This window comes from Cnephaeus nilssonii (assembly GCF_951640355.1).
Source record: "Cnephaeus nilssonii genome assembly, chromosome: 3".
Taxonomy (NCBI): Eukaryota; Metazoa; Chordata; class Mammalia; order Chiroptera; family Vespertilionidae; genus Cnephaeus; species Cnephaeus nilssonii.
Genome location: NC_137074.1, coordinates 16438606 through 16510694, shown reverse-complemented (window position 1 = coordinate 16510694; position 72089 = coordinate 16438606). Strand labels below are relative to the sequence as shown.

General features: G+C 41.1%; 1 protein-coding gene across 3 annotated transcripts; it reads right to left on the bottom strand.

Annotated features, from left to right (window-relative positions):
• Positions 1-31596: 31596 nt before the first annotated feature.
• Positions 31597-55481, bottom strand: LOC307096845 (protein EURL homolog). Of its 3 annotated transcripts, none has more exons than XM_079766503.1 (5): positions 55413-55481; positions 54343-54476; positions 39710-40249; positions 38611-38673; positions 31597-36674 (listed from the first exon to the last, which is right to left on the bottom strand). In XM_079766503.1, the coding sequence occupies exons 2-5, from the start codon at positions 54467-54469 to the stop codon at positions 36517-36519; spliced, it is 888 nt and encodes a 295-aa protein (XP_079622629.1). In that variant the 5' UTR covers positions 54470-54476; positions 55413-55481; the 3' UTR covers positions 31597-36516. The 3 variants fall into 3 exon arrangements, with proteins under 3 accessions (XP_079622629.1, XP_079622628.1, XP_079622630.1); XM_079766502.1 differs by lacking the exon at positions 55413-55481 and adding an exon at positions 54656-55406; XM_079766504.1 differs by lacking the exon at positions 55413-55481 and adding an exon at positions 54880-55406.
• Positions 55482-72089: the final 16608 nt, after the last annotated feature.

The window sequence follows — 72089 nt, the reverse complement described above, 5'->3', positions numbered from 1 at the left end:
AATATGAAGCCCAGGCTGAGAACCAAAGTGCCCTAAGAAATCACTCCATGTTCACCCATCTTGATTAGTGTTTCTCTTCCCTCATGAGGCTCCAGCATCCTGAGTAATTATCCTAGGTCATATTTATAATTCTTATCAAGTTGTAGCATGCAGCCCTTTCCATCTCATTCCCTGTCCTTCTGCATCAGTAAGTTGTTAGTGAGGAAGAGGTTCTTTCCACTGGAAAGCCGGGGCGAGTGGTGAGGGAAGTGATGCTCAGAATAAGGCTGCTGATATTGGAGGCTCCGGGGTACTTGGGTAGAGAGAGCTGGTGGTTTTCTCCTGTTCCCAATGGGAATCCCAACAAACTCGAATGTGCCAGTGAGCACTACCCAGAAGATACACAAGATAAGCCTCTGAGGTCTCCTGAAATACACCTAGTGGGATCCCTGAGCTATATCATCACCCTGGTGCCTTCTCCGCCTCACTCATCTGGTCCTCTGGGTGAAACCTGCAGTTTTGGACCCATGCTATCAAACAGTTATTAGTATCTTTGCTGGCCCAGTTCCCTCCTCTTCATCTTGACAGCTGGAATTCTACCCCAATTCTGCCTGCTCCATGAAGCCTTTCTTGAGTCCACCGCCAGCCAGGCTCGGTATTGTTTGGAACTTTCATAACATCTGGCAGCAGGCAGAGTAGAAAGAGCAATGGCTTGGAGACCAGACCAGGTTCCAATTCTACACACACCAATAGTGTCTGAGTATCTATGCTCACAATAAGTATTGGTCAAATAGTCATTTGACAAATGATGGAATGAGTGAGTTGTCTTGGGCAAAAAAGTTTTCTGAACCTCCATTTATTTCTTCTTCTTCTCTCTCTCTCTCTCTCTCTCTCTCTCTCTCTCTCTCTCTCTCTCAGAAAGACTACTTAAATGTTTATTAAATTACATTCAATATTATTTTATATTTTTGGGTGTGCAGCATAGTGGTTAGATGAACCTCCATTTCTTTATCTGTGTAACTAGAGGCCTGGTGCATGAAGTTCATGCACAGGGTTGCGGGGGTGTCCCTCAACCCAGCCTGCACCCTCTCCAATCTGGGACCCCTCGAGGGTTATCCGACTACCGGTTTAGAGATCGGGTCTAAACCAGCAGTTGGACTTTCCTCTCACAATCCTGGACTGCTGGCTTCTAATTGCTTGCCTACCTGCCTGCCTGATCACCCCTAACCACTCCCCTGCCAGCCTGATTGATACCTAACTGCTCCCCTGCCAGCCCGATCACCCCCAACTGCCCTCCCTTGCCAGCCTGATTGCCCCTAACTGCCCTTCCCTACAGGCCTGGTCCCCCCCAACTGCCCTCCCTTCCCTGCAGGCCCGATTGCCCCCAACTGTCCTCTCCTGCCGGCCATCTTGTGACCACATGGGGTGGCCATCTTGTGTGAGAGCATGATGGTCAATTTACATATTACCTCTTTATTATAATAGGGCCATTATAAGGAGCTTTTTTTTTTCTTCCCCTCTAAGTGTGGTTTTGGAATACCTGTATCAAAATCCCCTGGTATTCTGGTTTAATTGTTGGGTCCTGCCTTCCCATCTGAGTAAACATTACTGGAGGCCTAAGAATGTTTAACATGCAGATGATTATTATGCTCAAAGAAGTTGGAAAATCACTGACTTAGTGGTTATCTGTTCAATTAAAGTGACAAGATGGCAGTTACAAATGTAAAACCATGGTATTCATAGAGATGGGGAACTCTTTTTGTTGGAGGGGGATGGAAGAGCTCTCTTGGTTGGAAAAGCGTTAGGTGGTGGGAAGATCTTGAAATACTCTAGGTACAATCAGGTCGTCTGCAGATGGAAATATGTTGGGCAGAGTGACAGCGGCACATTTGAATATCATTGATTATTCTCCCCCTCCATAGTCAATAATTATGCATTAAATACCTGCTCACTAGGATCAGCCAAGCACGGGGGAACAGGGGTGACTTTTGCCACATCTGTTTATCCGATGTGGCCGTTACTATTATTCATACTAGTACTTGGCAGTGCTGGTTCCAGGACCAGGAACCAGAAGCCCGAGGAGGTAACTGAGTTCAGTTTCCAAGATGCTCGACCGACTTCTTACAAAATGTTGAACTCTGCATTGCAACTTCTTTTTTCAACTGGGGTCTGTTGATTCTGTTTTCCATAGTAATAACTTCTGAATTTTATAAATGAGATATGTGAAGGAGAATAAGATTCTCTTTACAAGAATTTCTTTGGTAGATATCTTTGCTGTGATGTACCAAATCAAAGCAGGGGCTACATGTTTTGTTACGGGATTTTGGACAGACAATCTTCTAAAGATATAAAATCACCAGCTGTGACAACTTTATTTTTGCTCAAATCAGCGTTTGGCTTCAGATAAAACTTCTAGTCATCAAAGAACAGACTCACTGTGTTTCTGATTAATTGTCAGAACCTTCTTGTTAGAAAAGCTGGCTTTTATTTCTGACTATATCACTGAGCCACACTGTGATCTTAAGTATGTTAAAGAGTTTTGGGGTATCTTGGTTACGCATTCTGTAAAATGGAGATAAAAATATATAGCATACATCTTTCAGAAGCACCACAAGGATTAATGAGATAATGTTGGCAAGCATATGAAAGTCACCCAGTTTTTTCGTATTTAGACTTCAGATTCATTTTCTAACACTAATAAATAAGCAACTACTCAGGATTAAGATTATAGTAAGCTGTAATAGTCATTTCCCAAAAAGAACAAACAGATGACAAGGGGGATTATTAAGCTTCTATATATAGATTTTGCCTTTTACTTGAATTACGTGTTTTGTCCTTACTTTGGAAGAGAATTTTTTTTTATGGTGCTAGGAATCTAGATGCATATGCCAGGCCGTCTGTTTGATTTAAAAACCACTGATATGGGGGTGGTGAACACACAATACAATACACAGATGATGCATTATAGAACTGTAACAACAACAACCACCAAAATGGACTAAAACCTTCCATGGTCAGTAACAATTTGCTTTACTGAGTAATGAGAGTGATCGCCCTCAGCAAGTAACAAGCTCAGAGTCCAGCTCCCAGCGGAGTGCTGTTACCTTATCTCTGGGACGATTCAGTCCCTGCTGGAGGAAACTCAGGAACCAAAATTCATGGACTAAGGGTAGGAAGCGAGCAATCCATCATCGCCAGCCCATCCATCAAGCTGCTGCCCCACATCGTGCAGGGAGTTGGCCTGCCATGAATTTCCTCAGTGGCTGTTTTTCATACATCGAGCCTGGTGATCAGACAGGGTCACCCTGAAAGCCCATCTGGAGGGTGAGGCATCACGCAGCTGCCTGTGTCTCCTAGATTGATGGCTACCCCAGCATCTGGAGGTTTTAAATATATGGAAAGCAGCTTAGAGAAAGTTAAGAGAGCAGCTCTCTGGTTACATAAGTGGACAAAAAACGCAGGAATAGGGGCGGGGTGAGGGAGAAAAGAGGGGCTGGAGGGAGGAAAAATGACCAGAGAAGGCAGGAAATAAAACATGGGAAAAAGAAATATATATAAGCAAGGTGGGGGAAGGAGATACTAGAATTAATGTAAAAGTGAGGATAAAAGGAAGGGAAAGTGAGTAAGGTGGAGATAAACCAGAAGGATACTTATTTTTACATTCACTGAAATGCTAGGTGTGGAGGCAAACCCTCCCCAAAGTTTCCAGTGTCAACTGTCCATGTGTCTATCTACTTTTCCATTTAGATGGGGTGTGGTGGCATATATTTAAGAGGTTCTTGGTCAATTCCATATGTCGTTAGATTAAAGTTAGCTGTTCCACAGGGAGAGTAGCTTCCCAAATATATCCTATGGTGCTCCTTTTCCCCAACTCAATCTCATTTCCTGGCTCGGTGGAGAGTAGAGAAAGAAGGCTTAAAATGAAGTGTTTTAGTGAAAATTTTTTTTAGTCTTCAGATGTGAGCATTGTAAGCAAACCATGAAAAGACATGGAGGCAATGTAAATGCATATTATTAAGTGTAAGAAGCCAATCTGAAAAGGCTTATATACTGTATGATTCCAATTATATGACATTCTGGAAAAGGCAAAATTGTGGAGACAATAAAAAGATCAGTGGTTGCCAGGAGCAGGGGAGAGGTGGGAGGTGATTAGTCAGCACAGAGGATTTTTTGGGCAGTGAAAATAGTCTGTGTGATGTTACAATGATGGAGACATGTCATTATACATTTATCCAAACCTGTAGCATGTATAGCATCAAGAGTGAACCATAATGTAAACTGAGGACTTTGGGTAATTCTGATGTGTCCGTTAGGTACATGCTTGGTGAAAATGTACCATCCTGTTAAGTGATGTTGATAATGGAGTAGCCTATGCATTGATGGGGACAACGGGTATATGAGAAATCTATGTGCCTTCCTCTCAATTTTGTTGTTAACCTAAAACCACTCTTAAAATATCTTTAAAAATTGATGATGAAACCCAATAAAAATAGAAAATTCGCAAAAAGAAATTGTATGCAGAGAGGATTCAGTTGTTTTGGAAGCCTACTCAATGTGGAGATTCCCTCCAGCCGGGAATATACTTGATAATGTAGCACGTATAATTATAAGCACAACATTTTCCTTCCTTTTTTGATGGGAATCCCACAGAATAGAATTTATTGTACTTGCTGTGTTTGTAAGGCTAAACCAAGAGCAGCAATACAAGCAGCAAGTACAACTTAGTGTGGAGTTGCCTTTTTTGTGGATCCTAACTGGCAATAACAGAAAATCAAATTTCAATTAAGCATGTGAGAAAAAAATTCTTTTTGTTCCCTTTAGAAAAAATATAGTACAAAGCTGTCATCATCTGAGGAGATTATTAAAGAGTATGTAGTATACCTGGCTCTCCGCTCTGACCATTAATCTCCTTGTTGAGCAATATTTCCTATATCTCCATTTCCTCCCCAACCTCTCCCTCTTCCCGACCTCACAACCAGTCTTCACCACCTTCTGCTGAATCTGCTTCTTAAATGCATCACAGTTTCATCCATTTCTCTCTGTCTCCACTGTCTGGGTCTGACACTACCTCTTATCTAGTCTGACACTCCACGACCACTTTCTCCTGGATTAATTCACAGTCTCCAGTGCAGCTGGAATGACATTTCTGAGACATGATTCTCTTTGTACCAGTTCCACAAGCTTTAAGTCTTTAAGTGGCTTCATTTCTGGAAAACACAGATAATAAATTTAGCTCTGATAGATCTGGTCTGCCCTTATTTCCCCAGCCAGATCTTTGGCATTTCCAGCTTATTCACCATCTCTCCCCTTGTCCTTCCCGTCACTCTCTCTACTATTGACATTGAAGCCATTTCTTGCAGTCCCTAGACTATGACCTGCTCTTGCTCTCTCCCCTCAAGGCCTTTACTCAACACTCTCCAAATCCCTTCCTTCTTGTCCTTGTGGATCTGATGCCCTCATTCAACCCTCAAGAAAAAATCCCTCCTCTTATACTAGTTTAGGTTGGGTGTCTACTATATGTCCCATAACCCTCAACTTTCCCTTTAATAAACCATCCTCTTTTATGATTGTTTGTGGACATGTTTGTATTTTGTAAAATGAGTAAATTTCTTAACAATTTCAAAGAAGCAAACCCTCATGGACCCCATTACAGAGGAATGGACGATTTACCCCATTTGTAAAAAATAGGGCAAGTAAGTGATGAAATGATCTAATATGTGGTGTCCCTTCTTAGTGTAAGCAGTTTTCTTTTACTATATAAATATTATTGATAACTGTTTTACATTGCACTCTAAACTAGCTACAACTATGGGACAATTTCTATTTGATGATATGCTCAGAATTTAACGTTCTTTTCCAAAGTGAGAGCCCACAGTAGGAGGAACTAGGTGGTGTAATTGAACATGTTATGATTCTTATATAGAGGGTTAAGCATGTCTGGGATTACACACAGAAAATCACTGGCTATACTGATAACAACCTTGGTTTTGTCACATGCCTATATACATAGTTATATTCTTAAATTGAAACCAAATAGTTAACTGTGGGAGGAGTTGCATGTTTTCAGAAGATAGAATATGTCATGAAGCAAAAAGTGTAATTGTGGATTGTAGATAACAATTCCCAAAAAGCTCAGAATCACTCATCTATTTCTTCTCTTCTAAGCATTCCTATTCAGGTTTCTGACATGTCCACACATACCCTTCATTTTTATAAATGTTGATCATGATTCTCTTTCCTTGGAAAACACCATGTATTTTCCTTGGTTATTTCTAGAGGAATAGTTTTCAGTTTTCAATGATAGAAAACAGCTTTAAGTTTAATCCTGAAAAATTGTTTTTGTAGCTAGGCATTTCGATGTCATTCTTTGGGAACTATTGAACACAACTCATAAATTTCTGTCTTCTTTATCTGTTCACATTGAGAGATAAAACAGTGTTATGTCACAAGAGATGCTGTATTTTATCCCAACTTAACATAGTGTATTTTGAAAAAAACATAAAAAAATGTATCAAAAGGAGAAATGAAAAATAGATAGATGGGAAAATGGATGAGTGAAAGGAGGGGAGGATGGGAAGAGGGATGGATTGATGATAAAATAGAGGAAAGGATGGGTAGGTGGTTGAGCTGTCATATAGATGGGAAGATGGATGGATGGATGGATGGATGGATGGATGGATGGATGGATGGGTGGGTGGATAGATGGAAGGAAAGAAAGAAGGAAGAATGAATGAGTAACAAAAGGAGAATGTCTTAGTGTTTTCATTATGACTATGATTGACTTGCCATGTTACATTCTATCCTCCTAATGAATATAAAATCATTGCTAAAATGTCCTCATTCAGCAGAAATATATAAACAAGGAAGGGAAATAATTTAATTTAAGCTTATATTTATTTAACTTTGAATTAGTAGTTACCAGTTTTGGGTAACAGTCACAAAAAGCCAGACACATTCCCACGATGCCAGGCCACTGGCAAGGCAGTTTCCTGCCTTAGCAGGCAATTGCAGTTTTCTTTTTAGAAAAGTCCCAAAATATTTCTTAACAAGTATTTAAGGTCAAATAGAGGAACATTCTCTTGCTCATGAACATGCATTCTACAAACATTTTTTTGTACACTTCCTGTTTTGTGGCTGCCATAAAGTTCACTTCTCTCCCTGATGTTAGGAACTTCCTTATTCTGTTGGTCCAGCTGACGAAATCTTATGGTTGCTCATACCCAGGCCCCTGCATGCCTGCTGCCTCCCCGTAGGTCACTATTGAAGACTTTTAAAGGATCCTATAAAGAAGTGTCAACACTTTATTGAGCCACAACTCAGCTCCAAGCTCTAGGTCCTAACTAGCCAGAGATGACTAAGACAAGTCAGACACTGGAGAAAAGTTTATCCCACAATCCCTTAAAAAGGATGAAGCACCAATTGGAAGATTTTGGCTGAAGAATAAAAGCTCTCCTTATAACTAGATAATCTGCCTCATGCTGTTCTCCTATTTTTAGTCCTCAAATTATATTTTTCTTTCATCAAAGAAAATATCCATGTGATTATATGGTTATATGGTTGTCCATTTTTGCTCCCTTAACCACATACTTCTTAGTAGGAAACTGATCTCTATTTCCTCTAAATATTTATTTCCTGTGTGACTTCCACTCTGAATTTTTCATTTTCATTGATGAAATCCATCCTCATTCCTGCAGTTACAGGACCTCTCTAACCACCTGTACATTCAGTTTCACCAATACAAGCACTCCTTCCCTTCCTCACCCATTTATTCCTCACTCAGTTCCCAAAGGGCACAGCAGTTAAGGCTCAGACATTTCCTTTAGGAATAATTTTTTAAAAAACATAAATTACCTAATTAAACACCATATACTTCCAAATCTGCTTTCCAAATATATTTTGAGTTTTAGGAATTGGGGGGGGGGCGGGGGGAGTCAAACTCAAAGTTATTCCCAGTTATCTTGATTTTGCATAGTTTTCTTTTGGTGAAATTATAGAATTAGGACACTTTGTAACTATCAAAGGCCAGTCAACTGAGCCTTGTTTTTACTTTTGACTTGATTGCTATATTATACCTACAATAATAGTTTATTTCAATTGTTTCAAAAATTAAACATTTCTTAAAATCACAATTCATTTTGTTACTAAGTGACTATGAATAGTATATGAATATGAATAGTGCTGGAAGCCCAGGCAATTCCATTAATATCTATCTATCTATCTATATATCTATCTATATCTATCTATCTATATATCTATCTATATCTATCTATCTATCTATCTATCTATCTATCTATCTATCTATCTATGTATGTATATATGTATGTATATATATATTTGAATTTATTTCAGAGAAGAAGGGAAAGGGAAAGAGAGATAGAAACATCAATGATGAGAGAGAATCACTGATTGTCTGTCTCTTGCACACCCCACACTTGGGATGGAGCCCACAACCCGGTTATGTGGCCTGACCAGGAATCAAAACCGTGGTCTCCTAGTTCATAGGCTGATGCTCTACCACTGAGCCACACTGGCTGGGCTAATTTCAATTTTTGATTCATTAAGATTTTTTTCTGATGTATATTGTGAGATTTGAGTTCTATTTAAACACCACCCCTCCAGATTACTCAGTTGATCCAATAGCATGTATTTAAAAAAAACCTGCCTTTTCCCTGTAGATCTGAATTGCCATTCTTAATCCTCTTATGCATTTTGTCTATTTTTAGAGGTTGTATTCTGTGATTTGCTCTGTTTATCCATGGGCCAGAAAACACTGCTGTAATAAATTTCATCATCTAGAGGGGCCAATCCTCCTGTGTTGCTCTTCACTGTTACAGTTTCCCTGGCTGTTTTTGCCTATTTACTATCTTAAAATAAACTTCAGTTTTATCTATTCTAGTTTTTAAAAAAGTCATTAGCCAGCCAATGGTTCCGTGGTTGAGGGTCAACCTATGAACCAGGAGGTCACCATTCTGTTCCTGGTCAGGGCATATGCCCGGGGTTGAGGGCTCAATCCCCACTAGGGGGCATGCAGGAGGCAGCCGATCAATGATTCTCTCTCATCATTAGTGTTTCTCCCTCTCTCTCCCTTTCCCTTCCTCTCTGAAATCAATAAAAAATTATTTTTAAAGAGTCATTATTTATGGTATTAAAAGGATAAAAAATCTTTATGGTTAATTGACAGTAATATGATGTAGAGTCTGTGTGTGTGTGTGTGTGTGTGTGTGTGTGTGTGTGTGTGTGTGTTTAATATGAAAGGTATGGCTTTCCTTTTGATCAAGTCTTCTTTTGTGTCATTCAGAGGGTTTTAAAATTTTCTACCTTCAGTTTTTATTCATTTCTTATTAAAATAATTCCTAGGTATACTATAATTTGTGTTGCTGTTGTAAATGGGACCATCCCTTAAAGGCTGTTGACATGAAAGGACAAATACAAATTAAAAGCAAGAGGCATATTCTCCCTGTTGAAAATTAGGGAAGAGTTTCCCCCCCCCTTTTTTTTTTTTTTACTCTGAGAATTTTCTTTAAAAACATGTAATTGGAAGTACTTTCTCTCCTCTTTGAAGTGTACATAAATTGATTAGCTAAGCCTTTGGTTACCTTTTCAACCCAGGAATACCTTTCTCACGAATTCAGGAGCCTTCTCCTTTCTATGTCAACATCCAAGGAAGACAGCACAGACTTCCAATCTTCAGCAGGAGGTAGGCGCCTAACTTTAGCTACCTTGGCTCCAGTTTGTAAAACTATCTGCTATCCCAAAGAGATGAGAAATTTGTATAGATTCCAATTGTATACATTCAATGAACCAACACAGATGGACACCTCAATTTCCAGGTCAATGTCAGATGAACTGTGCGAAGTAAGTCTTCTGACTTTAGGGCTTGTGTTTCTCTTGAGAACCTGTATGTAAAGGATTTGTATCTGCCTGGCTATGTGGGTGGAAGATGAGATTTCTCTCTGTCTTTGCAGTCTCTTATCAGATTGCCTGTGGGGTACATCACATCCTTGTTTAATGATTATTCAACAATGATGGTATTTTCTTTCTCTGCTACCTTTGTGGAGAGGATTTCTGGATTGGGAGAAGATTTTGATCTTCATTATATTTCCCCAACACTCAGTTGGGAGATGTGTCCACTTTCCTTCTCCTTCTTCATGTTTGGGCATGTTGGCAGAAGCTGCAGCTACCATTTTGGCTGACCTTGTGGGTGACCTTGGGGATGGAAAGCACCCTAGGATGGCTAAGATGTTGAGGAGGAACCTTGCTTGGTTCCTGATGACTCTGGAGCCACTACACAGCCCTGAATTGCCTATCTTTAGAGTTCTTTTATGTGAAAGAGAAATAATTTTTTTTTTGTTTCAGCCACTGTTATTTTGTTGTTGTTTTCTGTTAAATGAGGCTGAAACTTTTATTCTAACTAATACACTGCCAGAAAGAGTAACTTCAGATGAAATATAGTCAAATCAGCTTTCCTGTTTAATTATCCTCTAACAGTTAGCTGTTGTTTTGCTCACATCCATGTAAGTCAACTGATATAGGTATCCGGACATACATTTTGTAACCAGTTTATTTTTGGTCTTTTACCACAAAGCCATTTGTTCACATTTAAATGCTCTCTGGGTGCTTTCCTGGCTTAAAAACAGAAAAAGACCAAGATGAACTTTTGAAATACATGTCTTCATCTTTTTCAGGCAAAAATATTAAATGTTGGTCACATTTTGAGCATCAGCCCCTCCATGCAGGCCTATGTTGGAATGCGTCTAAAATATTCTTAAGGGAAATCTTGATTCTCATCAGCTCACTGCTATGCAGAAGGCGCTAGATCTTCCATTCATCCGCTTATGTTCAAAGATGTTAATTCCATGCTAGCTTTGCTGATGATTAAAACCTATCATCTGTCCTACAGCAGCACCTGCCACTTGTCAGGGAGTAGATTACACCATTAAATTCACAGCCGCTCAGTAAGAAGCAAAAGCCTGCTGAGAAGCATAACATTTATGGAGGGCGGCTTGAAGAATATGCAGGCCTGCCTTTCCCCTGATGATCCGAACTCCATCCGTCACTTAAACTAATGGGGCAGGGCTGCTTATCTACATTCTGTGGTTTTGGTCCCTTGGACAATTATGTTTGGTCCCCCAACTCAAGGATGTTTCATGATTATGACTTCTGTCTCCATTCAAAGATACAAATAACAGCAGTGAGGACTTCTAAAAACTACAGGAAGGCTATTGTTGGGTCAGTTATTCATTACATGGCATGGTGTTTTCTTTATGAGGTCATGGGCAGTGACTGTCTGTTTGGCTTCATTACAAAACTTTATGTCCATTGACTCAGTGACTGGTTAATTTTTATTGAGCAATCGGTTTGTTTTCACAGACATTGCATTTCTGTGTGGTATATAATTTACTAAGTCAATGCCATCTTTTCCTGGAGCAAGGGACATCAAAATAAATTATTAGCTTAACATAGCTTCCCTTTCATACTTTCACATGTTGTCCTTTTTCATGATCACTATTCCAGTGACTTCTCTCCCTGGCTCCTATCTTTGGCCTTGCCTCTTTGGGATAAGGGTAAGGAAGGCTACTTGGTTCATCCTGTTTTACTTAGCAGGACCAAAAAAGAAAATCTTTTTTTTTTTCTTTTTCTTTATAGACTGAATAAGTTTTGTTGCACTTTTAGGAAAAGAGTTTCAAATTGACAGCCATTTAGAATGATTATTTTAATAAGAAAAATTAGATTTTGACTTTATTTTTCAGGCTGATAATTTATTTTTAAAACTTGTTTATAATCCTTATTTCTTTTTTTTAAAGTAATAATATATCTATACAGCTCTAAACTTAAAAGGAACAAACGGATATATAGCGAAAAGTGTCTTCCAACCCATGTCCCAGCCCCCAAGTTCCTTTCCTTGGAAGTTGCCAAGGTTGTTTCTTTTGTGCTCATATTTTTTCATGTATTTTTGTATAAACAAACAAATAGACATTCTTTTTCCTGGTTTTTGATGGTAATATGCTGAGCACACAGACTGCCTTTTCCTTTGTGAGTAGCAGAAGGTATTAGAGTTTTCTCCATATCAGGACATAAAGCACTTCTGAATTCTTTGCTCTGGTTGCCAAGTATTCTATAACGATAATTTACTTAACCAGTTCCGTATTAACACAAAATATTTTATTGAATACACATGTTACCCAGCTCAAGGGGTTCACCAGTTAGGGTGCTCTATTCACCAACGAGACGTGCTTGTGGAAAGATAGTTTTATTTGGTTGCAGCAAGTCAAGGAGACAGGATTCATAAGCAGAGCTCGGTCTCCCCTCAAGGAGGCTTAGCCATTGCGTCTATACACGATTCCTTCTTTGCAGTCGGCTCCTAGCATCCTGTTGGGTTCTGGTCAAGCTCCTGTTTATAACTGGTCTGCAAAATATTGTGCTACACTTTTAACACATAGCAAGAATAACATTTAGTACTAACATTTAGCACTGCCCAGACCCGGAGATGCTTGTCCTGTCTAACACAGAGCCAATTTGTGCATGTGAGTGTATCTGGAAGAGGAAGTCCCAGGAGCACAACGTTGGCTCCCGTTGTGCATATATTTTAAGCTTTGAGGGGCACTGTCAACTTACCGGCCATGGAAGTAGTAGTCATTTACGTCCCCTCAGCTATTTGTGTATGCTTCTTAAATGAGGCCCTCAAAGCATCCAGTGAGTTTATGTCATTTGAGTGCTGTCCAGAATTAATCAATGCCGTCACCTCCAAGAACTAACATTCAAGAGATACCGGTTTTCCCAAGCACATACATGTTTTTTTTAATTGATTCTTTTACTTTTTGAAAGTCATTTGCCCACATTTCTAGCCTTAGAAAAGTCAGGAAGACTGTGTTGTGAAACCAGCAGAGACAGCTGGGTAGTTAACAAATGACAGTCCTTTCTCGCCTCAGGGCCCATGGTGCCATGGATGTCTCCTGCCCCTGGATTTACAGAGGCCTGTGGTTACTGATTAGTCCGTCCGTGGCACCACACAGGAGAGGAGGGTGGGGAGAGGTGAGCAAGGAGTCTGGTGTCTAAAAGTGGAAGCTTAAACACAGTCTTGCTCAGGAAAACTTTCCAAACTACAAATTACTCTTGACTTGAAAAAAAAAAAAAAAGTCCCCAGGAAGGATTCTGATGGGAAAGAATAAAAAAGGTGATTTACAAATAGCGTTGTAAGCGTTGGCTAGCCAGAGCTGTGTAGAAACGTCTAGTCTCACAGGGGTGGGCCCAGCAACATAGCTCCCCACTTCCAAATGGCTCTTCTGCTGCTCATTCTATCTGTGAAATAGAAGGAAAACACGTTTTTCTCTCTGTCAAAACAGTGTCTCAGAGAGCTCCAGTGCTTTGCCCAGGATCCCACAGAGATGTGGCGGAGACTGAGCAGGAAGGTGAGAAGGTGGTGCCACCCGCCTCCATCGCAGGCCTCAGGATGCCCTCCTCACCCCCAGCAGCCGGAACGCTGCCTCACACTCAGGGCCCTTCCTCCAAAAGCTGCTCCCACGCTACTATTCCGGCTTGTTCTCAGATTAATCCTCCACTCCAGTGGTAGACTGACAACTGGGAAATATCATTTCCTCCATTTCTAATAAGCTAGCAGTTGTTAATGCCACCAGGATCACCTGTATAGATTGTTAAATCTCAGGTTGCTGCCTGTCCAGGGTGGCTCAGTGGTGGAGCATCGAATCTACGAACCAGGAGGTCATGGTTCGATCTGGTCAGGGCATATATGCAGTTGTGGGCTCCATCTCCAGTGTGGGGCATGCAGGAGGCAGCCAATCAATGATGTTTCTATCTCTCCTTTCCTCTCTGAAATCAATGAAGATATACACTGAGTGCCCAGATTATTATGATCTCTGAATGCATAATAATCTGGCCACTCAGTATATATCCTATATAATAAAAGGCTAATATGCAAATTGTCCCCTCAACCAGGAGTTCGACAAGCAGGCAGGCCGGCCAACTGCCCACGTCCCCTCCCCCTGGCCAGGCTGGCCGGACCCCACCCATACATGAATTCATGCACTGGGCCTATATACTGAGTGGCCAGATTATTATGCATTCAGAGATCATAATAATCTGGCCACTCAGTGTATGTTTAAAAAATAAAGACTCAGGTTGCTGGGCCCCACCCCCCAAATTTGGTTCAGTAGGTCTGAGATTGTGTACTTCTAACAAACTCCCAGGTGGTACTGATGTTGCAGTTTAGGCACCAGATTCTGAGACCCATGGTAATTGTGTGAGTTTAGGAACAGAATTATTCCTCAGTCACTTTTGTCCAATTAGCCCTGATCTGTTTCCCCAGGACGATGTTCGACAGACTCCAGAAACAGCTGGGACTGTGCCAGCGTGTCAGGGGACTGGGAGTGATGAGAAAACCAACCTCCTTGGCTGGCGTGGTTTGGAAATTTTTGCTCCCTTGAGCCTGTGAGGGAATTCAAAGAAATCCTTTCACCATATTTCTCACCTCGCAAAGGAAGGACAGTAGCACTTGAAGGTCAACCACTATTTGGACTTCAATCCTCTGTTGCGATAGTGCCTGGGATGGCATAATGCCTGTGTGGTGGCAATGCCTAGATTTCAACACAGTGGGATCACAGAACATGATCCGTGGGACCCAGCACACGTCCCCTCTCTCAGCCTGGGGACGTGAGCCAGATTTTACAGAGGGGGTGCGCTTGAGGAGTGTCCAGAAACAGAAGGTAGGCTCCATCAGGCTCCTTGGAATAGCACCCAATTTAAAACTTAAGAATTACTTATTTCTGGAATTTTCCATTTAATATTTTCAGGTCTCACTGGGCCGCTGGTCATTGAAACTACAGGCAGGGGGGCTCCTGTGTGTCAGTCATCGAGGAGGAATCTCCACAGCTCCTTCCAGAGCTGGCATATCAAGATGCTAGGATTTAGGAGATGGACTAAAAATGTTTGGGAGCACACAGGGTTCTACTTCCTATTTTTTCTTTCAGGCATTCGGCTGTCTCTCATTTTAAGACATAACTGTTTTGACTACGTGGTTTTATTTGTCATGGTGAGCAGACTACCTTAATATGTTTATTAAGGAGCATAATTTCTGTCCTCACCATCCCCATATGCTGGTGTTTTCTTTTTCCCCTCCACTTTCTCTTTCTTTTAATAAAATCCTTGTCTGTGGCAGAACCCTCTGTGCAAGAATTAGTTTTCTCAGCAAAATGAAAGGCAAATCATCTTGGAAGCTCAGAGACCCTTGTACATTTCTGAATTGCTGAATTTCTAGTAAAAGTCCCTTGTCTTCTGATGCACATTTTGCTGATGGTCACGTGTAATGCAAACAGCTTCCCTAACTCTCTCTCTAGAGATGAAGGGAATCTGTTTCTAAAGATACCATGTAACCTTTAAGAGTTTTAGGAGTTGCCCTAACCGTTTTGGCTCAGTGGATAGAGCGTCAGCCTGCAGACTGAAGGATCCCAGGTTCGATTCCAGTCAAGGGCATGTACCTTGGTTGCAGGTACATCCCCAGTAGGGGGTGTGCAGGAGGCAGCTGATCGATGTTTCTCTCTCATCAATGTTTCTAACTCTCTATCCCTCTCCCTTCCTCTCTGTAAAAAAAATCAATAAAATATATATTTTTAAAAAAGTTTTAGGAGTATATTAATTTTATAAAAATTTTAATCTGACCTTTTAAAAAAAAAAGGCATAAAATTTAATCCTTCCAATTCTTTAGAGTCTGAGAGCTTGTTCCAAAGGGAGGAGGTTCCCAAAGACCCAGGGTTCCCACAAGGGGCAGGTTTGACCTTGAACAGCTCCTCTCTGTTTACAGAATCTGGACAACAGAACTCACGATACTCTGTCGGGCTAAGAAGGTCAGCAACTTCTCAGGACCCCAAGTTCTCTATCTATCAAATTATAAAACAATACCCATCTCACAAGCACAATGACATTGCTTAATGGGGGGGTGGTGGTGGTGGGAGGGGTTGGCAGGGAATACCCCATGCATAGATTCTTTTTTTTGTTTTTAGAGTGTCACACACTTGAGTGTTTAATAAGGGTCTTTTGGTAATCACTTGTGTCACTATTGAAGGAAGCAGGGATGCCAGTGAGCTTTGTGTTTTCCTATTTGGTACAAAAGTGCTATGGCATTCGTGTCTCAAATTCTGCTGCAGCTTTGGGGGTGGGAGTGGGTTGAAATAATTAGAGAGAAATAGGTTTGATGGGAGGCCAACACTCAGCCTCCCCGGGGAACTACGATTCTCCTCCCCAACCCCTTTGGGTCTTTCCACTATTGGGGCAATGACAGGCTTTTGTCTATTTCATGGCATCGCACTGTCTCCCGCTTCCCCGCCACCTCCCCCTGAAAAACTTTACTCCTTGAGCAAAAGATGCTGATGCCCACGGCAGTTTCAGGAAAGCTGAGGAGGTTGAAACATTTGATTTCGATTGTCTCCCTGGCATGTTTTGTCCAGGGATATAAGAGCAAAATGCGAAGAAGAGTTACTAAAACAGGGTTGACTTGGTAACGGTTACAAACTGCTAGGGCATGTGGAACCTGCTTCTTTCAGATACTGCTTCTATTGCTAAACGAACTAAAAACAAAAATAACGATGAAATATGATGACACTTCGCAAGAAATGTTTCACTGTTTGTTCCTTTAGAGTAAGGTAGAGTCATTCTTTAAACAACAACAACAACAAAACCCCCCGCTCAGCAGAATTCGCCTTTGTTTTTCCTCCATGTAATTTACTGCCTGGTTATGGTTTAGTAACACAATATAGACGCTAGTTCACTGCCCCCATAAAACTCGCGGGCTGAGGAACAGCTACAGTCCTGCTCTGCGTAGAGAAACGAAATCCTGAAGTTGAATCTGGGTGGAAAGGGAGCTGTGAAATTATAAGGCAAATCGAGTTTAGCGACGCTTTTGCTGAGAGGGGGTTGCTGGACAGTCAAGCACTGGGAACCTCCCTCCCAGGGGCCCACCTCATCCAGGACATTCAACTTCTCTCCCTTGGCTTGATTTCTGAACATTTGTTTGTGTTGATTGTTAGTATCAAGAGATTCCGTATTGAAAGAGTTTCAACTGAGTTGAATTAGTGCTGCAAGAGGTTTCCCCCGGAGCAAACACTGCTGGATACTAGAGGGGTTAAGCGTACAGTGGTCCGGATGTGGTTTTTTTATTCTGTTGATATTGAAGGGATTACAGAGGGTGATGGGGTGCAGAGTCATTGGATTATGGGAGGTGTCTGTTTGTGTGCCTGTTACAGAATGGGAGTTTTTACGACGTAAGGATGGCTTTATGGATAGGCACTTGAATGATGGCTGAAGAAACAGCATCTTTTATTAGTTGTCTCCTGCTTTTTAAACGAAAAGATCATCCATGATCTGGCCCATTTAGTTAATAGTACATGACTATTTGGATGTATAATTTCTCCATTCACCTAGCTACTCTTTAGCATGAGAGCTGGTCAAAGGCAAATAGGTTCATGCTTAAAAACCCAAACAAATGGGAAAAAATCATAAGAGGTGACAAGAGCAGCACATTTTGTTAGTAGAATTACTAAATGTTGGAGCTAGTGGCTAGGATCCCAGACCCTGTTAGCCAGAATGCCTGGTCTCTAATCCCACCACTTACAACCAACCGTGTAAGCTAGTCAAGTCGATCTTGGTGTGCCTCCGTTTCCCATCTGTAAAGTAATGGTACCCACCTCCTCGGTTTGTTAAGAGGACTAGCTAATTTAATACATGTAAATCATTAGAACAACTGGTGGTACATGGTGATTGTTGTACAACTTTTGGTTATTACTTCTTATCATTTATTGCATGTTCCTCTAGAACTCTTTTTTTTAAATACTATTTACTGCTACCCAGGAAAGAACCTAACCTGTAGTTTCAAATATGCTACATTATGCTGGCAAACACAGAAACCAAAAGTGTGTGTGTATGTGAGTGTGGGCGCACACATGTGTCTCTAATGTGGTAGTCGGCACCTCAAATGTAGCAAGGTGCTTCTTAACCACGGAGACACGTTCTGACAAATGTGCTGCCAGGCAATCTCGCCACGGGCGAACATTACAGAGTGCACTCCCCCAGACCTAGGTGGTGTAGACGACAACACGCCTAGACTATATGGCTTAGGCGGCTGCTCCTAGGCTCCAAGCCTGTACAAAACAGCACGAGATAAAATCAAGCACAAGGGAAAATGATACAATCAAGAGACGAGGTGAACATGAAATGTATGAGGAGGCTGCCAGAATAACACAGCACACTGTTTTAAAGCAAACTTTTTCACAAGGAGAAAGAGTACACTAGAGTACACTGAAATAATGATAAAAGTATCCTATAGTAGCCCGGCTGGTATGGCTCAGTGGTTGAGCGTTGACCTATGAACCAGGATGTCACAGTTCAATTCTTGGTCAGGGCACATGCCTGGGTTGTGGGCTTGATCCCCAGTGTGGGACATGCAGGAGGTAGCCTATCAGTGATTCTCTCTCACCACTGATGTTTCTATCTCTCTCTCCCTCTCTCTTCCTCTCTGAAATCAATAAAAATATATTTTAAAAAGTATAGTATAGTAAACGCATAAACAAATCACATAGTTCTTTGTTATCATTATCAAGTATTATATCCTATACTTAATTGTGTGTGCTCTACTTATGGGACTGGCAGGGCAGGTTTGTTTACACTAGCATCACCACAAACAGGTGAGTAATGCGTTGCATTGTGACATTACAACAGCTACGACATCCCTAGGTGGTAGGAATTTTTAGCTCCATTAGAATCTTATGGGACCACTGTGGTCTATGTGTTGCACGTTTTTAAAAAATATTTTATTGATTTTTTTTTTTTACAGAGAGGAAGTGAGGAATAGAGAATTAGAAACATCGATGAGAGAGAAACATCGATCAGCTCCCTCCTGCACACTCCCCACTGGGTATGTGCCTGCAACCAAGGTACATGCCCTTGACCGGAATCGAACCTGGGACCCTTGAGTCTGAAGGCCAACACTCTATCCACTGAGCCAAACTGGTTAGGGCTATGTGTTGTTCGTTGACCAAACTTCCTTATGAGGCACATGACTATAAGGGCACAGTAGGGTACTTCAAAGAGATGCCTCTCTCTCTTTCCATTGAGGAAGGCCATTGGGACTATTGCAGGGGCCTCCTGGGTGATGTCCCCTTAGCCATCACTCTCCCCATCCTGCCCCAGAGTGACCTTCAATACGAATGTTGGGCTTCTTCTTCTAGTAGGAATTTGAAGATCATCAGGCATAGAGTTAGCAGTTGAAAACCCTCTCAAAGAAAACATCTTGGGCCCTGCTGGCTTGGATCAGTGGGTGAGCATTGACCTATGATCCAGATGGTCAAGGTTGGATTCCTGATCAGGGCACACGCCCAAGTTGCAAGCTTGACCCGCAGTGTGGGGTGTGCAAGAGGCAGCCAATCAATGGTTCTCTCTCATCATTGATGTTTCTCTCTCTCTTGCCCTCTCCCTTCCTCTCTGAAATCAATTAAAAATATATTTTTTAAAAAAGAAAACGTCTTGGTTGTATAGGTTGTTACAGGCTCTGTTGGCACAAGTCAGATGGGTGGGACTCATCAGTAGTGATGATGGTCACAAATTCCAGGTGGAGACCAGAACGCACCTCCAAAAACTGTACGATTTTTTAAGTGACACTAGGTTTTCATTGAATTTACTGTTTTAGTTTTCAAGATTCTTGCTCTGTTCTGAAAACAAAAAAAGGTACTTTTACCTTATGGTCCAAATGTAAATGTATCACGTGTACTTTTCCCCAGGCCGGTGACTCACTGCAGATGTAATGACACGCTATTGTCAGCTTGATAGTTGATCAGTGAACTGGATGTGAAACTGTAGGAAAAATGCAGTGTTGGGAAATTAGATAAGCGAGATTATCTCTAAAATAAATCTCTACTTGTTAAAATTATCTGCTCTAGCCAAAGTTAATGGCTATCAAAATTTGGAAAGTATATTTACAGATTCAATTCATCCCCTCAACTTTAATTTCATGAGCATCTACTAACTACCAGTCCATGTGAAAGGGATGATGATACAAAGATGAGGAGACACTGTCTTGCCCTTAGGGCCTTTTTCAGGTTTTGGCTGAGACTGACCTTAAATCAAGCTTGCCAAAATAGAGCTACAAGCCAAGTGTTATGGGAGCACAGAAATTTGGAGAAATCTTTTCAGAAGATTGGACATTCACAGTGGGTCTTAGAAGGTGAAGAGAAATTTCCAGAGAGAGAGAGAGAGAAGTGAGTCCAGGTATTCCAGAAATAGCCAGAGAACATATATGGAGGCAGAAAGAAGGTGCCATACAGGATGTGTTTAGGGAATTGGCTGGCGGGTACATGTCATAGAAAAGTATAGTAAAATATAAAGTTAGTAAAAGTAATTGGGTCCAACGATACAGAGCTTTGAATACCCTCCTGATGGGTTTGAAGGTTTGAACCCCACCCTTAGGCAATGTACCATTCATCACCCATTTTTAAGTAAGAGTGTGACATGGAGCAACCAGTCTTTGAAAGCGAACTTGGAGGTAGCCTGGTGTGTGGATGAGTGTGGGACAGTTGTGATGTTGGGAGAGTATTAGTCAGCTTGGCTGCCATAACAAACACCATACACTGGTGATTTAAACAGACCTTTATTTCTCACAGTTCTGGAGGCTGAGACGTCCAAGGTCAAGGTGCAGACCAGTGTGGTGAGGGTTGTCTTTCTGGCTTGCATAGGTCTGCCTTGTTGCTCTGTACTCACAAGAAGGGTGTGTGTGTGTGTGTGTGTGTGTGTGTGTGTGTGTGTGTGTGAAGTGGGAGGAGTTGAAGAAGGGGGAAGGGAAGGAGGGAGAGAAGAAAGAGAGCACTTGTGTTCTGGCATCTCTTCTTGTAAGAACACTAATCCCATCATGGTCACTCATGACCTCATCTAAACATAATTACTTCTCAAAGGCCCATCACACTGGGGGTTAGGGCTTCAATATAAGAATTTTGAGGGGACACATAACAGAGAGGAATTAGAAGGCTCCCTAATAACCAATACATTAACCAGCAGGGTTAGAATCAGGGTTGGCAGAGTTACCCACATCTCATAGAGAGTTCCTAAAGATGTTTTGGGGGATAGATAAGACCTTAGATGGCTGACTAAATGTGAGAAGGAACAGAACTAAGGGTTAAGGTTAAGGATTAAAACTGTCAGTGTAATGATTAAACACACAGGTATAAGAGTTAAACTACTGAGTTCACCCTTTAGCTGGGATATAGGGGTAGGTTCTTAAATTCTATGTATCTGCCCCTGGCTGGTTTTGCTCAGTAAATAGAGCACTGGACTTCGGATTAAAGGGTCTCAGGTTCGATTCTAGCCTAGGGCACATGCCTAGGTTGCGGGCTTGATCCCCAGTGTGGGGTGTGCAGGAGGCATCCAGTCAATGATTCTCTCTCATCATTGATGTTTCTATCTCTCCCTTCCTCTCTGAAAGCAATAAAAAAAAATAATAATAATAAAATAAACTGTGAAAAAAGATTTTCTAAAGAAAAAAAAATTCTCCATACCTTAGTTTCCTCATCTGTAAAATGGGGATAATAACTGTAGCTACCTCACAGAGCAGTTGTGAAAAAGTTAAATGTGATAATGCACCAAGAACAATGCTTGCCCTTCAGCAAGACTCTGCAAATTCTAGATAGTATTTTATTACCTATAACAATGAATAATATATTCATTAACTTTAGAATTGCTTCTTTCAATGTGGTAACATTTGAAACCCTAAGCAACAGGATTTGAGTTGAGAACCATTATGTAAATTTTTTCCCCCTAGGTAAAAACCTTTTCATTTATTTTTTATTTCAAGCACTGTTATCACTGAATCGTTTTAGTTGATATTTGTTGTTTATTTTTTAGCTTTCAGTGAATAAGAATAAGAATAACAGGTGAATTTTTATTAAATTCTACCTTGTTTGTCCCACCTAATGGCTCTTGGACTGGATTGTCCCAGGAGGAAAGGGGAGGGGCAACACAACCATCCTTCATTTTCCCAGGGCACTGAGCTGGTGCTCTTTCTAACACCTCCCGAAGGAGATTTTACAGAAGTTAACGGGTGGAGACTAGCACAGCACACCCAGACGCGCGGCCAAGCTGCGGGCTGCACTCAGACACGAACTCTTGCTTGGCCCCAGTTTCTACTTCTCTTCTTGTCCGTGAGCACAACAGGAAACCAAGCCGTGGGTCATTGGAGAAGTCCTCCTTTTACTTCTAATGAGCATCAGGTTAGAGGTAATGACTAGGAAGAGGATTACTTAACCAACAGTTTCAGATCTTGCTCTAAAGTTTCTTTTATCTGAGTAGGTTTCCATTTCAAATTCACTTAGGTATGAGATTGGAATTTGGTTTCTTGATGAGCTTCTTTGCAGGTCCAGCTACATTAGCCTTCTCCTCATTAGTTCTAGGGTGTGGTACAACATATGTCATTTCTGCAAAAGAGAGTAATATAATATAATATAATATAATATAATATAATATAATATAATATAATAGACTAGAGGCCCGGTGCATGAATTTGTGTACGGGTGGAGTCCCTAGGCCTAGCCAGCAATGAGGGTTGATCAGGGCCGGGCTGATTGGGGCCTGCTGGCAGTGGGGAGGGGTGGGATGCAGGTGGTTGGCTGCCTGAGGAGGGAGCTGGCCCTCAGCCCCTCTAGGAAAGGAGCCATGTTCACCACCACCCATCCCCAGTTCCCCATCTCAGCCTAGGGCCTGAAGGCCCTGGCAGGGTTGGCAGAGGAAGTGACGGTTGCCGGGCTGGGCACAGAAGGAACAGACGTCGGACGTCGATGCCGCCGGATGCCGACACTGCTGGCCAGCCACGGGAGGTTGGCTGTGGGAGTGCACTGATCACCAGGGGCAGTTCCTATGTTGAGGGTCTGCCCCTGGTGGTCAGTGCGCATCATGGTGACTGGTTCACTGGTCGTTCCGGTCGTTTGGTTGCTTAGGCTTTTATATACATAGATATGGGACGTTTGGGGCTCTTACACACAGTTGCCATTCTCTTCTGTTGACAGAGGTAATCCCACCCACACAGTTGAGTCCCTCAAACATATGCCTATAATAAAAATAGGACTTAACACCTCTGCCTTGAAGAACCAGTCAGGATCAGCAGGGTCTATAAGTTTCCCCTTTTTTTTCTAGCTAATAGCAATGGGCATTTATAAGCTTTGACATTTCCTAGGAATGAATTTTGCTGAAACTGGCTTTTTCCTACAAGAAAGGGCTCTCTTAAAATGAAAACAAAACGAAATCAAATCAAATCAAAGCTCTGAGATTCTCAACGGGACCTTTAGCACCACATATCTAGTGGTTCCCTATGATACTTATATAGCTCACATGCAGGTCCACTTTGTTCTCGGACAGAAGACCAGTCTGTGTCAATCTGGGACAGAAATTCCATCCATACGTGGATGAAAAGCGGTGTAGCCTGGCAAGAAGTAGATGTCTATTGGTCTATTGGCTTGTACTTTGTTCACACAGGTAATGTGGCTTTGCAGGTCAGTAGCTCAACTCCCCCTGCATTTTCTCCTCTGTTAAGTGGGGGATGCTCCCCCAATCTCTCAGCAGGGCAGCAGCAGTGTGCAGGGCTCCACATTTTCCTGGTGCTTTTGGGAGAAACAGTGCGGCAGCAACAGGAGAGGAACTTAGCGGGGGGGCACAGATGCTGCCTTGTCTAGACCCAGTTATTTACCCAATAGTCATTGCGGGGTTTGTGTGTGTGTGTGTGTGTGTGTGTGTGTGTGTGTGTGTGTGGTGGGGCGGGGGGGGGGGGGGGGGACTCTCAAGCTCTTTTACCTCCCAGGACTGTGCACATGTGTTTCAGGGATGTGTGCTTTGGGCAGGTGGTGCTTGAGATTGAGTGGTATCTTCCTGTGATACAAAATAACTCTCTGGAGATTTATTTGTGGGGTGGAGGTGGGAGAGAGCAAGGAGAATCAGAGAGGTACAAACCAAACACTCAATATTCTGACAACCTTCCATAATTTATCTAAAATAATTGGGTTTAGGATCTACTAGGGGCTCCGCATACTTTTCGTATAAAGCTCAGTCTGCAAATAATTTAAGACCAACGTCAGATTAAGAGAAAAAAAGGATAATTAGGTGACTGTCTTTGTCACACAAAGGGTTATTTAAAATACAATGGAAAGCTGTTCCTTGCCCTCTTAGATTGTAGGGAAAAACTTAGAATAGTGTAAGAGCCTCCTCAGTGCTTGTCCTTCTCTGGAGATCTTGAAGAGCTGAGCTGAGGGGCTTGGGGAGTGCAGCCTCGAGGCAGCTGTCTGGATAAGGCATGGCCAGATCCATGGCTACGAGATGCACCAAGTTCATGAAGTATTAAAAGAAAATGAGCCAAAACAGGTTTGGCTCAGTGGATAGAGCATCGGCCTGGGGCCTGAAAGGTCCCAGGTTCGATTCCGGTCAAGGGCATGTACCTTGGTTTCGGGCACATCCCCAGTGGGGGGTGTGCAGGAGGCAGCTGGTCGATATTTCTCTCTCATCGATGTTTCTAGCTCTCTATCCCTCTCCCTTTCTCTCTGTAAAAAATCAATAAAATATATTTTTTAAAAAAGAAAAAGAAAATGAAAAGCAGAGATCAACTGTACTGGTTAATTTTATGTGTCAGCTGGGCTAGGCTTTGGTGCTCCGTGGTTTGGTCAAACACCAGTCTAGGTGTTGCTGTGAAAGTATTTTTTTTTTTAGATGTAATTAACATTTCAATCAGTAAACTTTAATAAAACATATTACCGGCCATAACATGGGTGGGCCTCACCCAATCAGTTGAAGGCCTTAAGCGAAAAGACAAAGGCTCCCTGACGGGGAGGGGATTCTGCCTCCAGACTGCTTTTGGAATCAAGACTACAACATCAACTCTCGCCAGAATTTCCAGCCTGCAGCCTGCTCTGCACATGTGAGACTTGCCAGTCCCCACAATTGCGTGAGCCAATTTCCTAAAATAACAAACCAACCAATCTCTCCCCCCCGCCCCCCAACACACACCCTATTGGTTTTGTTTCTTGGTTTCTCTGGAGAACCCTGAGGCACCAACATAAGATTAACATTGTTCTAACTTTTACCAACTAAGGCCTCAAAACTGAACAAAAAAGGAAAGCTATCACTTACTGTTTTCATCATTTCTTAAAAGAAAAATAAACTTCTATCCCACAATAAGAAAGATGTCATATCAGAGTAAAGGAGAATATATATATATATATATATATATATATATATATATCTTTATTGTTGAAAGCATTACATATGTCCCCCTTTTTCCACCATCGAGGGTCAGTTATATTGATTAAATAAATTATGTCCTGCTAAATAGCTTACCACACTGCCCTTCCATTTTCCATTTCCCATGCACAGTTGGAAATGTCTGACCAGTCTTCAGGAGTTGTGCTGTAGGTGACCCCACTTCTGATTATTGTTCCTAAGAGAACAGTCCCCCCTCTTCCCCCCACCAAAAAAAATATTGTCTCCTGCTATAAGAATGTGGGAGAGCAAAAAAAGGACTATAAGCCTTGAATTGTCCTTTTTTTTCTTTCTGCAATCAGTACATAAAGAATTGCATCTCTGTTTATGAGCCAGGCTGACTCTTCTTTTTTCTTTCGTCACAGAGGATCATAGAAACAGCTTGCTGTAAAAGCACCTCTCAGCTTCTTCTTAAAATGAAACCACACTTCCTTTATGCCCTTTGCTCAGCTCAGCTGTTCATGCAGGGGCTGGGGAGATTTTTCCCCTCGCAGGTTTCTTAGAATTCATTATCCTTGTAGAGTGTTAGAGCTGGAATTCCCCTAAAGATCATCAAGTTCTGTTCCACTTGTTACAAATGATAAAAGTGAGGCTGAGAGAGGTGAAACAGCGCTCGGTAGTGAAGGGGAGAGTTAGAACTCAACTTCCCAAATGTCAGTTTAGCAATCGCCTTGCTCATCATAACTTCCTCTTCTGCCTTCATCACTTGCAATTCAGTGGCCACTTTCCCCTCGAAGGGCCCTTCTCGTTTCACATCGCCCTTTCCTCGCTTTGAAGATTCATACCCGAAACTCTGTTCAGCTCTGCCTTGGCTTCCTTCCATATTCTATATATTGACGAGCCTCTCTTAACCTCCTTTTATCTAGGTTAGACACTTCCCCACATCACTCTGCTAATCTGTAAGGGCTTGACCTTCAAAACAGTCTTAGTCCACTCATGCCTGTGGAGCCTGAGAGGATGGATAAAAATACTTGCTTGAAATTATTGCCTATGTTAAAGCTACAGAATTCATTTTTCCCCATACAGTATTTTTTAAAAAAATGTCTTTATTGTTTTTTTTTTTCTTTTTAGAGAGAGAGAAGAAGGGAGAGGGAGAAAGATATAGAAACATCAATGAGAGAGAAACATCATCACATCATCCATCAGCTGCCTCCTGCACGTCCCCTACTGGAGATCGAGCCCGCAACCCAGGCATGTGCACTGACTGGGAATCGCATCTGCGACCTCTTGGTGCATGGGTCGACGCTCAACCACTAGGACCCACACAGTATTTGCAGTAGCTTTACATGCTTCTCATTTTTCTGACACTTGACATTTCATCTTTTGGGTAAAAGGTGTTGCCAGTTTTCTTTTGGAGCCACAAATTTATCCAAGTTTCAGATTCTCATCTATTTTCAGTTGTGCTCTCAGTTGAGTTTTCTCCAATGGCGAAAATGGTCCTTCTCTGTATCTACTCACAGAAACAAAATCCGAATGCAAATTGAGAGCATCTCAACCAACAGTGAGTCATGGCCCTCAGCCTCCACCTCTTCTAAACAGTCCAGCAACCCTTCCTGTTGTAGCCAAGACATCTCTCATTTCTCAGGAAGCAGCTCTTCACCGCTTCCCTTGTGTCATCTCTTTCTTCTCACGCATACAAAATAGAAGCCGCCAGACAGGGACCTTCTCATGTTACTCTACAATGACGCTCCCTCAAGTATATTCACCTGCAGTTTATTTTTTTAATTTTATTTTATTGTTTGAAGTATTACAAATAGTAGTACATATGTCTCCTTTTTTTCATCTGCAGTTTAACCGACCCTCGAATAGTGTCAAAGCCTGAGGTGATCCTAACCCTCTTGACAGATCATGCTAAGTGTGCTATTCTGTTCCATCTCTTCAGTACTTTACTCCTTTTATTTTTGCTACCTCTCCATCTTCAACCTTTCTACTAGGTCAGTCCTCTCAGCATTTATTCACTTTCAAGTACTTCCCAACTTAGAAAAAAAAAAAAGAACAACAACAACAACCTTGGACACATCCTCTCTGTCTTCAACTTCACTTTATGACCAAACTTCTTAGAGATCATGCCCCAAATCCAATATCTTACTTCCCCATCCACACTTTGAACCCATTGTGATCAGTTTTTGCTCCCAAAGGCCCATTAAAACTGTTCTCATTGAATTCCTGGTTGCTAAATCCAACGGACATTTTTCAATCCTTATTTATTGATCTGTTGGCAGAATCCTTTCCAGTTGACCAACAGTCTTGAAGGCTTTTAACTCTGACCCAAAGCCTACAGGGCTTGTTAGAGTTCCTGGCACAAAACAAGTCTCAATTTGATGAAATAATTTAAAATGGAAAACAGGTAGGAACCAAACGGTGAAGGCTTTTACCTCTGAGCTGTGAGGATCTTTACTCTCTAGGCAATAGTAATCTAGAAAGGCTTTGCGAAGGAAGTAGCATTGCCACATCTTTGGGGAAGTAAACTCTGGGGCAAGGAATGGTTTGGAGCAGTGGCACGAATGTGCGATTTACATCACCAGGGAATTTGTGAGATGAAAATTCTTGGGTCCCACCCCTGACTATTAATTCTGAAACTCTGGAGGTGTGGCCCACTGATGTATGTTCCATAAAAGTCAAAATCAGAGAACCACTGGTTTGGAGGAGAAATGAAGACAAAACAAATGAAAGTTAGCAAAAGCCTGAAATAGTCGTGAATGTGGGTCGAGAATGGCATATGTGGAGACAATGTGTAGTATTCAGTCACTGGATGAAGGCCTTAGGCATTTTATTGAGTAGCTACTGACTTTCCGTTTAGAGGCAGTCCTGAGGTTGCCTCAGAATTCTCTCATTCTCTCAGCAGATCCTTACTGGGCTGGGAGTCTTTTAATATTAATGCGGAGAACACAGGCCAAGCCCAGAGCTAAAGTTATGACCATCACTGTTTCTATTAGACCACCTCCTCCAAGATCCCGGTAGATACACACTGTGAGCCCTTTTAGTAATTAGTGGCGGACAGTGGGAAGCTCTCCAAAGTCACCCCCCCTGTGAACAATGAACACTTTTAACAGGAAAACTGACATTTGCCTACCCAACAGGTTTACTCTTTCCAGGATCTTCCGTTCAGTTTCAGCGGGCCCAACAGGCAGTCCAGGTGGTCCTGAGAGACAGTTTAGGTGTATGGTGGCTCTCAACAGTTCACTTTTAGAAACCAATTTTCTAAGATCTCAAAGTAGGAGGGCATTGGACATGGACATGGTCCAGTGGATGAAGTTAGGTGTGACGGAGTTTCAGTTGCAAGCTACAGAAAACAACTAGTTGACTTAGGATAAAAGGGAATTTATTTAATAGACAGAGAGCACCCAGGAGGCTTGGAACCTGGCAGGAACAAATGTGAATCAACTAGTAGGTTCATGGCCAGACTTTCACAGAGCAATGGCTACTCAATACCAGGAGCCCGCACTGTACATAGGATACCAGGTGTTGCCTCTATTGATAGTCAGACACAGCTGTTCTTAACATATCCTTTCCTACCCAGTTTCTTTGTGTCAATAGTCAAGGGAGGAGTACGGGGTACACCCCAAATTAAAGAGAAGCTGCGGTTGAAGTTTTTTGCTTCCAGAGGTGACAGTGGTCTGTGCCACTTGGGATGGGCCTCTGATGCAGAGAACCAAAAGCAAACAAGAAAACCCTACTGATGTAATTGCAAGTCATGTGGAGTTTTCAAGATAAAGGGATCTAAGACATTACCTAGTTCAGATCCCCAAAGTCAAACCTTTGAAAAACTTTTTATGAATAGAGTGCAAATATATAAATTATACTAGGGGCCCAGTGCATGAATTCGTGCACCTTGAAAGGAACTGGTGGGCTGCAGGCTGCGGTAGGCACAGGGGTGGGTCCTCCGCGCCCCTGCCCGGCCTCTCCCACGGTGGCCCCCTGTCTGCTGGCAGCCCCTGCTCCTGCCGCTGCTGCTCCCATGCGCTGATGGCTCGGAGCTATTGGGGCCGGCGCCAGCAGTGGGTGCGAGCGGGGCTGGCGCTGTCAGCGCGTGCGAGTGGCAGCTGCTGCCCCGATCACCCCTCAGGAATAGGGGAAGGTGGAGAAGCCCTCAGGGGCGATTGGGGCCGGCGCTGGGTACTGGCAGCAGGTGTGAGTGGGGCCGGCGCCGGCAGCAGGTGCAAGTGCCAGGTGGGACTGCGGCGTGTGGGAGCAAAGAATTTTCAGTAACCACCAGAGGCTTGCCCCAATGACAGCAACCCACGTCCGGCCTTGGTCTGGTGCCCCCGCTCACTTGCTCTACCATCCCACTGTGGCTGATGCCTGCCATGTTCTGTGCTCTGCCGCCTGCTGCGGATGCCCGCCATGTTCCATATGTGCCCCCTGGTGGTCAGTGCACGTCATAGCAACCGATTGTTAGACTGTTCCGCCGTTCAGTCTATTTGCATAGTATGGTTTTTTATATATAGACTAGAGGCCCGGTGCATGAAATTCGTGCATGCAGGGTCAGTGCACATCATAGCAACCGATTGTTAGACTGTTCCGCCGTTCAGACTATTTGCATAGTATGGTTTTTTATATATAGACTAGAGGCCCGGTGCACGAAATTCATGCATGCGGGGGGGAGGGGGGTCCCCTCAGCCCAGCCTGAACCCTCTCCAATCTGGGACCCCTCAGGGGATGTCCGAATGCCGATTTAGGCCCGATCCTAGCCTAAACTGGCAGTTGGACATCTCTCTCACAATCCAGGACCACTGGCTCCTAACTGCTCACCTGCCTGCCTGGTCGCCCCCTAACTGCCCCCCTGCCAGCCTGGTCGCCCCCTAACTGCCCCCCTGCCAGCCTGGTCGCCCCCTAACTGCCCCCCTGCCAGCCTGGTCGCCCCTTACTGCCTCCCCTGCCAGCCTGGTCACCCCCAACTGTCATCCCCCCCACCACCCACCGGCCTGGTCGCTCCACGCAGCCTGCTGCTCAGTCGTTTGGTCGCCCCTCACTGACCCCTCTGCCAGCCTGGTCGCCCCATGCAGCCTGTTCTGTTGTCTGTTCGGTTGCGACGGTTGCTTAGGCTTTTATATAGATAGATAAAAGGGTGTCTGCCTGCAGCTCCCCCTCAACACACAACTACTTTGTCTCTAAGACACCTGCAAAGGATTCAAGGCCTTACAATGACACTGAAAAGTGAGAGAGAGCAAATAATTTTAGAAATAGTTGGAGAATTCTCAAGAAGGCTTGGAAGCTGGGCAAGAGCAAAGGCAAGAAAGTAGTTGGCAGGCTTATATTTTACCAATTGTTTGCTTGGTTTAGCTGAGTCAATTCAGGCATAGAAAAGTGACAAATTTCACTTAAAAGTACTTAAAACTAAATAGAACAACTTCTTTTGTGGTTCCTTGGCCACCATTGTCTCTTCTGGAAAACAAAGCGGTGGGACTCAGGCAGTTAAAGCTTGTGAAGAGACTTCAAGGGCAGTGAAGATGCTCTTAGCGCCTCATTAAGTGTTTCAGTTCTCAAACATCCCTTATTTTGTCTTCTGCCTCTGATCTTTTGTACAATCTCTTTGTTTCCTAGTTTTAAATTTCAGTACCACAAAATTATTTACTTTAAAAATTATTCCTGGAAAAACGGTGATTTAATATTCAGATTCATAATGCTAATCATAAGGGACCTTGAATATTTTGTTACATTTACAAATTCCTTTAAAAACCAATTTAAAAAAATCGTAACAGCTTCATTCCTATTAGCCCCAAAGTGGAAACAACTCAAATGTCCAGTAACAAATTATAATATATCCAGACAATAATTACTATTCAGCAAAAAAGGGGAACACACTTCTGATTCTTGCATTAATATGAATTTCAATATATTCTATTGAGTGAAAAAGCCAGAGGCGAATGAGCACATACTGTATGATAGCATTTATGTAAAGTTCTAGAGCAGGCAGATGCAAATTACAGTGACAGAGATAAGAACAGTGGGTGGAAGGAATTGGGGAGTAAGGAGATGGAAAGGGATTGTCCTTTTATAGCAAGGACCATCAGGTGACGGTTATGCAGTTGTAATGCATTTGTTAAAACTCAAGTACGTTTAAAATCTGTGTACTTATTGTTATGTAAAGTACAATCCAATTAAAAAAGTTACATAGACATCCACTCAGTGACAAGAATTTATTACCTGTGTCTGGACTCTTGGGACAGAGGGAATGTTCATTTAAGTCTCAAAAAAAGATTCTCATAAGAAATTAAGATAAGAAACTTACGTGTAGAAATCTTTAGACTGCAAAACACCCCCCTCTCCACATACGTCAACCATTAAAAAAAATGTTCTCATAAAAATATTCACTGAAACAGATAACAAAATATTTGTTTTATTGTTATAAAATAAAAAATGGTAGACAAGCATAAGTAGTTACAGTTCCAAAGTAGAGCAATACAAAAATGTAAATTATTGTGGTTTTAAAAGAAAAGTGTAACAGCCAAGTATTGTCTAAACTTTTTTGAAACCAAGTTGGTTCTCACCATTGCAATTGAATTTTCTTTTTCCAAATGTCTTAGCACAATTTTGTGAAATAAATGTCTAACACCGCAGAGATTAAGTTCAATGACCATAGTGTAAGCTACTCAAACTTAAAGCCAAGGTTAACACACACAACGTATTGTCAAAATAGGAATGGCTTTAAAACAGAAGTTGTTACTGAACATTTCCTAAACGGCCTCTTCTCAAGGTAGTCGAATGGAAATAAGCATTCTACATGTTTGGAAGAAATAAGAAACACGTATTTACTAAAATTCCCTTTGCCTTGTGTGTAGGCGAGGGAAGTTCAACTAACACTTTCTGGGGGGTAAGAGGGTGGACAATACTCATTTCCATGATTTTGTTTCACTCCAGTATGGCTAACTGCAGTCATAATCTGGACTCTCATAAACAAAAAAGAATAGAAAAAGTATGTTACAAACTAGATGCTAAAAGAAATCTTAATGCTAGAGACTTGCTGTGATGTGGTTCTCAGCAACATGACCAAAGTGCTTAATACCCTGGACCACTTTATAGCAAGGACAATTAGGAAAGGACGAAGGGAATGAAATACTGAGACGCAAGACAAAACCTTGTTATTCCACACACAGTATATCCCTCCTCCAAGACACCTGTACTTGTGCCAGAGCCTGATTACCTCTGTATTCAGGTAAGTCAGACCTCTCTCATCCCATCACCAAAAGACTTAACTTGGCAAGAATAACCTGTTGAGTTCTGTCTCTTACTGCTTTTTGCCACAAATTTTCTCAAATAACTATTTCCACCAACCTAAAGTGAAAAATGCAATTAAACACTGAAATGAAATCAATTATCTTTGTTTTACAGCCACATTTGAATATATTTAAGGAAATTTTTAAGAGTACTAAACTTCTTATTAAGTACTTGAAAATACTCAAATATCTTACCTTAGCATAATCCATAACATCTGTCAGTAAACTTATCGGCACAAATCAGAAAAATAACACTACAAAAACTTTACACTATACCCTTTAAAAGTTTTCATGTCATGTAACCTAATTTTATGGTCACTAACCTGAACCTCCTATTAAGCTACACAAATAATTTATCCTTTAAAAGTTACTACTTAACTTTAGAGCACATACATTTTGTATTTCATTTTACAATAATGCAAGAAAATTTCTTTTAAAAAATCAAAATAAAACCCAAAATGGCAAACATACACAAATAGATCCAAAAACAGACTTAAATGTAAACTCCAAAGTAAAAGATACATAAACAAAGAAAGCAAGCACTTTAAACCATCTTCAGTGGTAAGGAATATAGTAAAATGAAAAACCCGAGGAAATGTCAAGATGCCAACAAAATAGAATATATTGACTGTATCTCTGAAACTACTTTCCAACATGAACTTATTTTAAAAATAATCCTCAAATATATATAAAAATGGGCACTTTGTGGTGAATTGAGCATATAATTTGAAAAAATAAGAGCATTTCCTTGCTCCAACATTATGCATAAGAAACTAAAAAATATTATTCTGCTGACTGCATCATCTATTACTGGGATCTTAAGTGCGTGACTTTAAAAAAAAAAAAATAAGACAAATTGGGATATTATATATACTAAGACCAAAGGATGACAAAAGTCTGAACAGATTTGAAAATTTTAATCAAGAGAACAATCTTGGATAGTCACAATCACTTTGACTTCAGACTGTTTTTTTAAAAACTCAATTAAACTTGTCTAACTATTAACTGCTAGAGGCCCGGTGCACAACATTCGTGCACTGGGGGTGGGAGGTCCCTCAGCCCAGCCTGCGCCCTCTCACAGTCAGACATCCCCCGAGGGTGTGCCGTGGAGGCGAGAGAGGCTCCCGCCACCGCTGCTGCTCACCAGCCGTGAGCCCCGGCTTCTGGCTGAGTGGCTCTCCCCCTCCCTGTGGGAGTGCACTGACCACCAGGAGGCAGCTTCTACATTGAGCGTCTGCCCCCCTGGTGGTCAGTGTGCGTCATAATGACCAGTTGTTCCGCTGTTCACTCGATTTGCATACTAGCCTTTTATTATATAGGGTAACATAAAAAAATCAGTCTTAATTCATTCCCCTTAACCATATGAACTTTGAAATTAACAACAGATAACTTGCCTCTCTTTTGCCATTTTTGAAACTGAAAGTATAGGTAAGATTTTCTCCTAAACTTCCTCAGAAAGTACCACCAGCTGTACAGAAGAACAGCCAAGTATGGTAACCAATATTTGTGGTATTTCATAGCCTCTCAAGGTTAGTATCCCTTAGCCTTATTTTAAAATATACAGGAATTTCATATTCAACCAAGAAAACTAACATTAGAATATAAAATAAGTTTATCAAATATTTGGAAAAACTGCTGTGCAAAATAATTTTTTTTTACTAGAATATTTTATCCAAATAAAGTACTAGTGTGAGTACCAGCACCACAGACATTTTTAAAGAGCACCTTTCCCTTGAAGATCTTAAGTAGAAATATCTAAGTGGGCTAAATCAGAGTCCCTAATTAAGACCTTGGCACATGCACAATCCCATCTAATTGTCCTAACTCATTAGTAAACCTGCACATTTGCCAGAAATTCTTTAAGAAGCAAGCACATACTTTCTTTGGATAGCACTGTTGTGTTCAGGGCTGCACCATATGGCTCCCATTCCGGAAATATGCGACTACCATCAAATGCAACACATCCCAGACTTTCATGGCTGTCCCAAAGTGATCTAAATAGAAACACAAATATGTGCAAGCACACTGGCTGGTAACAACCATAATGAATTCTGCCAAAAGAGAGGCAAGTCAAATTTGGAAATGTGACCAAAACAACTAAGCACTGAGATACCTACTGGCATCATCCGGAAAAGGTTTTATTTAATTTGTAAATTTATGGATTTTGATATTGCACATATTCAAATTAAAGCTTATCAAACTCTAAGGCAACATGTCCCCACATCTGGGTTTTAAATTCATTTGGGATAACTCAAACAATTGAGAGAAACTGAAAGCATCTTTCAAAAGCTCCCTCCAAAAAAGCAGTTATGTCATACTTCAAAGAAAAAAAAAACAAAATGAATGAGATTATCAAGCAATACTCTTGGGCAAATTTAACACATTCTAGCATTATAAAAAATTGTTTCTACTAGTTTGAGAGTGTTCCTTTGCTTTAGTCAAATATCGTTTCTGTTCGACTAAAATCTGACCCAAGTCAGGGCAGGCTGCCAAATTTAAGGCAGAAGTCATTTATACCTTTGTATGCATGGCGCTACCAAATTATGGGCTTTCCTGAAGATTCTTTCAAGCAAAGGATCTTACCTTATAAACACATTCTAAACACCAGCTGAAAACGAACTTAGAGCCCATTTTAATTCTACATTGGCTGAGGCATTTACTATAATAAATTAAAAACTTATCTAGCTGTTTGAGACAAGCCATTAGTTCAGAGCTCTTTGGAAACATAGGCAACATATAAAATCCTTTTAAAAATGAACTTCTTAGCCCTGGCCAGGTAGCTCAGTTGGTTAGAGCATCATCCCAATATGCCAAGGTTGTGGGTTTGATCCCCAAGAATCAACCAATGAATGCATAAATAAGTGGAAAAACAAATTGATGTTTGTTTCTCTGAAATGAAAAAAAAAAATGGGCTTCTTTTTTTTTGAATTAGTTTTGTTTTTTTGGGTCAAGCAATCTTCTCTTTCCCTTTAGATTCCAAAGTTTAGAAAAATGCCCTAGAATGCTTTCTTTGGGCACTAATTTCAGTGATACAGAATTTGGACAGTTCAAGGATTCTTGAACTTTGATCCCAAGTGGCACACAAAATAATTTTAATTTTTTTCAAAGATAGGGCAATAATTTAACTGTACATTCAATATTAAGATAATCTATTTGACTTACAAGTGAGGCTTGACTTACTCTGTCCAAATTCTAATACATCAAAGTCAGTAGAATGAAAATAATAATGAAACAGAAGAGGCTCTAACTTCTATGTAGACTTATTGACATACAAAAGCTAGATTAGCATTTTCTTCCTGAACAAACTCAGAACTGCTTTTGTTAGAAAAAAAATTATATCTTCTTGAATATTTGCTTTAAAAAGGTATCAATTCCTCTTTATAAGAGTTATTAGAAGTCAAACAATTCAACTAGATAGATTTCTACTCCAAAATACATTTATCTTTGGGAAACAAGGTAACAGTTGTAAAAGCAGTGTATTAAGAGAATAAAATGCAGTAAGATCTGAAACATGGGTAAGATATTCACACATAAAAGTGTAAATATAATACACAGAGCCATTCAAATACACATTTATAAAGAGAATGGAAAGGTACCTAAAATAGCATTTTTATATATAAAATTTTCATATTAAAATATTGCTCATAATAAATAAGAGGTGATATTATGAATTTAACTTCCCTCTTAAAATTTTTATCTTTAGTAGTTCAGACTAATCTAAGGTGTTTGTTAACCTATTGTTTTGAGGTGAATTACATTAAACTATGTTTCATAAAATCACACTGTAACAGTATATTTAAATAGTCACATGTGGTAAAAGTTAGGGAGGGCCACTTAGTAGTTATGGGGAAAAAAACTCCCCAAATAAACCAGAATGATTAACCCTAGAAGACTAGAGTGTGACGATCCGCTTTATCTAACAAAGATATTCAATACTGCCTTTAAGTTCTGCAAACTTAATGACCACATTGCAAGCCTGCCAGACCAGGAAGTGGTAGGCCATAGGAAGTGAGTGTAAGTTTAGTTCCGTTGCTTATGTCAGGTGGGACTTGATTCCCGTTCGCCCCACTTGCACACATGGTAACTTGGAATAGTTCTTGAGAAGCTGTTCGATGGCGACATGGCGGACATGGAGCTCTGAGGCCAGAGAATCTTTTTCTTGCACTTGGCGTGTTAACTCTTCAAAAACTTCTATAAGGATTTAAAAAGAAGTTCCATTTTAGTACACAGAAAGCTAATCCTATGATTTACTTCAAGTACTTTAACACGCATTGGGTGAATGTTTGCAATTAAAGTGATTTGATACCGCCCTGGCCGGGTGACTCAGTTGATTGGAGCATCATTCCATACACCCAGGGTTGTGGGTTCAATTCCCAGTCAGGGCACATATCTAGGTTGCAGCTCAATCCCTATTGGGGCGCATATGGGAGGCAATCGATCGATGTTTCTCTCTCTCTTCCCCTCTTCCTTTCTCTCTAAAAATCAATAGACATACCCTTGGGCGAGGATAAAGGAAGGGAAAAAAAGTGAATTGACACGATGGAAACAGTTTGATCATTCTAGGGTGTTGCATACTTTGCATAGTCAGCTGGAATAGGGTATTCCTCTTCTCCATCAAGTGAAACCTAAGCGTCATAGCAATGACTATATAGATGCGTAACAGGAATGGTAGTCATTATTACCTGAGACACTTTTCTCAATTTGAAAGAGAAACAGGTTCAGTCAGTACCTAACATGACTGATGGGAAATAAGTGCACATTAATGCCTAGGTCTGGAAACCCCTCTAAGAGGCTTTGGGATCAGACTGCCTGGGATATTTAATCCTTGTTCCTATTCTCAAAAGTCTCAGGCAAGTAACTTATAAACTATGTTTTTATTTCCCCTTATATATCAACTTGATGAGAGTAGGTCCTTCATAGGGTTACTGTGAGGATTCAATAGGTCATACTTGGAAAGCACTTACCAAAGAATAAGTACTTGACAAATGTAAGTTGCTATTACTATTATTATTTTACTAGAGGCCCAATGCAGGAAAATTCATGCAAGAGTAGGCCTTCCTTCCCCCACCCCCCCGCTGCCGGCACCGGCTTCACTCCGGCATCTGGGCCCTGGACCGTTTTCCTCCTCTGGCCGCTGGCAGGCACCCGGGACCCGGGCTGGCTTCCCTCCGGCCCCGGCTTCATCAGGAAGGATGCCCGGTCTAATTAGCATATTACCCTTTTATTATTATAGGTTATTCTGAGAGGATGTGCGGTAAAGAAATACTACTTAGCTTTGGGGTTATAAAGACAGGAGTTAGAATATGATACTGAATGAATGCATGATTTCTGTAAGCAACTTAACTGTCTCTGAAATGTAGTTTACTCACCGAAATGGGAATAAATTGCAAAAACAAGAAAAGAGACAACTGGGGATTCTGAACACTATTAAACTATTGGTATTAGCATCGTATTTCATGATGTTAAAGAATCACGAGCTGCCCTAGCTGGTTTGGCTCAGTGGATAGGTTGTCGGCCCGCAGACTGAAGGGTCCCGGCCTCAATTCTGGTCCAGGGCATGTACCTCAATTGCAGGCTTGATCCCCTGGGCTGCTGTGGGAGGCAACCAATCGACATGTCTCTCTCACATTGATGTTTCTCTGTCTCTCCCCCTCCCACTCTCTCTAAAAATCAATAGAAAAATATCCTCGGGTGAGGAGTAATAACAACAACAACAACAAATATATATATATATATATATTTGAAAAAAATAATCCATGCTGGGGGTGGGGTAAGGTGAATGGGTGAAAGTAGAGATGAAGGAAAATTTAGCTATGCTTTTTGTTATAGTTGAAGCTGATGAAGATGGGTTAAGGGGTTCACTATGCTATTCTTAATATTTTTATGTTTGAAATTGTTCAAAGCCAGGGCTAATACCTTAAAGACCTGTTACGGAGTTCACTTGCATAGTAAAATATTAGTAAGAAGGTAGAGATTAAAGTTGTAGTCTCCATTTTCACTTCCACTCTAAAAGGTTCTAATCCAATTTTCATATTTAATTGCAGATGAAGCTAATGGTACCCTGTTGTAGGGGATTTTCTGTATCAAAATATTCACAGGCAAAAAAACACCGACATTGATTCTTTACCCTGTATTCGCTGTTGGAGCTTTGCATTCAGTTGCTTTACCTCACCAGAAGTCATCGAATTCACTGAAACATGAAAATATATTCATTATTATTACAACAATTTGGGAAAATAAGCTGCCTACATCACTAGCACAATATCCTATTTTTTAAAAATTTGTAGTTAAAAAAAAATAAAAAAATCAAAAATTTGTACTTATCTGCCAACATAACGTTCAGCAGTATCCTAGGATTCATTCATTAACCCCTGCAGTGTGGAGTTTTCGAGTCCTAACCTCAACCCACAGGAAGAAACACCTTTTATATCATTCCCAGTACATCCCCCCTGCAACAAAAGTTTCACTGAAAAGCACTTAGGTCCACTGGATTCTGATATATCCCATTTTGTTTCAATTTTTACAAAGTGCCAGTCACTACCCATCAAGTCAATTTTGCTGAAACACTACATAGTTCATGATCCCCAATTAGAAACTTTGGAAACAGTCTGAAAAATGAAGTTATCTATCTAGTTATGTAATCTTAGATATGTAGAGTCAAGAAGTTTTATAAAAATATACCCACGGTCCCTTCTTGCTCTAAAATAATTTGATTTTAAGTCAACTAAAATTATCTCAGCTTCTGTGAGTTTCTGTAGATGCAGGCTGAATGAGTCATTTTCCCCCTTTAAACTAACACATTACCTTTGGCCTTCAGTAAAGTGTCATATTTTTGCTTTTGAAATGCCACTCCCAGTCAATTAATCTTACAGGGATTAGCAATGTGACAAAGTGTGTGAGCCAATTGTTGAGGCTTTATTTCTAAACTATATGAAGCCTGAACTTTCTAATTCAGTTTGTTGACTCCATGTATTTAATCATTTAAATGGCAAAACAAATCATGGTACTGCAGAATTCTAATGCATAGGACATACTAAGGAGTATTCCAGAGAGCTGATGGAGAGTTTTAATTCACCTCATTTTTTTATGGGGTGAACTTATTATCATTTAAATACTTTACCAAATCTATGAGTCTACAGCGAAATTCCTGAAACATCCCATATGTAAATATGTAAAAAAACCACCCAAAGAAATGCCAACCTCCACCTTTGTCCCATTTTACTTACATTCCTCTCTGCTGTAATGTGGATGCTGGGTCTGGACACTAGCCTCTGGATTAGAGATGGTCTCTTCTTTCTTCTGTGCCTGGTTGTGACTAGGAGGCCACAATACACTATTGTGGCACAAAGTGGCACCTGACCCTTGTAACACAGCAAGCCCGAAGTCTGAGTTTTCCCTCTGCTGCAATATTCTCTGTGTACAGTCCGAGAGGCCACCCGTACTTCCATCTAGCCATTTTGCAGAATACTTTGGTACTTGGGAGTCAAACTGTGGGAGTAGCTTTTTATCTGGCTTATGCCTGAAATTAAACAAGTGATGCTGGGGAGGTTTAGAACATTCCGAATCCGAATCCACATCCTTATTTTGTGCGTACTGTACAATCCAGTTTATCTTCTTACTCAAAATGGCTTTAACGTCTTCATAGTAAGTATTTTTTGAAAGCTTAGATCGAGGACAATCCTGGTTTGCAATCAAATGGTATTTTTCAAAGCAGTCTTTATGGCCCCTTAATGATGTGGTGTGCAAGAGATTAGATTTTGGTATTCCTATAAAAAAAACAAGATGAGAAAATTTCATTTTCTAAATTGCATTACAAATCTTAGTAAAACACTGAGTCACTGATAGTTTGTAAATGAGAGGAAAAATTCCAGAGAAGATTGGTATTAATAATGTAAAATATGGTCTAATAATTCTGCTTCAATTTAACTATATATTTAGTAATGTTAAATTCCTATGAATAGCAGCGCCTTTTTAAGAACTTAAAAGAGTCCATTTTAACGTTAGTCTAGAGGTATGTTATTGTATACAATATAAAAAAAATAATAAGGAACCAGCAATTTACATTTACACTCTTGGCCTTTACATTACAGGTAGCTCTATTCTGCTACTTGATTCTAATCCTTACAACTCAGGATACACAGCGGGTAGAAAGAGAGAACTTGAAACCGCCTACTTTTCTCTTTAGAAAATTTATTAAAGAGCTTCCTCAAGCTCTATAAACTCTCTCAGGTGTTGTTGCCAAAAGATGACTGGCCAGTCCCCTGCCCAAACAGTAAATGGTCTCATTCTCATTCCACTGCCACAACTCTAATCCAAGTAGCAATGATTTAGTTGGATCTAAACAGTAAATTACAAAAGTCTCCTTCAAGTCAATATAAGAAGAAATTCTTCAGCATATAAAAAGGGTTCTAGGTTCTAAACTAGGCTACACAAAGTAATTTTGCTGTTAAATTTTAAAAATTTATCTAGAAACTTCAGAAATTGTATTAAAAATTATATGAGACAATAAATTTCCCAATGTACCCCAGAGCTTTAACACCAGGTCAATGTAACAGGTGTGTACTAAAATAAATAAAAAGAAATAAAAAGAAAATAAAAAATAATGTGGGCTTTTAAAAGTTAAGGCTTTTTTTAAAATTCCAGATTGTTTCTTAGTAATTCATGTAACATAACTTTCTTTCTCCATAAATAATTTTTCTTTTAACTTTTGCTTAAATCCCTAAATGAACGCTAGGAACCCAGCTAACTACATAATAATGTACACATAAGTAATCTGTTGAGATGAACGGCAAATCAGAGAACCACCTTATTCAATTTACTGTGAAAATATATACCAGTATATGTGACTAATAGTTCACATTCTTTCAGAAATTCAGGAGAAAAAGCCCCTAAAAAAGACATGGGGAAAAAGATGTCATGGCAAGAGTTCTGATACAGTGTACATTTCCACTTAGATGTCCTGTGAGCTTCTCAAACTCACCCTGCTTAATAAACTCCTCTTCCTCCATTCTCACTACCCAATCCCCAAACCCGGATCCTCTCCCTGAGCCTGCTATCACCAGCCACTTAAGGAAGAAACCTGGCATCCTCCTTGGCAGCTCCTCACCTCTTCCCCTACCTTCTGAGATGGTCTGCTGCCCATCTTAATAGACTTTGCCCCATAAAATCTAGCAATACAACAATTCAAATCCTGCTTCACTCCATTACCACTCCCATTACACTGTCTGGATCATCACCTGTCTAGTTCTCATTGCCTCTAAGAAACCTTTTCTGACCAATACATCTATCAGTTTAATACTAGATTCTCCAATTGCCTCTTCACCTGCCTTTACTTCCTGTAATAAGTTCTGTGAGAAAGGGTCACTATCTATTTTACATGCATCCTCAATGTCACAGTGCCTGGCACACAGTGAGTACTCCAGAAAAAGTAGTGAAGTGAATAAAGGAAAATTAAAATCATATAAAAAAAAACAAACAACCCCAAACTTATTGCCCATTATCATTCAAGGTCTACTGCAATGAGATTTTTTGCCCATCCTAGCCAGGGAACCAGGAGGGCAGTGCTGCCAGGCCAGGCTGCTCAGAGGTTAATAGAGACATCTTCCAGTGAACTTGCTCCTACATTTAGTCTCATGGGCCATTAGTCTGAAGAGCCGATGAGTGGCACTGATACAGAGATGCCATTCCTGTGGCATCATTCAACCTGCCAAGCAAAATCAGGGACTTCTACTCAATTACGTACTTCCAACAGAAATTTACATATACTGAGTATTTTAAAAGGTTGCTTTATGTAAACTGCAGCTTGTTCATCCAGATCTGTACCTCTTCTTTTAGCTCACTAAAAATTTAAGACTTGACTGAGTTTTGAAGTTCATTTGGAAAATATCTGCTATATAAACATAGTTTAAAACATCCCATGCAGTAGCAAAGGACACAAAAAGTTAAAAAAATATAATGCATTGACTACTTCAGATACTTGAACAAATTACTTTTTAATCTAGAAAATGGAAGTAGCCCACTTAATTTGTATCCAATATACATGCCATTTTATAAACTCTTGAAGTGATTTTGTTTTTTTTCCACCTCATCAGTTTGAATTAATACGAGAAAAAACAATTGCTTTTTTCAGAGATTCTAGAGGTTCCTAACTGACTCTACAATTTCAACTGCATTTACAAATATAAACAGCTCTGAGCACTAATTTGTTTCCTCAGCAGCTTCTGATAGGGAACGAATCTAAACACAATGGACCTAGTTGATACTTTTGAGGAGCCGAGTTATAAGGAACTTCTAAACCAGTTCAACAAAAACTGCACTACAACTTGCTTACTAATAAAAATTTTGAAGGCCAATGTAATTGACATCCTAACTATTATTACTTCTTTAAAAAACACTTCAATGATGTCCATGTGACTGTGTTTTTGTCACGAGGTCATTATTTTTAGAGAACCAAGACCTTAATTGGCAATCATAATTGCTAATTTTTAAAAAGTACTAGTTTTAGATAGAGGCTTTTAGAAATTTACATAGGCAGTATATTTCCATATAAACAGTGGCATTTTAAAAAAGTTAATGTCTCTATTCAATAGTCCTCCCTCCCTCCCTCCCTCCCTCCCTCCCTCCCTCCCTCCCTCCCTCCCTCCCTCCCTCCCTCCCTCCCTCCCTCCCTCCCTCCCTCCTTCCTTCCTTCCTTCCTTCCTTCCTTCCTTCCTTCCTTCCTTCCTTCCTTCCTTCCTTCCTTCCAGATTTTGTTATTCTACTCTCACATCTTTGAGAACCCTCCCACTAACCCATCTGGCATGCTATCATCATTTCTATTCTTTAAGTTCCCCTTGAAGATGAATTCACTTTAAGAAAATTTGGTTAAACCCACAGAAGAGCAAAAGCCACTCAAATGTTTTCCTACTACTGTTACCCTTTTAAAAGGATATTTCCATGCTTACATTTAATCTATCGTAGTGACATAATAAGATGACACTCCAAATGGCACTCCAAAATAGCCCCCAGAACACTTACGCTCTATCACACGTCCCATTACCCTCGTCTTTTCCACCTAGCCTCTTGGAGACCTTACTTACGATTTGGTTGCAATGAGCAAAGCTAAGCAATCTTTTCTTTTCTTTTTTAAAAAAATATTTTTATTTTTATTGATTTCAGAGAGGAAGGTAGAGGGAGAGATATAGAAACATCAATGATGAGAATCATTGATCGGCTGCCTCCTGCATGCCCCCTACTGGGGATCAAGCCCACAACCCAGGCATGTGCCCTTGAACATAATCGAACCCAGGACCCTTCAGTCAGCAAGCCGACGCTCCATCCACTGAGCCAAACCAGCCAGGGCTAAGCAAGCAATCTTTTCTTGATGATTCTTGATGGTCCAGCTGATCTGTTATACAGCACCGTTTCTTGCTGACCACACTCATACTGCATGGCTCTGTAGTTCACACTCTTGAATGGTATCATCTGACTCTCAGACTTCACTTTGAATTTGATCACTACATTCATTTCCCAGTTAAAGGCATGGCTTAACATAACGTGGTATTCCATAGGTAGACCAAATAGAATACAACCAGCAGTTGGAGGTAAAGCTGTAAAACATGGTAGCAAGCACTTCAACTGTAACTTCAGAATTAGAAAATTGGCAGTATTGGTTTTCCAAATGGTGGTTTTTGTGTTTTTCCTTAATATTTAAATGAGGCAAGAAAATTTAGTTATGATTTAAGTTCTAGGTTGTTAACATGCTGTGAAGAAATTTTAAACATATTGCCTTCAAACATGACCGACAATTTGTGCGGTACTGCTTCAAAATCTTTTTTTTTTTTTTTATGAAGGCTCACATTTTGCCCAGCTTAAAGAATTTTCCAAGAGTAAGGTGTTTTCCTTTTTATGATGATCCTATCTTGGTTGCTAAGAGAACAAGCACCTGCGTGCTGATGTGCTGCCCATATCAAGAATCTGGAGCTTCTTTAAGTACGTGCTAATTGCAAAAAGGGGGTGATAGCCCTAGCTGGTTAGGCTCAGTGGATAGAGCGTCAGCCTGCGGACTGAAGGGTCCCGGGTCCGGTTCCTGGTCAAGGGCACATGCCCAGGTTGCGGGCTCGGTCCCCAGTGTGGGATGTGCGGGAGGCAGCTGATCCATGATTCTCTCTCATCAGTGACGTTTCTCTCCCTCTCCCTTCCTCTGAAATCAATTAAAAAGTATATTAAAAAATAAAATAAAAATGTGGAGATAGCTGCATTTTGTTGTACTGAGATGTTACGTCTTTGCTTTTGGGATAAGATTCCCATCCTATATAATAAAACCCTAATATGCAAATCAACCAAGCGGCAGAATGACTGGTCGCTATGACGCACACTGACCACCAGGGGGCAGACGCTTACAGCAAGAGGGAAGCAACTGGTGGCAGCGATCAGGGTGGCGGGGGCACCCTGCCAGGCCGCCAGCCAAGGCAGGTACCAGTGGTGCCCCCCCCCCCCCCCAGTCACCCTGCCTGCTGGTCGTCCCACAGATGGCCCTGATCGCCGGCCAGGTCTAGGGACCCTACCCTATATGTTGGGAATAGTCTCTTAGATTTAAAAATTAAAACCTGGCAAGGCTACTCTAACACTGAAAAAACTGGATGATGCAGCGATGACATGCATGGACTCTGGCTTGCACATCTTGTGGTCAGCCCTGATTCTGACACTTATAACTGTGTGACAAAGCCAATTACTTTACTTCTCTCTGCTTCAGTTTTTCCACCCATAAGATGGGGAAAATGGTACTACTGCCTCAGAAGGATCATGTTATGTACTACTTTTTATAATTAGGGCAAAAAAATGTAGCTGCCCATACAACAGCAAGATGCCTTTCACCTGTATGAAAAGTATGGTCACTGGTGCATGCAGCGTCCCAGATTGCGAGAGGGATGTCCGACTGCTGGTTTAGGCCTGACATCTCCTAAGGGGTCCCAGATTGTGAGAGGGCGTAGGCCGGGCTGAGGGACCCCTACCCCCCACCCACCTGTGCATGAATTTTGTGCACCAGACCTCTAGTTTCTGATAAAGTGAATAGAGGAGCCCCACGGGTGTGCTCAGTGGTTGAGTGTTGACCCATGAACTAGGTCACAGTTTCATTCCAGGTCAGGGCACATGCCTGGTTTGTGGGCTTGATCATCAATAGGGGTGAGCAGGAGGCAGCAGATCAATGATTCTCTCTCATTATTGATGATTCTATCTCTCTCCGTCGTCTGTTCTCTCTCTGAAATGAATTCAAAACAAAACAAAACATTAAAAAAAGGAATAGAGGAAAAGCTGTGTAAGCAGAGGTGGCACACCCACAGCCTGAAGTCTGGATCCATACTGAAGTTTTGTTTAGACTATGAGTGTTTTAAAAGAAAAAAAAATAGATCCACATCCAATTTTCAGTTTCTTGGTTTCTCTTAAAAACAAACAACAAAAACCAAAAACCAAAGAAGATCTGGCAGCAATTGGTTAGTAATGAGCAGTAGCTACTGGCTGAAATAGGGCAAGTGCTCTTCAATTCAAAACAGTTATCATTTCCCTCAGATGAGTCTGCAGGTACCTGTGACCTAGCAGGCTCTGCAGCCGTGTTGGTTGGTGCCACATGTACTGTTCTAAGGCTGTGCAGTGACATGGGTCTGGGTGGCTTCCGGGTAAATACTGCTAGTTCCAATGATGCTTTGACACCCAATTCACTCAGGCTATTCTGCATTTGATGAGCAAGCAGCAGCAACCAAGTCATGATTCAAGAAGCGTTATTCATTATATCTATTTCCAATCCCAGCCACTCAGTGGGAAGATGCTCAGATGGCCTATCCTGCCATGGGACTAAAGGTAGATTAGACCAAAGGTGAGAAGGCAAGGATGGATAGTCAGAGCATTGACTTCCTTTCTAAACCCACAACAGGTTGCCTTATGTGCCATAGTGAGTACTGTGATAAAGAGTGCCCCACTTCTCCCCTCCCCACCAGGCCTTTAGCTAATTCAGGAGTCACTGAAGAGTCAGCCATGTACAAGTGTCCAACATACTGTTTAAAAGTAATAAGTAATGGCTTTTTATTGCATTGCTAACAGATGGAATTACTGGCAACCATAGCAAGCCAATATACAGATGGGCTTAGCAACTTGTTTTTCCATATTTTGAGAATCACTGCCCTAAAGAAAGATATACCAACAGGTGGTCTTTAGACAGCAGATTTCAGCTTAGAGATGTTTAATTACTTTTTAGAGATTTTGTGTGTGCTAAGAGAAGGATTAAGCAGTTAAAGCAGTTTAATTCAATAAGTGAAATATAAGGGCAAATTTCAGTGAGGCAAAAGTGCAGAGATATAATCCTATATAATAAAAGCCTAATATGGAAATTGTCCCCTCGGGCAGTCGTTTGACCAGGAGTTCGATCGGGAATACGACTGCTCGCTATGACATGCGCTGACCACCAGGGGGCGGCGTGGAACAGGGCAGGTGTCGGGGACACACTGTGACCTCTCACTGGCTACCTGGGGGCTGGGGTGATGGGGATGGAGGTGCGGTGAGAATGCGGGGTGTCTGCCAAGCTCGCCCTTACCCCCCTGCTACCCTCCCCCAGGACGCCAGGGCTCACGCGCTGGGGAAGCCCCCATGCTCAGGTGCCAGGTGCCCCACACTTGCCACGGCATCTTCTGGGTGAGCTGGGTTGCAGCTGCCGGGACCGCAGAAGCTGGTTGGGCTTCCTGTGGGTTCGCGCAGGAGCCGGTCTGCGAGGCCAGCCGGGAGAGAGCGCGCTGCCTGCCCGGCTTCCATGTGGCGCTGCTGGGCGGCCCAGAGGCCCATGTGGCGCCCGGCCATGCTAGCTGCATCTCTGCGTGGGGACTTGGGCACTGTGGGGGCCCAGGTGCTGCCCAGGGCCCAGAGGTCAGCTGAGACCTGCCTTTCCATGCCAGATGCTTGCGCTTCGATTGACGGCCAGGCCTACGGACTGCACCCGTGCATGATTTTCATGCACCGGGCCTCTAGTGTTAAAAGATAATCTTAACCTCAAATAACCAAGGAAGCCAGGGTAGGTCTGAATTCTTGTGCTGATAGGAGATGCAAAAATTGCAAATGACTTGTCAAAAAGAAAAACGTCTCTCAGTGAATTTTACTTTCTCATTAGAACAGTTGGGAAGCTGGAGAAACACACCTACATAACAACTGTTTATTATAATAGGGTATGAAAATAACAATCCATACTCAATTCTACCCCTAATGTAGCTACCTGTTTTTTAACCAGCAGTGTCCAACAGAACTTTCTGTGATAATGGACGTGTTCTATATCTGTGCTATCCAATACGCTGAAATGCAGCCAGTGTGACCGAGGAACTAAGCTTTTAATTTACTTAAGTTTGAATAATCACATTGTGGCTAGGCTCCCAAATTGCACAGGGCAGTTTGTCCATAGGTAATTTATTATGCAAAAGGGTAATTGTAATGAGAACATGATGGAAGCTATCCACGTTCTTCCATGTTCTTACTGAAAGTCTAGTATGAAATTCTTAGTGCATAGCAGCATAGAATATATAGAGCTAAATTTGTTTTGGTAATACTTAAAAGATATCAAATTAGACCACTACTTCAACTGACACAAGTAATCCTCTACTTGTTCAAATTTCCCCCCTAATTAGCTCTAATTGAATGTACTGACATTTATTCTAAAATTTTGTGTATGAAGATGTCATAACAGGCTCCTAAAAAGCTATTGAAATGAACTATAATACGATTGAGTTGTCAGTTTTAAATATCCACTTATATGTGGCATATGGAGACACTAATTTGCAGGATAAAACCTTTTCTAAAGATAAAAAAGGTTAAGATACTGAAAAAAAAATGCCTTCATAGTAACAGCAGATGAATGGGGGAACAAAGTAAATTCAGGTTGGAAAGCAAGAAATGAACTCTTTGTCCCTCATCTCCTGGAATGCTGTCTGCTCAAAGTTGTGCATGATTTACTTTCTTACAAGTAAGAAAAACAAAATGAAAAACTGTCCTGCAGCTATTTTAAAACCTGTTTTGCACCTCAACTTCTTTGCATACATATGAATCATTGTTCTTGAAATTCTAGTTGACTATACCTTAAATAAATGCTTTATAGCAGCATCTAATAGAGATATACTAGCTAGTGAATTTATAATTCAATCACTGCTATAGGTAATGATAAAAATTAAGGCTAATGGGAAACAATCACTACAACCCAGCAAACATTTGGTAAGAAAAACTAAAGCTAAAAAAGCAATAATAATTGATGAATCATACTGCAAAATGCTAAAATATAAATATTGTGACCATGTGTTATAATTGCATCATAGCAATTCTAGAGTAAAAAGAACTTTGATCTAAACAAAGAAGTTAAAAAACTGGCACACTAAAATTTTTTCATTATAAAACAAATAAGGTTTTTTTTTCTGAATGTTGATTACATGGTGTTAGTACAGTAGTAATGGAAGACATAACAAATGACAGGACTGCAACTCAGGACACACCTTTGACTCAAGTCTTACTCTGGGAATTTAAGTTACAACGAAATGGAAAAGAGATGTACATATACGAACATTTTAGTGCAGGTAAACTGGGAGCAAGCTAAACATTCATCAAAGGAACTCTGCTTAATTAAATTATGGTACAATGGGATGCAACTTTAAAAAAATCAACATGATAGAATTTTATCTACAAACATGAAAAAGATGTTCCTAACCTTAATGAAAAGGCTGGTTATGAAATATTATCTGCAACCTAGTTTCTTAAACCCGACTTATCACACATGGGAGTGTGTATGCACATACACACACACTCTACTGCAGAAAATAGTGTAGGAGAACCAAAAATATTAAAAGATTATTGGTGGATATGTGGAATTATGATTCTTAAAATTCTTTTTGCTTTTTGTATTTTAATTTTCCGTAACAAGCAAACTGTTTTCTTTTTCAGTGAAAAACGCCTAAAAATTCCCACAAAGAAATACATTTTGGGTTGGGAAAGAACAGTGTTATTTAGTCCAAGACAATTTAGTCTTTATGTATCACACTGTATATTCCAATGAACTAAGTGACACAAAAAAGATTAAGATACTGAAATGGTAAAAGACACATATACTTACCTAAAATTCTGAATTTAAGATTGTGAGAAATTTTTTTAGGCTAAAAATGTATCTAGCAAAGAAAAGTATTTAACCTTCAAGTGAAAGCAGTCGTCCTCCCAAGTAAAATCATAACCACCTTACAGTTTTATCTGGCAATCCTTGTTAGAGATCCAAAGACCCAAAGAGAGTGAGGGAAAAAAGACTAAATATGAATCACCAATCACACTGTCCATAAAAAAAAAAGAAACTGGGGTGAAGGGATGTGCTGAGCAGCTACTATGAACGAAATTATGGCAGCTAGAGCAGAAAAACCTTATCAAAATCCTAAAGATTTGGTGTGCCAAATTGGATTAGAATAATTTATTTATTATTTTTAAAAATATATATTTTTATTGATTTCAGAGAGGAAGGAAGAGGGAGAGGGAGATAGCCAGCAGGGGGGTTAGTGAGGGATGACCAAACCACTGAGCAGCAGGTTGCGTGGGGCGACCAGGCCGACAGTTGGGGATGACCAAACGACCTGGGGCAACCAGACCGGCGGGGGGGCAGTTGGGGGTGACCAGGCCAGCGGGGGTGGGACAGTAAGGGGTGACCAGGCCAGCGGGGGGGGGGGGGGGGCAGTTAGGGGCGATCAGGCAGGCAGGCAGGTGAGCAGTTAGGAGCCAGAGGTCCTGGATTGTGAGAGGGATGTTTGACTGCCGGTTTAGGCCCGATCCTAGGATCGGGCCTAAACCGGCAGTCGGACATCCCCCAAGGGGTCCTGGATTGGAGAGGGTGCAGGCTGGGCTGAGGGGACCCTCCCCCCATGCATAAATTTCATACACTGGGCCTCTAGTTTAATAATAAACACTGAAATATTTTCTTAAGTTTTATTAGAATGTCAACAGAGGGACACTTTCTAAATATGTTCTAAATATTTCTAAAATGTTCTATTAATGGTAGTAAAGTTTAATGCTCATTATCTTCTAAACTCACATTAGGCTTTATATTTTAAAATGCTTGTTTAGTTAATAACATTGCATTATTTGCCTTTATGGGAAAAGAAGAGAAAGAAGCTAATACCAGATGGAGTTATCTATACTGTATATAGTTTCCCTACCAAAAACGGTGGCCCCCTTTATTTAAGTAGAAAGATGCTCTCAAGGATTTAATACTGAGATTCAAACTGCTCCTGGACTATGACCATATGAACAGCATTTCAGTCAGATATAGACAATCAAGAATGAGAGTAAACATAAGCATTGGGTTCACCAGTGCCTTAACCAAGAGAAAACCTATAGATTTTTCACTTGGGAAAGATTACTAAGGATCTGAATTTGGGCAGGCTTCTATAAAAGTTCAACAAATTAGGGGAGAATCAAAACTGAGCTGGACTATAAGTCTGAGCTGGACTAGTAAGACTTAGGAATGCACACTAATCAACTAGCAAGATCAACTGGAAACTTTGCTTAGGAATTGACCCAATCTTATTTTTTAACATTTTTTAAAATTGATTTTCGGGAAGAGGGGGGGGAGGGAGAGGGAAAAGAAACATCAATGTGAGAGGGGAACATTGATCAGCTGCTTCCTGCATGCACCCCTACCAGGGATCAAGCTTGAAACCTTGGCATGTGCCCTGACCGGAACCCAACCAGCAACCCTTCCTTGCAAGGGATGAAGCCCAACCAACTGAGCCACACTGGCCAGTGCTAACCCAATCTTATAAAAAAGTTTATCTCTATAGAAAAGGAAGAAAGCAAATTATTAGAGAAAGGTAGAAACACTAATTATTTGCACAGCATTTTGGCACAAAATGAAAACAGGGAGCATGAAGTAACAGTTTGGAGCCCTGAATCTTTTCCGTCTCTAGCCTTGGGCCAAAGATATGGTGACAGAAGATAGTCTCTCTTTGGGTGGTGAGAGCACAATGCAGTATACAGATCATTCGTCATAGAAATGCACACTTAAAATCCATATAATCTTATTAACCAATGTTACCCCAATAAATTAAAAGAACAAAAAAACCCAAAAGTAGTCTAAAAATTCCTTAAGGGAATTTTTAATTAGCCTCTTAGCTGAAAAAACAAAAACAAACAAACAAACAAACAAAAAACCAAATAGAATGTTTTTGAGTGAATTTAGTAATTAGGATGCTAAGAAACCAGGCAATAGCAACATTATCATATTATGAAAAACTTATACCAAACTAATAAAGTTAAATATCTTATTTTTTTAAATCCCTTTTACATTCTAACATTTATTGGCTGGCACTGTGCTGAGAACACAGTAGAGGAAAGGAAACTGCAAAAACATTTAAAAATGTTTACTGACATAGAGAAAGAATATACCTTGTTTTTAGGTATGGAATTATTTTATTACCACTTTTTTTGTTAGTTTCTAAAAACCTGTACACTGATATAAAAACAAAAATTTTGTGGGATTCAGTTTTACCTCAACTAGTTCCTCACTTTCTTCCTCCCCCCCCCTAATATTCCTAAGATTTCAAAAATAATCTTAGGATACTAAAATGATTATAATGTTCCAGCTCATCGCTGTGGTTGATATGAAAATGTATTATATTTGCAAGAACTGAGAACCGACTTCAGATAAAGTGAGAAGAAAATTTAATTTTAAATTAATTTTCTCACAAAGGTTTAACTGGCATTAAGAACATCAAACCTTGAGTGTAGATAGAATATAAAAATACTCCTAACTCAAATTGAGATAGCTGTTTATTAGAGATGAAATATTTATAAGGATGGTACCTGAGAAATATTTGTATTTTCTTTATATAATGATTGAGTTAAAATACATATGAAAAAAAGGCTAGAAAAGCAATTGTGAAAGTTTAGATTTCTGTAGAAAAATTCTATCACAGCATGAATGCCATTAATGATTTTACAGGAAGCACTAGTTAGAAAAGTTGGCTAACCAAATAGCAAGAGTAGCCAATTAGGATTCAGCAAAACAGGTTTCTAGTATTAGCCCTATCAGTTGAAATAACTATTGACAGCAGATCAATGAAATTAAGATCACATATACTAGACCTAGATGATCAGGCTTCAAAGTCCAGGACCGTCAATTACTGCTCTGCGACTTCAAAGTGTATTTCTTGGGTCTCAAAGGTTAGGTTCCATCACCTCTAAAATGGATAAAAGGAGCTATCCCAGAGCTATTTTGAGCTAAGATAATCCACGTAAGGTGCTTATTTAGTACAGTGCCTGGCACAGAATTTGCTCACAGTAAATGCCTGGGACTTAACAACAGCTTGCCATCACCATTGGTACAACCTTAAACAGTCCAAGAGTCTGGCTGTTTCCTTCAGTGTAAAATATAGGTTTGAGCTAGATCAATTCTAATGCTTTTGCCCATCTAAAATGAAAATCTACAAGTAAAAGAATATATAGGGCCAACTCTATTCCCAAAGAACATACATTTATAATCTTTCATGCTAGCATGATAAAGGGCACAGTAATTTAAATGATACGGAAGAATCATATTTTATAAGTCATCCCTTTGAAATCAGTTATATTTACTACATTTATTAAAGCCAAAGTTATATGTGTGAAACCTACAGGAAATCCATGAGCTTCTGTCAATTATCATGGTCAGCAACTAGAATTCTTTCAGAGAGTATCATAGCAAAACTGTCATAACCAATTTGTTCTTAAATAAAAGATGACTGTCACATAAACAACTCTACATGTTTTTAGCAGTCTCCTTATGGTTATAATTTTGACTTTTACTATAGAATATCTACATATTTTAATTTGGTGCCTACAACAATTTCTGAAAAGTAAGTCCTAATAGGAATCTCAAGGTATATCATGCTAATGTGTATTTTTTTCTTTCTCTTTCTTTTTTTCTTATTATAGGAACATTTCATATTTCCTACTTAATAGAAAAAGATAATGAAAAGTATCAAGAAGAATGAAATACTGCTTTGAAACCACCCAAAATCTACAGGTCTAAAAAAAAATTTCTCTGCTGATGTTACAATTCAAAAGACTTAAGGTAAACTTTTTTATTATCAAAATATTAAGATTCTTTTTAGCCTGACTCAAATATTTTTAAAAAATCACAGTTTTATCATGCTAACATCAAGATTAAAGAAACATCTCCCACATGTTTCTTGGGAGCAAATTATTGCCATCTATAGACACATTAACTGTGCACTAATCCAAATAAATAGTCTCAATAACAGATTTTTTTAAAAAAAAGTATTTGGAGAACTCTTAGAAATACTATTAAGACATTTTAAAAGCCTTTTTTTTTAAATTGAAAGAAATTATTAAAGGTGTGAGTGACCACTAAAAGTTAAAACATTTTTTTTTTCTAGATAGTAAGATAGCACTGGGGAAACCAGCATGGAATACAATTACATTTGCCAATCAAAATAAATGTTTGGTTACCTTAGTTCTCAATTAAATCAAAACAAACCACACACACACACACACACACACACACACACAAATGCCTGTTAAAATCTCACAACTTCATAAGCTCTCAAAGCAGAAAACACATTTACCAGTCCATACTCCTCATTTTTCATATTAGCAAAAACGGGGTTGGCACTGCGGGAGCTTTGAAAAAGATTTTTATAAATTCTTGGCTCTGCTCACTTCAGCTTGTGTCCACAAACTCTCTCATCTTGAACAGATCTCCACCCTTCACACTTGACACAATTTGCAACCATTTAAGAAATTGATGTTTTGCCTCATCACTAGTTCCCATAAAGCAGTTGTATAAAGTTCATGCCATAAAAATGAACCTCTACTCCGTACCTACCCTCAATATTCAGCTCAAAACACACGTGGCAGAAGGAGAGGGTTTCTCGGTCCGTTCCCAGCTTGCAAACACTGCAAATGTTGTCATCGTTCAAATCAATGTTTACAAACTGCTCCTCCTCGTTCATAGTGCCCCTATTGAGAAACAGAAAAGGAGAGTTACGCAATTTCCAGGGCTCGTCCTTTAGGGCAATCCTGGAAACTTCTAGGAAGGGAAGGATGCTGGGCAGTCTGTCTGAGGCCACGGTCCCATCCAACAAGCACCGGCGTACTGGCTCTCCAACCCCGTACTTGCATTGTGCAAAGACACCAACCTGGTGACCCTCCAAGCCTCGCCTAGCTGACGCTGTGCCTTCTTTTGGTCCCGTATTTCATCTGGTCGAGGGGGGTGGGGGGCATCCGAAGGAAAGCGGTTTGCGGGAATCCCAGTCCGCCCTTCCATCTCCCCAACGCGCACAGGAAGAACTTATGCGCGAAGCCTGGCCCGCTGCCGGGGGCTGGGAACCTCCTGAACGCGGCTAAACGCAGGAAAAGCGACCTGTTTCGGACGCTGCTTTGCTAACTTCACGGTGGGAATCTCAGCTGCCGTGTCGCTAACTCGGCGGAGCAGGGCTTCCCGTCGGCGATCGGCGGCAGGAAAATGCACGTGCAGACGCCAACACCGGGGGTGGGGCGTCCCCCTCGTCCAGAGCGCCCGCAGCGTCCAAAGCCGGGGAGCAGCTCCCCCGCGCGCGGGTCGGGCACCGCGGGCGGCGGGGTGACCCAGTCGCGCCGGGAGGAGCCGTGGGTTCCCCTCGCCCTGGCTTCCCGCCCATCCAGAGAAGGCGCCCGAGGACCAAGGCCACCGGACTCAGCGCCCGGGGGGAGTCCGTCGGGCGCCCCGCCGTCTCCGGCGTTGGGGAGGCGGGTCCACCCCGCGGGGGTGCCGCGGTCCCCAGCCCATCTTTCCGTCCGTCCGTCCGGGCGCCCCCAGCGGAGCAGCGCGAGAAGCCGCGGACACCGAGCGCGACGTCGGCGGGATCGTGGGATCGCGACACAGGCGGGTCGGGGACCGGGGCGCGGGGGCTTTACCGTCCAACTCCGCGCGCCGCCGCCGCCGATCCGCGCGGCTCGGGCTCCTGCACTATTGTTTCCGGCCGCGGCGAGGGCGGCCCGCGCACCCGGCCCGCCCTCTCCCGCACGTGCCACCCTCGGGAGGCTCCGGGGGTGGTGGCGCGCGGGGACGAAGGCGCGCGCTCGCCCCGTGGCTGCGGGCCCCGCGCCTCCCCTCCTGCCCCGGATGCCGCGTCCTCTACTCGGATGCTGTCGGGATCCCGCGTCGCTTGGCCCAGGTTTCTCACGGTTCTCCGGGGCGCGGCGCCTCGTGCGCCCCCGCCTCCCGCGAGGAGGTGGTGGAGTCCATCGCCGCCTCCCCCTCCGTAGTGGAAACTCCTGGCCCCGGGCGGGGGGCCGCGGGGTGCGGGGGCAGGACCGTGCCGAGTGGGTGCGAGAAAGGGACGCGGCTGCGTGGGGAGGACTTTGTGTGAACTCAGCAGACCCAAGTGAAAGAGTGTCATCGAACTGTGGTGCCAGTGGAAGTATTTAACGAGGGAAAAGTTCCACTTTCAAGTTTCATAATTGAAGGGTACTGTTCAAAAAGCGGAATCTTACATTTTACAGCTTTTTTTTTTTTTTTGGAAAGGGGCGCCCCTCTCTTACAATATGGCACATTCCTAGCCCGCCCAAGGGGATTCTCCAGGAGCCCCACCTCTTAGGTTAGGTCCCGCTCCTTTTAAAAAGGGTGGTAAGTGAAACCTTGCTCTGCTGACGTTGCTTGACGTTTTAAGTCATTCTGTTTTCTTTTTAGGGCTTAGTTCCTGCACCTGCTTGCGCTTGCATTTTCCATTGTGGTCCTCACGGCAGCCTAGAGAGGGGAAACCGGACCAGTTCTCTCATTTTGCAGCCTCGAGGTGGTAACCCAGATTATCAGTTGGGTAGAACCCGAGCTGGGACTTGAACCCGAGCTGGGACTTTAACCCAAGGCTGCTCCTATCAAATCACTGCTATTTTCCAGAGCAGCATGTGCACCTGAACTGGTTACATTCACAAGTAGAAAATGGGCTGAGTTGTCAATCTACATGGAACTAATGGGAGGAATGGATTCCATACATCTTGGGGATTTATAGACCAAATTGGCACTTGATACAAATCATCAATGTGTGTTCTTGCTGCTTAAAGTGTAGCAGATGTACCAGCAGCATCCACATCACCTGGCATCTTGTTAGAAATGTAGATTATCCAGTCTCCTCTGAGGCTGAATCAGAACCTGCATTTTAACAAGACCTCCCCCACCAATGTTTCAGAAGCACTCATTGAAATAGAAAAGTCCATGTGTCTTCTATTTGAATTTCTCATTCTAGGTAAATAAGACTAACATGTCTTGTTTCCTGGATTCTACCCATCTTTTCAATACTAGTAAAAGTGTTTTCTAAAATCCCTAACAATTTCCTTGTAGCAAAACAAGTTCTTTTCAATTCTCAGAGTTATCTTTTTTTCTGTGGCATTTAACCCTGCTAACTAACCTTAAAACTCTGTTCCCTTGTTTTTATTTTATTTTTTTAAATATATTTTTATTGATTTTTTACAGAGAGGAAGGGAGAGGGACAGAGAGCTAGAAACATCGATGAGAGAGAAACATGGATCAGTTGCCTCCTGCACACTCCCCACTGGGTATGTGCCCGCAACCAAGGTACATGCCCTTGACTGGAATCGAACCTGGGACCCTTCAGTCCGCAGGCGGATGCTCCATCCACTGAGCCAAACCAGCTAGGGCCCTTGTTTTTATTTTAAAGGCAACATATCGAGGTATAATTTATAGAAATAAAATTTTCCCATTTTAAAAGTACACTGGTTGTGTTTTGAGAAATACACTGTGTTATCTCTGCTCAAAAAAAGATGTAGACCATTTCCACAACCCCCAAATCCCCATATCTCCTAGGAGGATAATCCTCAACCTCTGATCTAATGTATATCACTAAAGGCAAGTTTTACCTGTTCTAGAACTTCATAAACATGGAATTAAACTGTATGTATTTTTTTGTGATTGGCTGCTCTCATTCAGCATGTTTTTGAGATTCACAGTGATGTTTTGTAGCACGTAGTTCCTTTTTATTGCTGAATAATATTCCACAATTTGTTTATCCATTCATATATTGATGAACATTTGAGTGGTTTCTAGTTTGGGGATTATCAAAAAGCTGCTGTGAATATTCATGTAAAAGTATTTTTGTGTACTTATATTTTCTTTCTTGTAGGTAAATACCTAGGAGTGGAATTGCTCAGTCATACTTTTAAAAGAAATTCCCAACCGCTTTCCCAAGTGGTTTTGCAGTTAGAGCTGTTTTGTCTTCTTGATGTACAAGTTCTTTTTATCTCTGGTAGTATTTTTTCTCCTGAAATCTACTTTCTCTGATATTAATATAGCCACTCCTGCTTTCTTATGATGTTTCCATTTGTATCTTTTCCCCTCTTTTTACTTTTACCTGCTCTGGCTTCATATGAACAGTGTTTGTTTGTTTGTTGTTGTTTTGTTTTTTTTTGTAGGCAACATCGTTGTCTTGCTTTTTTAATTTATTCTGTCAATTTGTATTTTTTAATTGGTGTTTAATTAACTTACATTTAATGTAATTATTGATATAGCTGGGATTGAGTCTACCATCTTCCAAGTAATTTTCTATTTGTCTTATATGTTCTTTGTTCCTTTTTCCTCTTTTCATGCCTTCTTTAGATTAGTTGACTTTTTTCTTTTTTTAATCTTTATTGTTGAGATTATTACAGATATCCCTAGTTTTTCCACCCATTTCCCACCCTGCCAAGGCCTTTGCTACCCTATTGTCTGTGTCCATAGGTAATACATATATTCATATAAGATCTTTGCTTAATCTCTTCCTGCCCCCCTACCCTCTGAGAATCATCAGTCTGTTCCATTTCCATGCCTCTGATTCTATTTTATTCACCAGTTTATTTTGATTTTTAGATTCAATTGTTGACAGGTATGTATTTGTTGCCATTTTGTTGTTCATATTTTTTATCTTTTTCTTTTTCTTCTTCCTCTTCTTAAAGAATACCCTTCAACGTTTCAAATTATGCTGGTTGGGTGATGGTGAACTCCTTCAGCTTTTTCTTATCTGTGAAGCTCTTTATCTGACCTTCAGTTCTAAATGATAGCTTTGCTGGGTAGAATATTCTTAGTTGTAGGTTTTTGCCATTCATCACTTTGACTATTTCTTGCCACTTCCTTATGGCCTGCATAGTTTCTGTTGAGAAATCAGCTGACAGTCCTATGGGCACGCCCTTGTAGGTACCTAACTGTTTTTCTCTTGATGCTTTCAAGATTCTCTCTTTGTCTTTAGCCCCTGGCATTTTAATTATGATGTGTCTTGGTGTGGTCATCTTTGGATTCCTCTTATTTGAAACTCTCTGTGCTTCCTGGATTTGTAAATCTATTTCTTTCACCAGGTAGGGCAAGTTTTCTGTCATTATTTCTTCAAATAGGTTTTCAATATCTTGCTCTCTCTCTCTTCTTCTGGCACCCCCATAATGCAAATGTTGGTACGCTTGAAGTTGTCCCAGAGGCTTCTTACACTATCTTCATATTTTTGGATTCTTATTTCTTTTTGCTCTTCTGGTTGGGTGTTTTTTGCTTCCTCATATTTCAAATCGTTGATTTGATTCTCAGAATCCTCTAGTCTACTGTTGAATCCCTGTATGCTTTTCTCTATTTCAGTCAGTGTATGCTTAATTTCTGACTAGTCCTTTTCCATGTGTTTTGCATTCTCACTAAAATTCTTGAATGTCTCACTAAATCTTTTGGAGGTTTCTAGAAGATTCTTGAGTAACCTTATAACCGTGGTTTTGAACTCTAAATCCAGTAGTTTGCTTTCTTCCATTTCTTTCATTTGTGACATGTTTCTTTGTCTCCGCATTTTGGCTGCTTCCCTGTGTTTGTTTCTATGTATTGGGTGGAGCTGCTATGTCTCTTTGAATTGATAGAGTGGCCTTGTGTAGTAGGTGTCCTATAGGGCCCAGTGGCTCAGCCTCCAAGTCACCTGAGGTGGACACTCTAGGTGCACCCCTTTGTGGGCTGTGAGCACAGTCTTGTTGTAGTTGAGACTTGATTGCTGTTAGTGTCACTGGGAGGAATTGACCTACAGGCCAATTGGCTGTGAGGACCAGCTGGGACTACAGTGGGGCTTTGATGCTCACTGAGTCTGCCCCCTTGAGTGTGTGTCTTATGGATGTGTAGAGTTTTAATCTGGTACAGTCTGACACTGACCACTGGGTACACTGGCTCTTGGGTCTCCAGGGAGGTGCAAAGTCAGCCACTGCCTAGGGCCGTGGTCAGCAAACTGTGGCTCGCGAGCCACATGCGGCTCTTTGGCCTCTTGAGTGTGGCTCTTCCACAAAATACCACGGCCTGGGCGAGTCTATTTTGAAGAAGTGGCGTTAGAAGAAGTTTAAGTTTAAAAAATTTGGCTCTCAAAAGAAATTTCAATTGTTGTACTGTTGATATTTGGCTCTGTTGACTAATGAGTTTGCCGACCACTGGCCTAGGGCTACCCAGCAGGAGCTACAGAGAGATCTGCAGATTCCTCCTCTTTGTATCAGGTTTGGAAGCGCCCAGACGAGGCCCAGCTGTGAAGCAAGGCAGGCTGGTGCTGGGTCTTGGGCTTTTTATTGATAGGTTTGGGGCTCCCTGACCCAGCTTCAGCTTGTTTGACAGATTTTACCCTGATCAAGGAAAGGCCATTCATATGCAAAAGCTGCTGCCCATAGCTTGGGTGGGGTTGTAAGTTGGATGAGGCGAGGTCTCAGGGAATCACCAGGGTGGAGCAAACAGAAATGGCTGCCAGTCAGCCCTGCGATGGGCAGGCCCCAGTGTAGAAACAGTGACCCCTGTGAGCACCTCCATCTGGGAGAAAGCCGCCCCCAAGTTCCTGCCCGGAGGACAGACAATCCAGTTCCTTCTCATATGTATCTGTGTTCCCCAGAGCCTTGCCCTGGTACTAGAGCTCAGAGGAAGCAGGATCTTTTAAGTTCAGTTCGTGGTGCTGGCCTTTTAAGAGGAACAGCTGGGTCTCCAGCAGCCTCTGTGTCACTGGGCCCCAATCCACACTGGTTTTTACAGCCCGTAGTTCTTATTGCCGGTAGGGACTTCTTTTCCCAGCTCTGGGATCCTGAGCTGGGGGTCTGGTGTGGGGCTGGGACCCCTTGCTCCTCTGGTGGCCTCCACAGAGATGGTCTCCCTCCCGATTAAAAAAGCGGCCCACGTGGGTGTTGGACCAGCCCATTCTGTGCCTCTGCACCTCCTACCAGTCTCAGTGTGCTTTCTTCTTTACTTCTCTAGTTGTAGGTCTTCGATTTAGCCAGCTTTCAGATGGCTCTGGATGATGGTGGTTCTGTATTTTAGTTGTAATTTTGGTGTGGTTGTGAGAGGCAGCGAGTATAGGCGTTTGCCTATGCCACCATCTTGGTTCCCTTTTTTAGTTGAGTTTTTTTGTTTGATATGTTTTCTCCTCATTTGAATATCCTGTTTTAGCTACATTTTACATATGTGTGTATGTTTTGATGGATATAATTATGTATTTGGGGGCTGCAAAACTTTAGGGTTTTTGAAAGAATACTATGCTATTCTGAAATAATATTTATACCATATTATGTAAAATATAAGAGTGGGCAAAAGTATATTAATAATAAATAATATAATTACAAATAAATAAATAATAATACAGGAATAAACTCTGTTTCTGTACTGAGAAATGTAAACTTAGTTTTGCCTACCCCTGTATATTTCTCCACTCTGATTATTGTCATATATTTACTTCACATGTGTCATAGACTCCAAATATATTGTTTTTCTTTTTTTCTTAGTCATTATATCAATCTGTATCTCCAGATTTCATCTGGGATCATTTTCCTTCACCTGAAGAACTTCCTTTATGATTTTTTGTAGTGATGCTCTGTAGATAACAGTTTCCTTCCGGTAGTGCTTGTCAAAGGTGTCTATCATTCTGTAGATATAGGATTCTAGGATGATAAATTATTTTTCCTTTCTGGTTTTTAAAGATGTTGTTCTTTGGGATTGCATTATTTCTGATAAGAAATCAGCAACACAGTTAACCCTTGAACAATGCAGAGGTTAGAGGAACTGACTCCCTGCACAGTTGAAAATCTACTTGTAATCTTTGCCTTGGCTGGCTGGATCAGTTGGTTGGAGCATCATCCCATAGATCAAAACGTTGGGGGCTCAATTCCTGGTGAAGACACACACCTAGGTTGCAAGTTTAATCCTGGTCAGGACATACACAGGAGGCAACTGAGCAATGTTTCTTTCTCATGTCAATGTTTCTATCTTTCTCGCTCCCCCTTCCTCTCTCTCTAAAATCAATAAAAACAAAAGAAAAATAAAATAACATCAATAAAAACAAATCCATCGGTGAGGATTAAAAAAATATATAAAATTAAAAAAAATCCACTTATAACTTTTGACTCTCCAAAAATTTAATTGTACTAATTCTTGGGATACTAACCCTTGGTATCCACAGAGGATTGGTTCCAGGGACCCCGTTCTTATGCTTGTTCAGTGAAAATTTTGTTTCAGAGAATGTATTATTAACAAAAATATCCCATTTAGTTCTATTAGATAGTTCCCATTTATTTCCTTAATGTCTTCAAGTTTTTTTTGAAACATTTGATATATTTGTAATAGCTATTTAAAAATTCTTATCTGTTTATTTATCATCCCCGTCATTGCTGCCTGTTTCTATTTTTTTGTTATTTAATTTTGTTAATTTACTTATTTAAAAAAATACATCATTTGTATACTAGGTGTACCGGTTATAATGTGGATTTTTTAATCAAGGAAAACATGATAATTTCAAGAGAAACATCAAAAGTGCTTTATTTAAAGTAATGTCCATCGCTAGCTACACATTTCCCCCATCTTTCAGTTAATTTGTGAATACCATTCCAATCGAACTTTTCTTGTTTTTTTTTTACAGGGAGGAAGGGAGAGGGATAGAGAGTTAGAAACATCGATGAGAGAGAAATATCGATCAGCTGCCTCCTGCACACTCCCCACTGGGTATGTGCCTGCAGCTAAGGTACATGCCCTTGACTGGAATAGAACCTGGGACCCTTGAGTCTGCAGGCTGATGCTCTATCCACTGAGCCAAACCGGTTAGGGCAGAATTTTTCTTGTTTTGAGGCAAACCATTCAGAGACCCAATTTTCCACTTCTTCGTATGTTTTGCAGTGCTGCTCAGAAAGTGTGTCTGCCTTCTGGTGGTCAGTGAGCGTCATACCTACCGGCCAGTTGGATGGTCGGATGGTGGGATGGTTGCTTAGCCTTTTATATATATAAATTATTTGCAAAGAACTGCCTCCGTCTGAAGTCAGAGAAATGCACCAAAAGGGGAAGTCAAGGTGGTTGGAAGCATGAGAGGGCTTTGAGCCACCATTGCTCTAGGAGCAAAGATAGACCCTGGCTGATAGCAAGGAAATGGGGACTTCAGTCCTTACACCGCCAGGAACTGCATTCAGGGCATGAACTAAATTGGGTTGGAAGTTCATTCCAATATCCTGTCAACCCCTTGAGTCTAGCCTTGTGAGATTCTAAACAGAAGATTCAACTGAACCACTCTGTACCTGGACTTCTTACCTATAGAACTGTGAGATAGTAAATGGGTATTGTTTTAAGCCATTAAATTTGAGTTGATTTGTTATGGCAGCATTGTAAAACTAAGATAATGAATGGTTTTTAAAATATTGTTGTGCTTCGTTTTAGGAGGCTGTTAATTCTAGTAGCTGATCAGCTTGATTCTTTTGAGGCTCATTTGTAAACTTTGTGAGGGTGTAGATTATCTTTTGCTGTAAGGATTTTCTAGACCTCTCCTTAAGAAGTGGCCACAGCTTTCTACTGTATGTCACAGGTCTTCAATAAAGTTTCTACTAGTATACTCTAGTTGGATAAAACTCAAATGACTCACCTGACTGATATGCCTCAGTGATTGAGCGTCGGGCTATGAACCAAGAGGTCACGATTCGATTCCTCTTCAGGACATAAGCCTGGGTTGCAGGTTCGGTCCACAGTAGGGGGTGTGCAGGAGGCAGCCATCAATAATTCTTTCTCCTCATTGTTGTTTCTCTCTCTCCCTCTCTGAAATGAATAAAAATATATTGAAAAACACACACACACACAAACGCCCCCCAAACTCAAATGACTCCTTTCCCTGTGAATTCCAGCAATTAGTTGTTCAGATTCTACTTCACCAGTAATTTGTTTTTTTCCTGATAGTTAATTTTTGCCTACCCTTTCGGAGCTTCATCCTTCATATCCACTTCTTAGTATTCAGGAAAAGACTTAAGGAGTATTCTGAAATTCTATGTATAGTTCTTTCTTTCTAGCACTTGTTACAAATTCCAGATATCCCATAATCCTCAAATTCAGTCTTTGTCTTCTCAGCCCAGCTTTGTTTGGATCTTCCTCTGTGGACCATGGTCTGAAAGTACCTCCAGCCATAAAATCAGGACAATTGTAGGGCTCACCTCATTTGTTTCTATTTGGGATCACATTTTTGCTCTGCCTGTGTCCCAGTGTCTGAAAATAGATATTTCATATATTTTGCCCTATTTTCTAATTTTTAAACATATATTCTGGTACTCCTTACTCCATGCTGGCTAGAATTCCTTGCTACTTTTGTCAGTGGAGTCTTCATTCATTAAACAAGAGCTTCATTGCAGGTCTCTTTGCTTCCAATCTAGTTTTTTCAGTCCATCATTCAAAGTCTATTCTTAAATAAATAGAGATGAAATCCCTTCCTCAAAAACTTGTCATGGCTTCTTGCTTTTCTCATAACAGTAATACATAAATGTATTTAGCATTTAGATAGGTACAGTGGGCTTTCCAGTTTACTGTGTCATTGAATAAAACTTATTTATTTGCATAGACAAGGATTTTATATTTAACTAACTAGCAATCCTTTCTAATGTAAGTCATTCAGTAAAATGGGCAAAAATGTGTTATAAACTGTTAAATGATATGCAAAGATTAGGAACAAAATTGGTTGTCGACTTAAAATACACATTACCTTGACTTTTAGGCTTAAATCAGCTAGGAATCCTTACAGATGCAAGTAACAGAAAACCTGATAACTGTCTCTGAGTCAAATAAGGTGTTGTTGGTTTCACAGAACAGGTCAGAGGAGACAACTTCCTGCAGTGGTTCGCTGACTTATTGCCACTGGCTCATTGTTGTCAAGACTACCTACCCTAGCCTGGCCGGTGTGGCTTAGTGGTTGAGCATTGACCTATGAACCAGGAGGTCACAGTTAGATTCCTGGGCAGGGCACATGCCCGGGTTTCAGGCTCGATCTCTCCAGTGTGGGGCGTGCACGAGGCAGCCAATTGATGATTCTCTCTCATCATTGATGTTTCTATCTCTCTCCCTCTCTGAAATCAATAAAAATATATTAAAAAAAAGAAAAAAAGACTGCCTACCCTCTCTGCAGCTATTCTGGCTTTCCTCTCAAAGTGCAGAATGGCTGCTCTCCAATTAGGCAATAGGTTTTCTTCCAGGCAAGGTTATAGAGATGGAAGAGGGAGGGAGAAGTGGGAGAGAAAGCTCTCTCTCTCTCTCTTTTTAATATTTTTTTTTTATTGATTTCAGAGAGGCAGGGAGAGGTAGAGAGAGAAAAACACCAATGATGAGAGGGAATCATGATCGTCTGCCTCCTGCATGCCTCACTGGGGATCGAGCCTGCAACCCTAGCATGTGCTTTGACCAGAATCGAACCTGGGACCCTTCAGTCTGCAGGCCGACGCTCTATCCACTGAGCCAAACCAGCTAGGGTGGAAGCTGTCTCTTTGATTTTTTCAAGTAAGGAACGCTTTCCTGAGAGACCCCAGCAGATATCTGCTTATATCTGATCACCAGAATTTGTATGGCAACAACGGATTCTAGGAAAGTGAGTATGTAGTTTTTTAAGCCTCTGTGACAAGAAGGCAAGGAAGAGATTGGGTGAGTTAACCAGCAATGACTGCCAGAGAGTTTACGTAATTTTCTTTTCTGAAAATCACATTCATTATCTGCTGTGGTGAAAATAACCTTTACTCATTCAAATGAATGTCAGCTACAAAATTTCTCTAATCATCTTACTTTTCTGAATCCTTGCAACTCCTGTTTATGCCACTGCTATTTTTGGTCATTTTTTCTGGCAGGGTCCCGTTTTATTTATTTATTTATTTATTTTTAAAAATACATTTTATTGGTTTTTACAGAGAGGAAGGGAGAGGGATAGAGAGTTAGAAACATCAATGAGAGAGAAACATCGATCAGCTGCCTCCTGCACACCCCCTACTGGGAATGTGCCCGCAACCAAGATACATGCCCTTGACTGGAATCAAATCTGGGACCCTTCAGTCCGCAGGCCAACGCTCTATCCACTGAGCCAAACCGGTTAGGGCCAGGGTCCCATTTTAAAGTAAAGGTTTACTCTGCTTAGTGTATCTATCTATTCATTCCTCCCCCTGCTATCTTTACTTCTCTTCCTGTGTTATCTCAGTCTGGGCTTCATCCATTTAGCCTGGAAGGTTGGCACATACAGCCCCAGGCATAGAGCCTCCTAGTACTATGACCTTAAAGGTACCAGAAATTCAAGATGTGTGCATAGCCAGTTGCATTCTTACTTCCACTTCTTCATACCCTCCGTCATGTGGCCTTATAGTTCACTACAGTGGGCAGCATCTATTTCCCCACCCCAATGAAATATTGATGAACATGACTCAAGCTGACCTTAAATGTGTTTGTGTGGTTTAACATGGCTTCTTGCGCCTCTGTCATATACCACGAGTACTTTACCCAGATAGTTGCTGGTCTGAGGGGGATGAGAGACAGGTGGAGCAGACCTGGGCCCAATCTGCAGCCTAAGGCTGGGTAGGCCCACTAGACCTATAGACCCATGATAGATATTTGCTGTAAGCACCGAGTTGTGGGTGGTTTTGTTATGCATCCTATAGTGATATCTGCTAATACAGCTGGATTCTAAATGGCCATGTTTAATACATATCCTCACTTCTGAATGAGTTACAATGGCTAGTACTTTGTAACTGTACTAGCTAGGCCTGCATTCCATTTCACCCACCTTCTCCAAATAACTGAAGATGGCTCAGGAGTTGGTTGGGGCTACAGGGATTCAAATGTGATCTCGTGATATGAGAGAAGAGTTTCTCCAAAGGAATGAGGTGGTTGTTACCAGAAGAAGGGAAGTGATTTGAAAACATAACCAAGCAAAAACGGTCATAATCCACTCCTGCGCTCTTTATACTTCAGAATTCATTGCTAAGTTTTACCCTGGTTGTGTACAGGCACTCTGCCTTACTCTTCTTTCTTTCTTAAAAAAATATATTTTTATTGATTTCAGAGAGTAAGGGAGAGAGTAAGGGTAAGGGAGAGAGAGAGATAGAAACATCAATGATGAGAGAGAATCATTGATTGGCTGCCTCTTGCATGCCCCCCAGTGGAGATGGAGCCTGCAACCCAGGCATGTGCCCTTAACCAGATTGAACCCGGACCCTTCAGTCCGCAGGCAGACGCTCTATCCACTGAGCCAAATCAGTCAGAGCTGCCTTAATTCATCTTGTATTTATTTTAACATATCAGACCTTACAACTTGTGCTCATGTCAGTTAAGGTTATAATTCACCACAAGTAATATAAAACCCGCAAATAACAGTGACCCTGAAAAGTGGGACTTACTTTTTTCCTCTTGCATTCCAATCGAGAGATGGGCCGTCTAGGGTGGGTGTGGTGGCTCAGATCCACAGAGTCCTCAGGCACACAGGCTGCTTCTAGCTTCTGCTTTGTCATCCCCAGGATGTGGGTCTTGTCTTTGTGTGCAAGAAATAGGCCTTTTCTTTTCTTTTTAAAATCTTTATTGTTGAAAGTATTTCTTAGGGACTCCTTTCCCCCCAACCCCATTCTCCCATTTGCCTCTTCCAGCCGGCCCCACCCCTCCACCCCAGGCCCTCACCACCCCATTGTCTGTGTCCAAGGGTTATGCATATATGCATACAAGTTCTTGGTTGATCTCTTCTCACCCCCACCCCTTCCCTAGGACCACACTCTGAACTGCTGGGTGGAGGAGGGTGAGAAGACTGGGTGAAGAATATAGACCAGCTGCTTTTTAAGAATACTTCTCAGGAGCTGCCACATAACATTTCCAGTCACCCCCGCTGTCGTGGGGGGCAAGGGCCTCGCTGAAAGGGAAACTTGAAGTCAGGTCTTGATTCCAGCATCCAGATGTCCAGCTGAAAGTCAGCTTCTCAAAGAGGGAGTGAGGATATTGGACAGGCGCAAGCAATCTCTGCACCGTGGTCAGTAAATCCTTGCAGGAATGTGTGAGTAAATCGCATATTAAAACTTAAAATTAGTTAATGAACACTGAAGACTAAATTTCCAGTCTGAGATTTAATGCCGGCTTTAAAGAACATATTGAAGGTTAAAATACCCATTAAAACTGTTTCGCATTTGTAGTAAGCAAGAAAGCAAACATTAGCTATTCGTTTTAGAATTCTTTTTAAATTGAACAGTGTAGCAGGCTTACTTCAGTTTTGTGGATCCATTTTCTAAAAGTAATCCTTACATGAGTCTAAACAGTCTTGTGCTGCTCTGTTGAAATCCTTCACTCTAAAGAAAATGTCTTTGTTAAAATTATGGCTCCTTTTAAGCTTAGACAAGCATCCCTTTGCAAGTTTGGGATACAATATTTGCATTAAAGGGATTTACCACCTATAGTTTCAGTATAATGCTGACATTATAGGTAAGCTGTCTGCTGATCCATTGTCCTGTTGTAAAAGCAGAACAAACCAGAACAAGCCTTTTTCCAGTCTGTGTTTAAATTCACTGTTGGCATTGCTGGGAGGAGATTGGGAGTTAACTACAAAGCTATTGATTTTGTTTTCACTGTGGGCCAAATCCAGTCTTTAGTAATGTGCACAATTCCCACTGTTCAATTCAAGGAGGTAAAAGGAAAGTTTAGGATTGATGTCTGAAGTTAGAAAATAGTTGGTTTCATAATATCTTACCAGCATTTTCTTTTTGTATGTTATTGTATAAATATTAGATGTATAGGTATGGAATACTCAAACTAGAAATGGAAATCTAGACATATCTCTGAGTTAGATATTGGTGCACCCATTGAGTTAGAAGTAAAATTTAAAGATTCAGCATTTTAAATTGTAAATTTTCAGAATTTTCTGTAATTCAGAAAGGTTTGTTGATGGGAAATGATAACATTAAGGGTAAGTGAAAAAAAATACGATATTTTTGAATTTCTATTAAACTTTACTTTTCCACAAAAGTTAAAACTAATTTAAAAAATTAAATATTTTTTTCATTCATTTATTCAGCATATTTTTATTAAATGCTTATTATATGTGAGATACTGTGCCAGGTATTATACAATAGTGAGCAACACAGAGTCCATACTCTTGAGAAATTTACCACCTAGTACAAGAGACATTAAGTTTTGGAATGGAGCTTTTAATGGCATTGATATATATTTGCATTTTAATTGCTGTTGCACTATAAAGATATCTAAATACCACAGGCAAATAATATTTTTCTGTCCTGTTTTTTTCCATTATTTTATTAAATCTTAAATGTTAATTAGAGTAATGATTTATTAATTTATAATCTGTAGGAAATGAGGGGTTCTATCATAGTCTTTTCCCCCAAATACTTGGAAAATGACAGTTTCAAAACTTTAAAAAAATTTAGCTATTTTGAAAGAAACTTACATAGACTGAATGTTTATGCTCCTCCCACCCCCCAATTCATATGTTGAAATCCTACCCCTCAATGTGGGGCCTTTGGGAGGTGATTATGTCATGAGAGAGGAACCCTCATGAGTGGGCTTAGTGCCCTTATAAAAGCAACTCTGAGAGCTCCCTTCACCTCTGCCACATGAGGACACAGCAAAAAGATGACTGTCTTGAACCTGGAAGTGAGTTCTCATGGGACACTGAATCTGCCAGCGTCTTAATCTTGGACTTGTAGCCTCTGGGACTCTGCAATAAATTTGTGGTGCTTATAAGCCACCCAGTCTATGGTATTCTGGAATAGCAATCCAAATGAAGACAAAAGCTTTCTAAAATGTATTTTATTAGTCCTTTTTTTTTTTTAGTCCTCACCCAAGGATATTTTTCCATTGATTTTTAAATATATTTAATTAATTTTTTACAGAGAGGAAGGGAGAGGGATAGAGAGTTAGAAACATCGATGAGAGAGAAACATCGATCAGTTGCCTCCTGCACACTCCCCACTGGGGATGTGCCCGCAACCAAGGTACATGCCCTTGACCCGAATCGAACCTCGGACCTTTCAGTACGCAGGCTGATGCTCTATCCACTGAGCCAAACCAGGTAGGGCTCCATTGATTTTTAGAGAGAGTAGAAGAGAGAGGGAAAGACAGATGTGAGAGAAACACATAGATTGGTTGCCTTTTGCACGAGCCCTGACCAGGATTCGGGCCAGGAGGAGCCTGCCCTTGATTGAAATTGAACCTGGGACCCTTTGGTTTGCAGGTCAATGTTCTATCCACTGAGCCAAACCGGCTAGGGCTATTTTATTCTTTTTTTTTTTTTTTTTTTGCCATCTTAAGATATATAGAAGATAATTTTGGCATTAGCCAGGGAGTTAAAGTTTTGTGTTAGACTAAGTTATTGTAAAAATAGACTTAGGTCAACCACTGACTTAATGAACAAGGTTATTTCTCCCTCATGTATTTGTTGAGGGTGCTCCAGGTTGGTAACAGCTCTCTTCCACATGGTGATTCAGGGACCCTGGGTTCTTCCATCTCATGATTTTTGTCATTAGGTGCACGTTCAAGGCTTATTCACCGCATCTAGATTTCAGCCAGTGGAAAGAACAGTGTAGAGGAGGTATGCCCCTCTTAAGGCCTAAAGAAGCAGGTACATATCACATCTACTCATATATCACTGATGAGCATTTAGTCACATGGTTACATCAGTCTGCAATGTAACCTAATTATGTGCTCAGGAATAAGGGTGGATGAATATTGGTGGCTGTTACTTGTCTCTCTCACAGCCTGCAATTCTGGTGGCCTGCAATTCTAGTTTCTGTGTGTATCCTTCTCACACGCATCCTTTCTCCAAGCAAGACACAGAACACACTCGCCTCTTTTTACCCAGGGGAGACAGCTCAAAAGTAACATCCCATTGCTGTATCCAGCTCAAATCCCACAATTCGTGGGTGATGTTCATTCAGTTCTTTCACTCAGGTCCCGATGTGGCTCAGGTGGATCAGGGTGGATCAGATAATTATTACTCTTATTCAGAAAAGAGGAGAATGGGAAACACAGTAGTCACTGATCCATAACACTGATGGAAACCAGCTGAGTAGGGTCTCAAAGACCTCAGCTCTCCTGTGGGGGAAGTTTCTGGATTGGACTCTGTTTCTGCTCTCTGGGATGGACTTGTTGTCCATTGTTCTCTGTGGCCCCCTGCTCTGCTCTATATTCTTCTTGGCCACATCTAAAATGGGTTTTGAAAATATATTCTATCAATTTTGTAGCTCTTTGTTGGCTTATAGGTTGTTTTAAGGCTCAAAATTTCATATGACTCTTCGGTTGTTAGCTTCATAGATTTTTTTTTTAAATAACAGGATTTGCTTCATCTTAGTAAGCTCCTAGTGTATTTGCTTCTAATGTGTCTGTACGCACAACCAAAAATTTTCTGGATGTATTCAATACAGTACTTCAGTTTTTGCTTCCTTGCTCTTCTTCTGACGTGTTCTTTCATTTTAATGGCAGCTGTTTTGAGGCCATCTGAACAATGAGGCGGGACAAAAGGCAACAGTCTGACCTTCTGCCATTTGGTATTCAGAATGTCAGTTTTTCAGGCCGGGAGGCTTAATCTTCGGCTTTTTCACCTTCAAATCATTGTCACTTTTTCAGGTGGTCTTCTCTGATCATCCTATTTAAATCTTGCACCATGGCCCACCTTACCGTCTTATTTATTTATTTATTTTAAACAGGGAACAATGGACAGCAGCAGTTCCTCCCGGGCTAACCGGCCCCTGTCTCCAAGGCCCCCTTTTTAATATATTTTTATTGATTTCAGAGAGAAGGGAGAAAGAGAGAGAAATATCAATGATGAGAGAGAATCATTGATTGGCTGCCTCCTGCACGCCCCATACTGGGGATCAAGCCCGCAACCCCGGGCATGTGCCCTGGACCGGAATCAAACCCAGGACCCTTCAGTCCGCAGGCCGATGCTCTATCCACTGAGCCACACTGGCTAGGGCACCAACTGGTCTTTAAAAAACAACCCCCCCACTTATTTTCATGTATACATGAAAAATGCACATATGATATATATCTTTATCATTTATCGTAAATATTGTTTATTGTCTGTCTTCCTCATCTAGAATGTAAATTCCTATATTTTGTTCTCTGGTGTATCCCAGGGAGGGAGAATAGTGCCTGCCACATAGTTGTAGTTCAACAAATATTTGTTGCATGATTTGAGAGCATGCTGACTTTTCAGGACCTGCTGTAAACATGCTGTTAGTGTCCTGGGCAAGTAACTGCAAGTTATAGTCATTTCTTCCTCTTCCATCTAAACAGAATCCTCATTTTGTTCATTTGGTCATGCCGGGCTGGAAGAATCTATCTCTATTCTCCAGCCATCG

Bases quoted from the DNA above. Each gene is read 5' to 3' on its own strand.
- LOC307096845 (XM_079766502.1), bottom strand. From the start codon at position 54,783: ATGGAAGGGCGGACTGGGATTCCCGCAAACCGCTTTCCTTCGGATGCC. The intron at 54,477-54,655 runs GTTGGTGTCTTT...GTTTCTCAATAG, and splicing joins GAGGCTTGGAGGGTCACCAG to GGGCACTATGAACGAGGAGG. The intron at 38,674-39,709 runs GTAAGTAAAATG...TTCATGTTTCAG, and splicing joins ACATTACAGCAGAGAGGAAT to TGAATTCGATGACTTCTGGT.